Source organism: Hordeum vulgare, chromosome 4H (genome assembly GCF_904849725.1).
Source record: "Hordeum vulgare subsp. vulgare chromosome 4H, MorexV3_pseudomolecules_assembly, whole genome shotgun sequence".
In the NCBI taxonomy this organism is placed as follows: Eukaryota; Viridiplantae; Streptophyta; class Magnoliopsida; order Poales; family Poaceae; genus Hordeum; species Hordeum vulgare.
Window position 1 is genome coordinate 272,330,623 of NC_058521.1, and position 72,089 is coordinate 272,402,711.

General features: G+C 46.6%; 1 protein-coding gene and 1 long non-coding RNA gene across 3 annotated transcripts; both read right to left on the reverse strand.

Annotated features, from left to right (window-relative positions):
- Window positions 1-8,613: 8,613 nt before the first annotated feature.
- Window positions 8,614-40,593, reverse strand: LOC123448508 (ATP-dependent Clp protease proteolytic subunit 6, chloroplastic). Of its 2 annotated transcripts, none has more exons than XM_045125423.1 (9): window positions 40,448-40,593; window positions 40,317-40,351; window positions 34,485-34,554; window positions 34,132-34,336; window positions 33,927-33,992; window positions 9,723-9,863; window positions 9,294-9,347; window positions 9,077-9,165; window positions 8,614-8,989 (listed from the first exon to the last, which is right to left on the reverse strand). In XM_045125423.1, exons 1-8 carry the CDS (start codon window positions 40,504-40,506, stop codon window positions 9,121-9,123), a joined length of 675 nt encoding a protein of 224 aa, XP_044981358.1. In that variant the 5' UTR covers window positions 40,507-40,593; the 3' UTR covers window positions 8,614-8,989; window positions 9,077-9,120. The 2 variants fall into 2 exon arrangements, with proteins under 2 accessions (XP_044981358.1, XP_044981357.1); XM_045125422.1 differs by having other exon boundaries at window positions 9,077-9,169; window positions 40,448-40,590.
- On the reverse strand, window positions 21,081-22,457 carry LOC123448509. The gene is made up of 2 exons (XR_006631808.1): window positions 21,413-22,457; window positions 21,081-21,331 (listed from the first exon to the last, which is right to left on the reverse strand). It is a non-coding gene; the product is annotated as an uncharacterized LOC123448509 (long non-coding RNA).
- Window positions 40,594-72,089: the final 31,496 nt, after the last annotated feature.

Consider the following 72,089-nt stretch of genomic DNA (forward strand, 5'->3'; position numbering starts at 1 on the left):
AGAGGAGTACCGACCTAGGAGCCCCCTTGATTGATCGAACTTGGCCGAGTCGAGTCTAGTCAAAACTGATTTGAGTCTAGTTATATACGGAGAGTAGGATTCTTTTTTCTCCTCTTCTATGCTCTGGTGAGGAATCTTGACGTAATAATTTTAATTCTACTCCTCTTCTTCCTCAAAACTTTTTTAGGATCACGCGGATATTTTGGAATCTATATGATGTCGATGTGACGGAGTTCTGTCTTGGTACCTCCTGTCTGACTTGATTTCTTCCGGGGAGTTGAGCTCTAGGGGATTCTTGAGCACATCGTTATCATTAAGATTTTTTAGTATCTCAGGACGAAGGATGTTCAAAATTGCTTCTATACTAGTAGTGGCGAGAGGAGTCCGGCTTCCCCAGTACTGGGGCGGATAGATCCTGATGTACTGCCATACTTAGTATCATTGTGATTACGAGGGTCTGAGATAGATGAAGTTCCGAGATTCTGGTTATGTGTTGATGGATGTGATACACTAGACGGGTTAGTATAGGAGTTGAGCGATATATTACTCCTTGTATCCGTGGACCAGATTGCATGACCAGAAATTTCGGAGGTTCTTAGGTGGGAATTCAAGTAGTTACTTATAGTACATTCTTCCAACAGATGCATGATTTGAGGTTGGGGTTCGACATCTAGTGGATTCATTTGTTCATTGTCGTTTTACAATGGTTCTCGTTGTGTCTCAAAGAGTCCTTGTAACTTGCTACGACTCGGGGACGCTTCATATGTCGTGTGCACTGCCTTGTACATGATGGCTACTATAGGATAGAGCCCGTGCGAATCTATCCACGAAAATATTGGATGGAATCTCTGTCATGAATTTGTTCTAGCTTGTTTCATAAGCCTCATCCTTTGTTTTGTTGGAGTATGGTAATTCGAGTTGCTCAGATGTCAAGAGGTGGAATTCATATCTTTCCTAAGTGGTGTTCTTATATTTTATAAGAGTGCTAATTATTTTTCTCATTCAAGTTGTGTTATCAATTCTTTTCAACCGGAGCCGTCATCTCAATTCTTTTCGAACCGGAGTGCTTCTCTTCTAGTTATTCAATTCTCCCCAATTTTGCAAGATCATTATCTCATTTCTTTCCGGAGTTTGTCTCATTTGTTCCAAGTTGTCTTTGTTTTTCCCACTCGCCCGCCCTTTTCGTCTCTGATTCAATTGTCATCCAAGTGTCTTCTTTTAATTGTTGCTTCCACTTTCGTCTATTCCGTATTCTATCTAGTGATTCATTGTGAAGATTCTCAGGAGTGCACAGTTCATATATTTTTCATTCTTGTTCTCTTTTCCTGTAAATTCAGTCCAAGCTATCCGTGTTCATCATGTCCTTTTCATCCTTTATATTCCTTCACATGTTGGTAATTCATATCAAGTCTTTCTTATTGTCATCCCTCTCTATTCTTTCCTGTGTGTTGAAGATTCTCAAAAGTTCCTTGTTTTCAATCCTTTCAATTATTTCGGGGTTCGCAACCTCATCAAGTTTTCTTTGTACCGGTGCAATCTCTCTTTTCTAATCAATTATCTCATCCGGTGTTTCTTTTGAGTGGGCCCATAACCCACATGCTTTTCCCAGGATCTTATGTGTCTCTTCTAATCTTTCCCGGAGATCTCTAATTCTTCTTAACTCTGACATAAGTATGAATTTCATCAGTCATATTCCTTCTCCAAGATTGCTTCAAATTAATTTCATCATTGGCTAAACCTTGCATATTCTTATTCCGAAGTGTCTTAGTTATTCTTGCTGGTGTTCTCCTCATCATTGTGAGCTTTGAAGACCGAAAGAGTGTTTCTATTAAATCTTGGTCCATTCTTTTGAAGATTGTCATCTTAGCTTCGTGTTATCCTCTCATTTGTTCCCAATCATGAGATTTCTTCCTTGTCTATCCGGTGCATTTTTGAGTTGTTTTCATTTCTTGATCCTCCGAAGGCCATCATTTGAGAAGATTTCTTCGTTCTCAGCTTTCAGCTTTCGTTCTCAAATTCTTCTTCATCGTTGTCTCTTCATTCGTGTCTCAATTATTCTGGTGCCTTGTTCAGTTTTCTCTTCCCCTTCCATTCTTGGATCTCGGGTCGAGATCCTCTTGTGGTGTAGGAGAGTTGTGACAGCCCGAGACCGACGCTCCAGAAGATTCCCCATTTATTCTGTTGTCTTCATGGTCAATTATTTGTCTGTCGCGTTCATCTTCCGCATCATTCGCATCATCTCCATTTCATTGGCACTCCATTGCCGTCAGTTTTCAGAAGCTGCATCCGTTATTAGTTGCCGGTTCTCTCCCTTTTTTCGCTGACCGTTTTGAGACCAACCACACACGCGCGCACCCGCGGCATCGTCAAAACCTTGCTTTTAAAATTGTGTATATAATATTCGTGATTGGGTTGAAACTTGGCGTGCGGTCTAATTTTAATATAGGTAGGCTGCCTGCCAATTTTCGTCGCAATCAGAGTCCGTCCGGTACCCGAACGGTCGTCCGTAGCGGCACCGTCCTCGGTTTATTCGTCGGACGTTTTTCGGTATTTTAAAACGCGTGTCACGGGCCGCACCATTTCCCTCTCATCCCCACCTGGCCACTCTTCACACCCACATAGACCATCCCCACGTGCGGGCCCATTCGATTCCGATCACATGATTGAAACCGGGCGAAAAAACTGCTAACCCTAGCCAGTTTAGTCTATAAATAGAGACTTGGCCTCCAAACCCTAGTCGTCGCCTCGAGATGTGCGCCCCACCTACCAGCAGCCGCTACCACCGTCTCTCTCTCCTCCTCAGGCGCCGGGCTTGCCCGATCCCGCCTTCGGCCCGCCAAGCCCGTAGCGCCCGCTCACCCCTGCCCCCTCGCCCCCGAGCACTCAGCGCCTCACGCCGCGCCACCTTCCGCCGCCACCTCTAGTTGCGTTGGCCAACTCGCGTCGCCCCGCCCCGCGCCGCCTCTCGCTGCCCCACCGCACCTCGCCAACGGCCCGCAGCCACCAAGCCTCACCGGCCGCTGTCGGAACCAGCCGCCATGCTGAAGCTCGACGGAGCTCGCAAGGCCGGCCGTCGCCGAAAACGAAGCCCACGTGGCCGGATCTACCCCGCCGCCCTCCGTCGGGATCCGTCGCCCCACGCGGCCGCCTGCCCGCAAGGCCTCGTCGCCGGCCATCATCACATAGCCACTGCTTGGCCTGGATTAGGAGCGATCCGCCCCTATCCTCGCTAGGGCGTTGACTGCTCGCCAGCCCTGCTCCTGGGCCACCTCGGCCTCCACGCCTAGCAAGCCAGTCGTGTACCAACATCCTCTCCAGATCCGTCCCGTGTGGCCGAGGTGAGCAGCCGCCCTATCCTGCACCGCATGCGCTTCGTAATTATTGTGCACTCATGGTCTGTTTAGGCATGTAGTGAGATTTGGCCCGTAGTAGTTTTTCTGTTAACCGGCGATTAAATTCTTTTCAGGAAAATCGCATATATTAAAACGCTCGTAACTTTTAATCCGTGCGTCGGATCGGAACAAGTTATATATGTAACTTGTGTAGAATTTTGCGTAGATTATTATTTTGCAACTTGCATGAATATTTGAAGTGATTTGATCTGCCATTTGCATACATTCACGTGTTGTCCTATTAGGGTTATATTGTCGTAGCTATTTTTGCACGTGTCCGGATTGTTCAAATCCCTTAGATAAAATGTCCATGTTGGTTATAACCCCTTGCCAACTATTTTAGAAATAGTTGTCCTAGTTACCTGTAGTGCACCTTTATAATCACCCAGTTACGTTGTGACGTTTGGTACACCCAAAGAACTCCTGCGGTATCCGGGAGTTGCACAATCTCACGGTCTAAGAAAATAATAGTTGACATTAGAAAAGCTTTAGCAGACGAACAACACGATCTGGTGCTATGCTTAGGATTGGGTCTTGTCCATCACATCATTCCCCAATAATGTGATCCCGTTATCAATGACATCCAAAGTCCATCATCAAGAAACCATGATCATTTATTGATCAACGAGCTAGCCAACTAGAGGCTCACTAGGGACACATTGTGATCTATATATTCACACATGTATTACGGTTTCTGGTTAATACAATTATAGCATGAATAATAGACAATTATCATGAACTGCAAATATAATAATAGCAACTTTATTATTGCCTCTAGGGCATATTTCCAACAGTCTCCCACTTGCACTAGAGTCAATAATCTAGTTACATTGTGATGAATCGAACACCCGTAGAGTTCTGGTGTTGATCATGCTTTTCCCGTGGAAGAGGTTTAGTCAACGGGTCTGCGACATTCAGACCCGTATATACTTTACAAATATCTATATCTCCATCCTGGATGTATCCACGAATGGAGTTGAAGCGGCGCTTGATGTGCTTGGTCTTCTTGTGAAACATGGGCTCCTTTGCAATAGCAATAGCTCTAGTGTTGTCACGGAACAGAGTCATCGGGCCCGACGCACTTGGAATCACTCCTAGGTCAGTGATGAACTCCTTCATCCAGACTCCTTCCTCTGCTGCTTCCGAAGCAGCTATGTACTCCGCTTCACATGTAGATGACGTGACGATGCTTTGCTTGCAACTGCACCAGCTGAATGCCCCATTATTCAAAATGTACACGTATCCGGTTTGTGACTTGGAGTCATTTGGATCTGTGTCGAAGATAGCATCGACATAACCCTTTACGACGAGCTCTTCGGCACCTCCATAGACAAGAAACATATATTTAGTCCTTTTCAGGTACTTTAGGATATTCTTGACCGCTGTCGAGTGATCCACTCTTGGATCACTCTGGTACCTCCCTACCAAACTTATGGCAAGGTTCACATCAGGTCTGGTACTTAGCATGGCATATATGATAGAGCCTATGGCTAAAGCATAGGGGACGGTACTCATCTTTTCTCTATCTTCCGCCGTGGTTGGTCGTTCAGTCGCACTCAACCTCACACCTTGCAATACAGGCAAGAACCCCTTCTTAGCCTTCTCCATATTGAACTTCTTCAATATCTTGTCAAGGTATGTACTTTGTGAAAGACCTATGAGGCATCTCGACCTATCTCTATAGATCTTGATGCCTAATATGTAAGCAGCTTCTCCAAGGTCCTTCATTGAAAAAATCTTATTCAAATAGGCCTTGATGCTTTCCAATAGTTCTATATCATTTCCCATCAACAATATGTCGTCAACATATAATATGAGAAACGCTACAGAGCTCCCACTCACTTTCTTGTAAATACAGGATTCTCCATAAGTCTGTATAAACCCAAACACTTTGATCACCTCATCAAAGAGAATGTTCCAACTCTGAGATGCTTGCACCAGCCCATAGATGGAGCGCTGGAGCTTGCATACCTTGTTAGCACTGCTAGGATCAACAAAACCTTCCAGCTGTATCATATACAATTCTTCTTTAAGAAAGTCGTTCAGGAATGCTCTTTTGACATCCATTTGCCATATTTCATAATCATAAAATGCGGGAATTGCCAACATGATTCGGACCGACTTAAGCATCGCTACGGGTGAGAAGGTCTCATCATAGTCAATCCCTTGAACTTGTCAATAACCCTTAGCGACAAGTCGAGCCTTATAGATGGTCACATTACCATCTGCGTCAGTCTTCTTCTTGAAGATCCATTTATTTTCTATGGCTCGCCGATCATTGGGAAAGTCCACCAAAGTCCATACTTTGTTTTCATACATGGATCCTATCTCGGATTTCATGGCCTCAAGCCATTTGTTGGAATCCGGGCCCGCCATCGCTTCTTCATAGTTCGAAGGTTCACTGTTGCCTAACAACATGATTTCCATGACAGGGTTGTCGTACCACTCTGGTGTGGAGCGTACCCTTGTCAACCTTCGTGGTTCAATAGGAACTTGATCCAAAGTGTCATCATCATCATCATTAACTTCATCTCTAGATGGTGCAGGCGCCTCAGAAACATTTTCTTGCACTACGCTACTCTCTAGTTCGAGAGGAGGTATAATGACCTCTTCAAGTTCTATTTTCCTCCCACTTACTTCTCTCGAGAGAAACTCTCTCCAGAAAGGATCCGTTCTTAGCAACCAAGATCTTGCCTTCGGATCTAAGATAGAAGGTGTACCCAATATTTTCCTTAGGGTATCCTATGAAGACGCATTTTTCCGCTTTGGGTTCGAGCTTCTCTGGTTGAAGTTTCTACAGTAAGCATCCATCCCCAAACTTTAAGAAATGACAGCTTAGGTTTCTTGCCAAACCATAATTCATATGGTGTCGTCTCAACGGATTTAGACGGTGCCCTGTTTAAGGTGAATGCGGCAGTTTCCAATGCATATCCCCAAAATGATAGCGGTAAATCGGTAAGAGACATCAAAGATCGCACCATATCCAATAAATTGCGATTACGACGTTCAGACACACCGTTACGCTGTGGTGTGCCAGACGGCGTGAGTTGTGAAACAATTCCACATTTCTGTAGGTGTGTGCCAAACTCATGACTCAAATGTTCTCCTCCACGATCAGATCGTAGAAATTTTATTTTCTTATCGCATTGATTCTCCACCTCACTCTGAAATTCCTTGAACTTTTCAAAGTTTTCAGACTTGTGTTTCATTAAGTAGACATAGCCATATCTACTTAAATCATCAGTGAGGGTGAGTACATAACGATAGCCACCACGAGCTTCAACGCTCATTGGACCGCATACATCGGTATGTATTATTTCCAACAAGTTAGTTTCTCTCTCCATTGTTCCGGAGAACGGGGTCTTGGTCATCTTGCCCATGAGGCATGGTTCACATGTGTCAAATGATTCAAAATCGAGTGACTCCAAAAGTCCATCTGTATGGAGTTTCTTCATGCACTTTACGCCGATATGACCAAGGCGGCAGTGCCACAAGTATGTGGAACTATCATCATCAACCTACATCTTTTGATACTCACACTATGAATATGTGTAACATCACGATCGAGATTCATCAGGAATAAACCATTAACCAGCGGGGCATGACCATAGAACATTCCACTCATATAAATAGAACAACCATTATTCTCATATTTAAATGAGTAGCCATCTTGCATCAAACGAGATACCGATACAATGGTCATGCTCAAACATGGTACTAAATAACAATTAACTAATCCCGAAGGTAGATGTAGAGGTAGCGTGCCGACAGCGATCACATCGACCTTGGAACCATTCCCGACGCGCATCGTCACCTTGTCCTTGGCCAGCCTACGCTTGTTCCGTAGTTCCTACTTAGAGTTGAAAATGTGAGCAACAGCACCGGTATCAAATACCCATGTGCTGCTACGAGCGCTGGTAAGGTACACATCAATAACAAGTATATCACATATACCTTTGACATTGTCGGCCTTCTTGTCCGCTAAGTACTTGGGACAATTCCGCTTCCAGTGACCGGTTCCCTTGCAGTAGTTGCACTCAGTCTCAGGCTTAGGTACTTTCTTTGACTTCTTCCCGGCAACTGCCTTATCAGGCGCGGCAACAGCTTTGCCGTCTTTCTTGAAGTTCTTCTTACCCTTGCCTTTCTTGAAACTGGTGGGCTTATTGACCATCAACACTTGATGCTCTTTATTGATTTCTACCTCTGCAGATTTCAGCATTGAATACAACTCGGAAATAGCCTTTTCCATCCCTTGCATGTTGTAATTCATCGCAAAGCCTTTGTAGCTAGGTGGAAGCGACTGGAGGATTCTGTCAATGACCGAATCATGCGGAATATCAACTCCCAGTTGAGTCAAGCGTTTGTGCAACCCAGACATTCTGAGTATGTGCTCATTGATAGAATTATTCTCCTCCATCTTACAGCTAAAGAACTTGTCAGATACTTCATATCTCTCGACCCGGGCATGAGCTTGAAAAACAAGTTTCAGCTCCTCAAACATCTCATATGCTTTGTGTTGCTCAAAACGCCTTTGGAGCCCCGGTTCTAAATTGTAAAGCATGTCGGACTGAACGAGAGAGTTGTCATCACTCCGCGACTGCCAAGCGTTCCTAACGTCCTGGGTTGCCACGGGAATAGGAGGATCACCTAGTGGTGCATCAAGGACATATGCCTTCTTGGAAGCCATGAGGATGAGCTTTAAGTTACGAGCCCAGTCCGCATAGTTGCTCCCATCGTCTTTTAGCTTGGTTTTCTCTAGGAACGCGTTGAAGTTGAATGGGACATTTACGTTGGCCATTGAATCTACAAAGGATGTGTATGAGTTGATGAACAAATTTATATACTGTTTGAACAACATTCCATATATTGTGCGAGAATTTCTTAAACGCATTAAGCAAACCTTAATTTGTAACAAATTTTATAATTGATCTATATCTATTCATCATCAAATTAACTTTTTGTTATCAATTTACATTTGAAGTGGACTTCAATTATTATCTGCATGTGCTATTTTTTCTCTACATGTAAAATTTAACATGCATTATGTTTATCTAACTAGCAAAAAAATTTAAAAGCCCGTGGCAACGCATGGGCACTCTACTACCCCTCCGTTCCTAAATACAAGTATTTCTAAAGGATCTATCAGATGACTACATACAGATGTATATAGACATACTTTAAAGTATAGATTCACTTATTTTACTTCGTATGTAGACCTCAGTAAAATCTCTTAAAAGACTTCCATTTAGAAACGGAGAAAGTAGTACTTATAAGTTTCATAATTCCATATGATATATTTCTAGCATTAGCTTACAATGAGAGATTAGCATTATCATCATTGTTATGATGATTTACTTACGAATTACATTAATGAGAAAATCGATAATATATCCAACACGATCACCCGCAGCCGAAGCCCAACTCCTAAGAGCCAAATGGCATCCCCTTGTCATCATCCCTAGTGACTGAACATAGTTCGGTCCCTATTGACAAGGCAACGAAACATGGTGAATGTATCTGACTTAGAGCTCCAATTTGCAGCCGTTTGCTCAGCATCCCGTTTCCAGCAATGCGTCGACTAGTCCGAAGTCCATGGCCTATGTGAGCAAAACATAAGGTCACCACAGGTTACTGCTCTGCTTCTTGTGCTAAAGGAGACGAGAGGACATGAAGCGAGAGGTTACCTCGGAAGAAGACATGAAGCGATCCCTCTCCGTCCATTGTCTCACTATATCGATTGGTTGTCCCGTGAAAGCAGCAAACATTTTGTCAACTTTCTGCGTGCAAGGTTTCAAGACCTTTAATCACAGCTTTACAAATAGAAAATAAGAGTAGCCCCTCAAACATCTGAGCAAAAGCATGCTCGAGGAAACTTATGTTGGTAGACACAAAAACACTTACATCTCGAGCATAAATTGTTTCCCCAACCTGTCTCCTCACCTCCTCCGTATTACCCTGTAGGTGATCTGATCGTTAGCATCACAGCAAGCTTCAATGATGGCAATTGTCAAATTAGTCACACAGCATTAAGAAAAAACCATCCTGCTAAATGATTCATATACCAAACAGCATCGTAATCATTTTCAACAACGCCTGGCTCAGTTTAGCCGGCCTCCTTGACAATATCCAGTCAGAAGCTAGGCAATGGGCAAGGGCACACGAGGGTCTTACAGCATTGCTACCAGCTGAGGCAGGCACCGTTTAGTGCCATCCTGCTGTAATTCCGGGTGCCGCCCATCTTTGGGCTTGTACAAACTCTTCTTTTTATCAATGCATCAGAGACACAAGGCTTTTGCGAGAAAATATCACATACGAAACCAACAATCATACCTCTGATCCACCTTGAGGCTGATGAATCATTACTCTAGCATTAGGCATCGCATAGCGCATCCCCTTCTCACCACCAGCAAGAATAATCGCTGCTTGACTAGCAACAACACCAAAGCACACTGTCCCAACTTTCGGTGTGATCTGCTTGTGTTAACGAAAAGATATATTTCAGGCATTGGCACATAGCATCAAAAGACAACAAGTCTCTGGTCTACTTATAGGGATATGTTACTACATATGTAAGTTGTGAATAGCAATCTGGAATAGGACGCGGCATACCCGAAAGGCATGGGAAAGAAGGTCAGATTAACCCCGAAAAAAGTGATCCAAAAATGGATTTGGCCTAAAGTTTCAGGATATGTCCGACCAAAGATTTTACCCACCCAATAGTAAAATCCAGCAAATAAAGCAAAAACGGCTCCCATAGAAAGTACATAATGGAAATGTGCAACCACATAATAAGTATCATGTAGAGCAATGTCTAGCCCAGAGTTTGCTAGAACTATTCCACTGAGCCCTCCTATGGTGAACAAAGATGACATTACAGGCAAGAACCGCAGCTAAGTTACATGACTCGCTAACATTTATTCAGAAAAACTAAAACATGAATCTTCATAATCAAGTCAAATTCATGTCAACGATTCATCAGAAAAAAAAAAGTTGTTTATATCAGCATTTAGGTTTGGGATGCAGTATAAGAGTGCCGCAATACCATTGAGCATGTAAACCCAGCTATAGAATGCTATACTTGCAAGATAATATAATTTTACATTTAGACAGTGGAAAGCTAATTTTAGGATGTAGCATTTGATTATCTTGCAAGTCAAATTCATTTTTGTATTATCAAAGCAATACAAAACTGAGCGGTGGAGATTATCAATCTAAAAATATAGCACCCAATGATGGAGATTCATCTATGGAACATGGCTTAGATCTCACATCCATACACTCCAACAAAAATAATAGAGCACCATATTGGTAACGTGCCGGATACAAGAGCTAAGATATTAACTGTACCATTCACAGACTCGCGTGAGCGTTATTCTGTTGCACACTTAAACAAGATTGACTTTTAACTGTTCGAGCGCCCATCATTGCCCAGGACGGCTGCACACATGTGCGGATCTGGCCCTGGAGCCACTACTGGAAGAAGAGCTGGCAAGAAAAGTTGCAAGCATGATCCATACTGGTTGGCTACTAATGCAACATGGGTGCATCTAATCCTAAAAGGTAAGCATGATCCATACCTATAAGTGCATACACCCGTCAAGAAGAAAATAAGTATTTTGTGCTTAACTTGGACGTGCTGAAGATGCGCGAACAAGCCAAACCTCTCGAGGGATTTTTGTCAGGTCCTAACAATTATTGAATTCATCCTCCAGCCAATTCATCCAAAAGTCCGAACTGATGGAGAGAGGTGGGCAATATATTTCAACACTCCCCTCGCGTCTAGACTTATATAGTCCTTAGACGCGGGATCGATGTAGGCTGCAAAATCTTTTTCTTTTAATATTGTGTTGGCAGGATCTTGGTCTCAAGGCCTCTTGGCTCGAAAACCATATTGAATTCATGCTCCAGCCAATTCATCCAAAATACGAACTAATGGAGAGAGGTGGGTTTTAGGAAAGCAACTTATCTATATTAAAGGCCCAAGGGGCATATATATTACACATGACTTGAGGTGCAAGGAAAGTAAACATAGACTAATAAGGACTCCTAGACTAATACTAATAGATTAATAAGGACTCCTAGACTAATACTAATACTTCCTAACACCCCCCTCAAATGTAAAGCGTATGCAATAGCATTGCATTTGAAGAAGTGTAATACTAAAAAAAATGATAATCCAAATCCGCGTCTAGAGAGTGTCGTCGTAGCATGAAGAGTCTTCAAAACTTGTCGAGTCGCCGAAGAAGATAACGAAGAGATGGCACATGAGAGGTAGACATCGCATCACTTGAAGATACAAGATAAGTATCAAGAGAAGATGGGTTGTCAAAAGAAGATGGCACATCAAGAGAATAAAGCATTGTGCAGAAAATCATAGTCCACGACAACCGTCGGTGAAAGAAGCTCGGCGGATAAGGCACGATGGACATAGATCGACAATGCAAAAGAAATCCAGACAATCCTATAGAAAACAACAAAGGCAAATAGGCCACAAAAGTTGCATAGAAAGGATCAGGACCAAAGAAAAGACTGACGGACTAAGGTATGGTGGACTCGCATGGCATGAGAAAACACAAAATATCAACGGATTTGGTGGACGCAGCGGGAAAAATAGAAAACTAGAAAACACACACTAGATTAGGGATGATGGCAGCGGAAGAGAAAAAATAATATCATGGCGGCGAAGGCCAATTGCAGTAGCACGCAAGCTGGACGTGCGGGAGCAGAACATGCAATCGGGAGCTAGGCAGTACACGCCACGACAAAAGCATCACGTGTAGCAGAGGCAGCGGTGGCCAATAGCATCATGTAGCAGCACCACGTAGCAGCAGTTTTTTTTTGTTTTTTTTTTGCAGAGAATAGAGACCGCAGCAGCAGCAAATCACGGGATCACGAGATCCACAATCAGCAGTGACCGGCTTGGGAGATCCGGCATACTTGGTCAACGAAGGAAACCCGATCTGAAGCCGCGTCAAACTGGATGAGCGGGATCCAACGCGGGGTAGGGCGGCGGCTCCGCGGACGTGAGCAGCGCGGCACAAAGAGAGACCTGGCGCGCGACCTGAGGCCGGGAGGTGAGCCGCGCAGAGAGAGACTGGCGCGCGATCTGGCGGGACAGGATCGAGACCGGAGACGCGCCCTGCAGATCGAGACCCGGCGGCACGAGGTGAAGATCGAGATCCTCCAGGAGATCGGCGGATTCAGGGCCTGCCTTGTACTGCGATCTGGCGGGACGGGCAGAGCCTCAAGCGGAACGGAAAAAAAAATGGATCGTGAGGACGAGTTGCGGCGTCCGGAGACCTAAACCTAGGCTCTAATACCATGTTAGGAAAGCAACTTATCTATATTGAAGGCCCAAGGGGCATATATATATTACACATGACTTGAGGTGCAAGGAAAGTAAATATAGACTAATAAGGACTCCTAGAGTAATACTAATAGATTAATAAGGACTCCTAGACTAATACTAATACTTCCTAACAGTGGGCAACATATTTCAACAGGTAGTAGAGCCATTACGTGGAACTAGCAAAAGGGCCCATGCGTTGCAACGGGAGAAAGAAATACCACACGGCACACGCTCTTAATTTATAAAAAATGTCTATAATTTGAGAATTTATAGTTACGATACAAATAAGGATGGTCTTATCCTACAAAAATGCAGCTCAAAATTTCACAGGTCTTCTATTTTAACACGGCTTGCATGTAGATTTAATACGTACAAAGAATCAGTCAAGTGACCTTCAGTTTCATCTCTAATCCTGATTTTGTTGACGTGTTCATTCCCAACCCGAATGAGTACCGGTATGAAAGAAAGACGAATAATGACTTATTTATTAAGATTGCACCCTAGATAGTATTTTTATTAAACGTTTAACAGATAAAATAATATCATATTTAAATTCTACATATTTTTCTAATCAAATTCCATGTATAATATGTTAAATTTGGAGTTATGGTTTAAAATATATGAGTATTTAAAAAAATATTTAATATATACTACGAGTTTAATGTCATAAACAGTAAGGGCTTTTTTGTAAAATCACCTCGGTGGGTTTTCCAAACGGAAGCGATAGCCTCTTTATTATTAGGTAAAGATTTGCAACTGAGGGGATGTCACATCAGGATACTAGTAGTTCTAGAACACAAGGAAAATGGGACACGCGATTTAACCAGGGTTCAGGACCCCAAGACGGAGAAAAGGCCCTACTTCCAGCCTTGGTCTTTTCTTATATATATGGAGAATATCTAGGTTTACAGTGTTGTAGGCACCCGGCGAGTTAGGAAAAGTTGGCGAGTTGTGGTGGTGATTTCGACAGGAAGTGCTGGAAATTGGGTGTAGGCTAAAACTAGGTGGAAAAGGAGCAGATCCCCTTTTATGGGGGCCCCTACTGTCCCTTATACAGCTCTCTCAGGAGGACCGCGCTACCCTCAAATCGATCGTTGACACACTCATGGAGCTCCAGGGACAGTTCGCCGATGCATCCCAGCAGCAGCGCGCGCAGAATCTGGCCATCCTCCGGCTTGAAGGGAAGGGCACGGCCCAACTAGGCAGCCTCGGCCTCCTACGGCCACCCGAGCCGTCCCACGTCGCAGCCCCGGCCGTCATGACCGAACCACCAGATCGGGCATTGCACCTCTACAAGATCGATTTCCCCCTCTATGACGGGGCCAGCGATCCACGGCCCTAGTTGACACGCTGCAACCTGTTCTTCCTGGGCCAACGGACGCCGGAGGCCGATAAAACCTGGCTCGCCTCCTACCACCTCACCGATGTCGCCGCATTATGGTATGGCCACCTTGAGAAAAAGTTGGGCCAGCAGCCGTCCCGGACGAGTTTCAAAAGTTGATCGCCAACCCCTTCAATCCGCCAACACGCGCCAACCCCTTCGGCGAGCTTATCTCCAGCCGCCGCTCCGGCACCGTGGCAGAATATTCCAAGCACTTCCTCGAGAATCTCTCTCGGGTGCGCCCCATTGCCGACGACGATGAGAGGGACATCTTCACCAACAACTTGGGCGAGCCCATGAAAACTCGGGTCGAGATGCTGAAACCAGCAACTTTAGACGCGGCCATTGACTTAGCAATCTCCTTTGAGCACCTCAATACTATCACCAGCGCCGCAGCCCCCGCTGTACAGCCCAGCCGTCCACCCCGGCCCATGGACGCACCTAATCCGGCCTTACCAAACCCCTCTAGCCCCTCGCCCGCACTCGTCTTCAAAGGACTCACGCCGGCCGAGATGGATGAACGGCACGCTAAGGGTCTGTGCTCCAATTGTGACGAGAAGTTTGCGCGGGGCCATCGCTGCAAACGTCCGTTCTTCATACAATAAACCGACGCCGACGACGAGCAGTTTGAGGATTTCTAGGCGGCATAAATCTCCCTCTTGGCTGTCACCGGCATTCCCACCAGCGACACAATGCAGGTTACTCTCCGCATCGGGGACCGTGACCTGGTAGCCTTGCTTGATTCGGGCAGCACTCATAACTTCATCCACGAAGAGCTGGCCACCGTCTTCGGGCTTCCTTTCTCCTCCAATCGGCGCCTGGGAGTCACGGTTGCTAATGACGATAAGGTGGCCTACCGGGGACTCCTGCAGCAAGCTGCGATCACCATTGACAAGGAGCGTTTCGTGGTGGATCTGCATGCCATTCCATTGTGCGGGTTCGACATCGTCCTCGGCACACGATTTCTCAAAACTCTTGGGCCAATTCTCTGGGATTTCACGACGCAGTGGATGTCGTTTTGGCACTCGGATCACCGGGTGGAGTGGTCAGGCCTTGGTTCCATCGAAAGGCCTGCCAACCTACATGCGTGCGAAGGCAAGGATCTCCTGGACAGCCTTCAGGCCACTTTTGCCGACGTTTTTGCGGACCCTCGGGGTCTGCCACCACGGCGTGCCCACGACCATCATATCCATCTTCTCTGGACACCGCCGGTTGCTGTCCGCCCCTACCGCTACCCAACTATTCAGAAGGACGAACTGGAGCGCCAATGTTCAAAGATGCTGGCTCGTGGTCTGATCCATCCTAGCTCTTCGGCATTTTCCTCCCCAGTTCTACTCATCCGGAAGCATGACGGGACTTGGCGTTTCTGTATCGACTACCATGGTCTCAACCTTGTCACCATCAAGGACAAGTTTCCTATTCCCGTTGTCGATGAACTTCTGGATGAGCTGAAGGGCGCCCGGTTTTTCACCAAACTGGATCGCCGGTCCGATTACCACCAAGTTCGGATGGCCCCTGAGGATATCCACAAGACGGCGTTCCGCACACATGAGGGCTTTTTGAGTTTGTGGTGATGGCTTTTGGGTTGACCAATGCCCCAGCAACATTCCAAGCACTCATGAACGACGTCCTTCGTCCCTTTCTTCGCTGGTTTGTGCTTGTGTTCTTCGATGATATCTTGATCTACAGCTCGTCCTGGTCGGATCACCTTCGTCATGTCAAGCTCGTCTTTGAGGCTATGCGCACACATCAGCTGTTTCTCAAACGCTCCAAGTGTTCTTTTGGGGAGGAAACCATGACTTATCTGAGACGAGTCATCTCCGCTGCAGGAGTCGCCATGGACAGAGACAAGGTTCTCGCCGTTGTGGACTGGCCGGTTCCACGCAATGTCCGGGCGGTGCGCGGTTTCTTAGGTCTGGCCGGCTACTACCACAAGTTCATCCGAGATTTTGGCACCATTGCAGCTCCCCTCACTACACTCCTCAAAAAAGACGGATTTCTTTGAACGCCTGCAGTGACTACCGCCTTTGAGGCTCTCAAGACAGCTCTTACCACTGCCCCTGTGCTTCAGCTGCCAGATTTTGCCGTGTCTTTCATTGTGGAGTGTGATGCCTCTGGATCAAGTTTCAGGGCAGTCCTGCATCAAGATGGCGGGCCCATTGCCTATTTCAGCAAAACCATCGCTCCGCGTCATGCTTCACTCGCCGCGTACGAGCGGGAACTCATTGGTCTGGTGCATGCCGTGCGCCACCGGCGGCCCTATCTGTGGGGACATGCGTTCATCGTCAAAACTAACCACTACAGCCTGAAGTTTTTACTGGACCAACGCCTCGCTACCGTTCCGCAGCATCATTGGATGGGCAAGCTGTTGGGGTTCGACTTCACGGTGGAATATAAACCAGGTCGTCAAAACATCGTCGCCGACGCTCTTTCTCGACGTGATGCTCTTGCTGGCCAGGCACTTGCCATATCCGGGCCTGCTTTTGATCTCTTTGAAGCTCTTCGTCAGGCTGCTCACACGTACCCAGCGCTCGTCGCATTACGGGAACAGTTCCAATCTAGTGAGTTGGGCCAGCCCTGGGCTCTCGTGGACGGTATTGTCACCATTCAGTAGCGGGCTTATGTGCCACCCGCATCGCCACTGGTTGGGGAAGTCTTGGCTGCAGCCCACAATGCAGGACATGAAGGTATCCAGAAGTCGCTTCATCGTCTTCGCTGGGATTTCCATCTACCGCAAGCAAGGGCAGCACTTCAGCAGTATATTCGTGCTTGCCAAGTTTGTCAACGCAACAAGACGGAGCAGCTTCATCCAGCCGGCTTGTTGCAGCCCTTGACGGTTCCATCTCGTGTCTGCGAAGACATCTCCATGGATTTCATTGAGGCACTTCCAAAGGTGGGCGGCAAGAGTGTGATCCTGGCCGTCGTGGACCGAGTCTCCAAGTATGCACATTTCATACCCTTGGCGCATTCGTACACTACTGAGTCTGTCGCTACAGCCTTCTTTTCCAACATTGTCCGACTTCATGGGTTTCCAACATCCATCGTTTCGGACCGGGATGTGGTTTTTACTTCAGGCTTTTTGAAGGCTCTGTTTGCCGCCGCCGGGACGCGCTTGCACATGAATTCGGCCTTCCATCCACAGTCCGATGGACAGCCGCAGGCCGTGAATCGCGTCATCACTATGTACTTGCGTTGCCACAGGGGATCGTCCCCGGCAGTGGCTGCAATGGTTACCTTGGGCGGAGTACTGCTACAACACTTCGTACCATTCAGCATTGAAGGATACTCCTTTCAGGGTGGTTTATGGTCGGGATCCCCCCTCGCTCCGAGACTATAAGCCGGGCGAAATTCGCAATCAGGCAGTCGAACGGCAGCTCCTCGACCGTGATCAATACCTACTCGACATCCATGAGCGTCTCCTTCAGGCAGCACAACAGTACAAGCATTACTATGATGATAAGCATCGGGCTCTTCCTTTTGATATTGGCGAATCGGTTTGGCTACGTCTTCAGCACCGGCCGGCTGCATTCCTTGGCGTGGGCGCTAAAAGGAAGTTGGCTCCCAAATTCTACGGGCCTTTCAAAGTCATCGCTAAGATTGATACGGTTGCCTAACATTTGGAGCTACCCCCACGCGTCCGCATTCACAATGTCTTCCAGGTCGGGGTCCTGAAGAAATACCATGGTGAGGCCCCTGAAGTTCCGCCGATGCTTCCCCCGATGTTTCAAGGTCGAGTGCATCCAACTCCTGTCCAAGCATTGCGTGCTTGTATTGCTCGTGGCATTCAACAGGTGCTCATTCAATGGGAGGGCCAGACGGCGTCTGCTACATCATGGGAGGATGTCCCTACCTTCCGTGATCGTTATCCAGGTTTCCAGCTCGAGGACGAGCTGTTTCAAAATGGAGGGGGAGATGTCATGTGGGGTCAACCCTATAGGCGACGACCCACGCGGGCTGGGCCTGCACCAGCCTAAGCTATGGCATATTGTATTACAGAAGTTGTGTTAGATTAGGAGTCTGGGCTAGTTGGAAAGATTTAGTCCAGTAGAAGGTTACCCTGCCAGCTCCCAATTAGAGTAGAAGTCTAGTCTTGTAATCAGGCTTTATATAGCCAGCTTTGGGGATCAATAAAGTGAAGCAGAAAACAATCTAATCTCTCACCCTTTGCTCCTGCGCCCCGGCGCCTCTCCTCACCACCTTCTCCAGCGATAGGCTGGCGAGGGACTCGCCCTCGGCCTCCTGTCTTCCACGACTACAACCTCCGTTCCAACCCACCAGCCCGTGACAGATAACCTATCTGCAGATTTAGTGAGGCCCATTGATACAGCGTAGACATGCCAAGTCATAGGTAGTTCCACTTATCATTGACTAGCCCCCCTCAGTATCTATAATGGAGAGCTTTGAGCGCAAGTAAGGTTGGTGTATATACTGATGGATAAGTCTCCGTGCTAGGGTCTTTGTGGGGCTGCAGCACATGGCCCTTTGTGGGGCTGCGGCACATGGTCCTTGTGGCTGTTAGGATAGAATCCTTGACCACCAAGGACTGGCAGTTAGGATAGCATCTTAGCAGCATCTTAGACTAGCATCTTAGCATATGCTTGGCTGGCTAGCAGCCTATAAATATGTATCCCCAACCCCTCAGGTTGGTATGGCATTGTGTGAGAAATAAACCAACAAAAATTGTCCCAACTCTCCTGGTGTCATCTAAAACTATCAATCCTCAGGCTGAAAGGTCTAACAAGTGGTATCAGAGCCAGGTTGTCTTGTACCCTGAGCATTTCCTGCTCACCTCTCTCACCGGGAGCTTGAGCAGCCCAAGCCGGTAGTAGCAGTTGCTCCGACTTGCCCCTGGTTACCTCCCTCCCTCCGAACTCTCGAGCAGCAACTCGTCAGAAGCAACCTCTTCTTCACGCAATAGCCCCCTGCAGCAAGCCATGTCTGCAGGTCGCTCTCAACACACGGCTACCTCGAGCATGCAACGCCGGCAGGAGACCGAGCGCGCCTTGGCAGAGGAGCGTGAGCGAGCAGCTACAGCAACCGCTGCTGCGGCAGCAAGGGCGTCGAGGCTGGCCGCGGCGGAGCTGGCAGCAGCCAGAGCGGAGGTAGAAGCAGCTAGGGCGGAAGTAGAACCAGCAGCAGCAGCGGAGGCAGCACGTGAGGCTACGGCGGATGCCAAGGCACTCCGCTGCGGCTCCGGCAACTCCAACGGCTCCGCGCCTGCGGACGACGGCGCCAACGCGGACAGCCCCAATGTGGCGCGAGAGCGGACGGCGGAGTGGGCAGCCAAGCACGCCCGCGCACATCGCGATGGCGCTCCAAGTGGAGGTGCGCACGGCAACGGCGGCTGCGACGACCACCAGGACCGCGGCCTCTACGAGGTCCGGACTATGGTCAGGGATGTTGGTCCTGGTGTTGGGTGGCCTACCCTCACCAAAACCAACTATGTTGAGTGGGCCGCGACCATGAAGATCAGGCTCCAGGTGCGGCACCTATGGGAGGCGGTCCAGGACAGCAACGTCCACCACCAAGAGGATCGACGGGCGCTGGACGCCCTCATCGCCGCAGTCCCGTCCGAGATGCGGTTCTCGCTTTCCAACAAGCAAACTGCCAAGGAGGCTTGGGACGCCATCGCCGCGGCACGCATCGGCAGCGACCGTGCTCGCAAGTCCACACTACAGGCACTTCGTAAAGAGTGGGAGAGCCTCGCCTTCAAGCCAGGTGAGGACGTTGATGACTTTGCTCTCCGTCTCAACACTCTGTTGCAGAAGATGGTGAAGTTCGGCGATGCCACCTACACCGAGGAGAGAGCTGTCGAGAAGCTTTTCCAGTGCATCCCCGGGAAGTACAAGCAGATGGCTCGCTCGATCGAGTCTTTGCGGGACCTCTCCATGATGACGATCGAGGAGGCGATAGGTCGTCTCAAGGTCGTCGACACCGACGAGCCACAGTCTCTCTCGGGGCCCATCACCACTGGCGGGAAACTACTCCTATCTCGGGAGCAGTGGGATGCCGGCCTCGGTGATAGGAAGAAGGGGGAGCCTTCTTCCATCATGGGCGGCCGCAGGCGCGGCAAGCAGCGCAAGGCGCGAAGAGGCCCCCCGGGCAAGGCACGAGGACGTGCGGAAGGTGACGCCCGCGGAGGCGCCAAGGATGGCGCCGCTGGCAAGCCCAAGCCGGCACAGGACAACAGTTGCCACAACTGTCGCCGGCTTGGCCATTGGGCCAATGAGTGTCGACAGCCACGACACGGCCAGGCTCACGTCACACAAGCAAAGGAGGAGACGGCTTTGTTCATGGCGCATGCAAGCATCGAGCTACCTTCAGCGACACCAGTCGCAAAGGCTCTCCTCCACCTCGACGAGCCAAAAGCGCACGCTCTTCTTGGCGATGGCTCCGGAAAGGACAAAACTGCGGGGTGGTGCCTCGATACCGGCGCCACCCACCACATGACCGGTTGAAGGGAATTTTTCGCCGAGCTCGACTCCGACGCACGAGGCTCCGTCAAGTTTGGGGATGCTTCCGCCGTGGAAATTAAGTGCGTTGACCCCGAAGTTCTCGCGATCAAATCACGGGCACGACGAACTCGCCGAAGCAGCAAATACTTTAGCCGCACCGGAGTACGCCGCTAGCTGCTTGTTCTCCTTGTCGTCCGACATGACCTTCCGACACCGGAAGATCAACCTTGGTCTAGATACCAATTGTTGGCACAGGCCCGACCTTGGCGACGCAACAGTCAAGTACTTTCCGACGATGCACGCTCAAGCTACCGCAGACGATTACTTTCTAGCCGGACGGGAGACTCACGTACACAAGTAGTACGTAAAGCAGCTGGATGGATTTCCTTCTGGTGAGGCAAGCATATGCACGTATACGTAGCCACTTGATGGAATAGATTCGCCGGCTGGCTATGTTGTACACGCGAACACGAACACGCCGAGATTTGGTGGCCACATGTGCGTTTCGCAATTGTTGAAAATCTTTGTATTGATCTCTCACGATGGTACAAAGATTGCAAGGGGTGGTTACATATATATACTAGCTAGCAGCTAATCCTATTACATAACATATTCGGTGACTGTCCCCTATTCCGAGGCGGCTAGGATAGGAATGACGTGTTTATCTCCAACATGATGTATCTTGCAACTTGTTGATCTTCAGTTTCGGCAAGGTTGCACCTCACTTGTAGCCTTAGAAACTCCTTCATGTCATCTGAAACGTTCATATTCCCTTGGGCTCAATTTTGGAATTGGATAAATAGGATCTGGTCATAATCAGCGGGTAAAAATCTACCTTACAAAATATTTTCATTTGCCACCAAGTTCTCACACGAGGTTCTCCTCTCAGTATGCGCTCTTCTTGAATACGGTGCCACCATTCACCGGCTCCTCCTTTCAGCTTCTATGCGACGAAAGGAACTCTACGACTTCCGGAACCTCCATGACCTCAAAGAAAGTCTCCAATTCATATAACCAATCAAGACACCCTTCAATATTAATATTTCCATTAGAAGTTGGGATCTCAACTTTCACCTTGTATGTATCATTTGCATATTTAGGGCTGGGTACTCTCTGAAATGCGTGGCTGAAATGCGCGGAGATCATGTTCTTCAAGGGCATCACCATATTCTTCACCTTCAGAAGCTTCAACATAAATTGGCCACAACACGTTGTTGTGGCGGTCTTGCTCCAAGATTACCTCTCCTTCTTTCTTGAACATCTTCTTTTGATGAATCTTCTTCATTGGCAACAGGGGGTACACCCTTTCTTATCATCTCAGCCAGCTGGTCAAATCTCCGATTAAGATCTTCACGCAGCTCTTTAATTTATTGTTCTGCAGCATCCATCCTCTTCTTCAATTGCTCCATTGCTTGTTGCAGCTTGCTCTCAAAGAGAACAGCAAAAAACATGTATGGATCAAAGGGGCTATGATGCCACCTGAAGCAGCACAAGGTTGTGGAGGAGCAACTCCACCTTGCTGCTACAAAATGTACAACACTAGAGTTGAAGGAACCACTTCAACATGATGTGCTAGATATCGCTCTAGAGGCGAGTGTAGGCCAATATGGCAGCAAGAGTTCAATCAAAAACTCCTAGAGCACAAGATCTAGTCCAAGATCTTAGATAGGAAGTACAAGTTCTATTATAGATAGTGGGCACCTAGTTTGGTTAGAAACTAGAGGTGAGGACCTCTATTTATAGGGCTTTGGGAAGCCTTCACATGGTTCTACTTATAGTAGGAACACTCTAGAAAACATTATTTAGTATTCACCATTCTACTCACAGCTACTTGTAACTAGAGAACTCTAGAAACAGTAGGTAGGGTAAAGAAAAGAAAAGAAATACTACACTAGAGTGAATGTATTTGGAAGTAGCCAAACAGATCTGGCATGTGATTTTCTTTTTCCTCAACTATTGTTCCTCATCATGATGTGATCTGGCATGGTGCTGAGACGCAATTGATTTGACAATACCTTTCAGTATTGCTTCTGCCTCCTCGATTCCACGTTGATTCTTGTGGGTAATTCTTCCATCATGAAATTTCGAGAGACTGGTGTGGAGCACCCTATGGTCACCACCATGGCTTTGGCTCCATCCGTGATGACAGGCTGCTGAAAACCAGCAGCCGGACAGAACAGCCAGCCTGACTTATTGTCGGTTGTTTGTCCAGGATGAGTACCGAGGGCACCGAGAGCGAAATGGGGAAGCCGGACTGTCTAGCCACCACACCGGACTGTCAGATCAGCTGCAGCCCAACCCAGCACCAGCCACGAAGACACGCATGCATCAGGCGTCGGACGTCTGGCTGCAATCTATATATATATATATATATATATATATATAATAGACTTTCTATACATACATGTAGGGATTGACTATTCGTCACCCTGGGTGAGGAATGGTTATTCTTCACCCCCCCCTCTATTTTCATATCAATGCACCGTAATTTTACGTTCCATCAATGTTGTCTTATTTCATACATAAAAAGAGACCGTAAGAAATATATAGTCACCATAAAAAATAATTTGTGTCACGTAAACTTACAAACACAAAAACATAGTGTAAAATATATATAAAACACCATTTTTCTGGTCTTATGACCTATATTTTTGTTTTCTTATGTCAAACTTTACGTGGTGAATCAATATAAATGTAACTATTTGCATTTCAAATGTAATTTATTTATGAAACAATCGTAAGATTACCTCGGGTGAAGAATAACTTATTATGCATCCTGGGTGATGAATAGACTTTCTACATACATGTATATATATATATATATATACTCTCATCCTTTCTAGGGTTAGCAAAGCATTTAGACTAAACATGAGAGAGTTATGCTCATCCACCCCTCCATTGGAGATCAAGACCTAAGGGAGAAGAACATTGCATGGTTCTGAAGACCTCCTAAGGGAGAAGAATCCCTTCGGATTAGCAAGTCCTCCACATCCTTTGGACTAGGGAAGATCTATCTACCTCTCAAGACCCATCTCTCCTAGAGATTTTGATGAACTACCTAGTTACTTTCTACCTTTGTGGTTGTTTGGATCTATGTGTATCTTGTGATTTGACTTGTGGACGAGAAGCATCTTGGTGTGGATCTCGTCTATTGAGTGTTCCTCTTGTGAGATTTCCCTTGTGTTCTTCCTCAGATCCACCTCCAATTCATGAAGATCGGGACAAGCTCTATGCTTGCCCTACATCATTTGGTATCATGAGCAAGGTTGCCACAATTTGGAGCCAACCTCCCCCCCCCCCCCCTCCTCCTCTTTATAGCCTAATTTTGTTTAATTCTTGCCTAATTCGAAAATCCCACACAAAAAGTAGCATCGCCCTATTTTGAGGTATTTGTTGTTTTTAGTGAGTTTTTGTTGGATTTGATCCACTGGCCGGTGTTTTCCAAGTGTTTCTAGCCCCCTTTGCATTCTCTAGCCCCAGTTTTTCTTTTTCCCCATCCAGTTTCGACTTGCAAATCTCCCTTTTCTACCCCAAAATCGAGTTTTGCAGCCTCAAATTCGCAATCTCGGATTTTTTGGGTCTTCCGGATTGTCCGACCCGTGCCGGACCAAGGGGCCGGACGAAAGGTCATAGAATTGCTTCGCCCGAGCCTTAAACCGGACTGTCCAGGATCCAAGCCAAACTGTTCGACCTCCCCAGACATTGTTGCAGGCACTTCATCATTTTGGCCATAACTTTTGATTCCAAACTCCAAATTTGGTGTTCTTGGGCTCGTTTTGAAGCTATCGACATGCTCTTGATCATCATATAGGTTTCCACATCATTTGCTTCGGACTAATTCTTGGCAAATTGGCATCTTCGCCCAGGCCATCCACCACCACGACTCAAAGCCATGCATCTTCAACGGTTTCGCCCTTGGGGGTCCTTGCCAAGCACAACTTGTACCTCTCCATCAACTACATCAACCACCAAGCTCGCCAACAACAACGATTCATCCATCCTTTTGACCTCGACACTGGAAGCAAGGCTGATCACTCTGATTTTGTCGAGGTAAACTTGTCGATGAGGTATACCATTCCATCACATGAACTTTGCCTTCCTTGCCATTACCCTTGTGAGCCATTCTATTCTTTCAATTACCTTTGACCTATTGAGACTAGCTATCCGAGTGTTGCCGGGTCTCGTGAACTTGAGCACCTTAATGATTCTTTACGAATCATATCGTGTATATATACTTGTCTTGCATATTTGGTCAAGGCTCAAAAGGAAGTGGTGAAAGGAAGAAAAGGTTAAAAAAAAAGAGGGATACAAAAAGGAAGTCACAGAAGAGCTTATAAGCAAAAGAATTGAGCAACAAAGATACTTGTGCCAAGGATACATTACCAGAGCCGTGTGGTTTAAGTTGAGTATTAGAACAGATTGCTTTGATGATGCTCTGTATGCTTCTTCTATAATCAAGCTCTTAATTGATTTGAAACATCCATTTAAACATGGATTTTCTTTTCTCTCTTGTGTGGAACGTCTGCAAAGCTTGAAATGATTTCCTCTTCAAAAAGGAAGAATGGTCCCCTTTGCATGTTCTCTCTGCTACGAAGGCTTTGCTTAATGCAGACTTGATGCTCCTCTAGAAGGAGTATCCAATGAGCTCACTTTACTCTCATCTAACAAATCTGATCGTCCCTCTAATCAACTTCAGATTGCACGTCCTAAAGCTTTTGTTGATGCAGCTTACAATCCTTCCATGGCAGGTAATATGGCAACAATTGGAGCGTTCTTAAAAAATCTTATCTCTGATCATTCTCTTTATCAAGGCGAATTCTTTGGATACAAATTCTGCTTTGCAGGCTGAAGCTTCAGGGCTTCTTTTGGCGGCTTTAGCAGCTAAAGAACTTGGATGAAGAAACATTAACTTCCTTACAGATTGCAAAACACTGGCGGTTGCAGCCAAGGCAAAGAACATTCTTTCTGAACCTGGGCACTGGAGCATCAGACCCACTCTAGCAGATTTATTTCTTGCTTCTTCAGCCTTCTTAAAGCTCTAAAGTTATCCATATCCCTAGAACTCTTAATCTAATTGCCCATTCTCTTGCTAAAAGGGCTTCCAAAAATAGAACAGCTACTAGTTTCTTCGAGAAAACGCAAAAGACTCTTTGCGTTTCGTTTCATTGAAAAGGTGGAAAGTACAATCCTCCTAAGAGGCTGGTTACACATGGGACATGAGCCCGATCAGTGTACATCCCAGGATCTGGGTAGGACAACCCGTAGTCCTTGTGCCCCAGCGAGTGCCCAACATTTGGCCTCATATCTGACGCGCGCATTGTCGAAGGCGCATCCGTTCCGGTGTTTCCAAATCATCCAGGGGACGAGCATGGCAATTGATTGCAGGGCTTTGCGCTGCACCGAGGGTGTCTGTTCCTTAGCCCTCTGCCACCAGTCAATGAGTGTACGTTCGCTGGTGGGGGCTTGTGTTGGTATGCGTGTCCAGGCCAGGATGTCGTGCCAAGTTTGCCGGGCAAACTGGCATCCAAACAGTAGATGCTGCATAGTCCCCGGGGCTTGGTCACACAGTAGGCATCGGGGATGGTGCGGTAAGCCGCGCCGAGCAAGCCGTTCCGCCGTCCAACATCAATCCTTGCCTGCCAACCAGTTGAAGAACTTGATGCGAGGCGGCGCCCAGCTCTTCCACGTGAGTTTCCATGTGGGGCAACGCATGGAGCCTTGGAACGTCGCGGCGTAGCAGGATTGTGCCGAGTATGTGCCGCTTGCTGTCCATCTCCATATCATTCGGTCTGGCTCGTGTGTGAGGGTGATGTGTTGCACGGCCTGCCAAAGCTGCAGATACTGTCCAATCTCGTGCATCCCGATGACTCCTTGGATGTCACGCGTCCATGAGTTGTCGGCCAGCCCCTCCGCACTGTTCTCGTTTTGCAGCGCCGTTTGGGTATGCAATTGTATAACGCCGGTGCAAATTTGCGCACAGACTGCCCATGTAGCCATCGGTCATCCCAAAACAGGACAGTCCGTCCATCTCCAATGACCATGTAAGTGGATGCGAAGAATAGCACTCGCTCCTCACGGGAGAATTGTAGGTCTTGCCATGCGCGGTCTCCATCAGTGCAGGCGTACCACAACCATCGGAGTCGGAGTGCCAGCCCGGCGCGCTCTAGGTCTTGGATCCCCAGGCCACCGTACTCAATCGGGCGACATACCTGGCGCCAATTGACATGGCAGTGTCTGCCATTGGTCGCGGCACGGCCGGCCCACAAAAAGCCTCTCTGAATCTTTTCCAGTTGCCTGAGAGTTTTCTTAGGGGGGGCAAATGCCAGCATTTGGTGAACCGGGATAGCATTGAGTACCGATTTGACCAATGCGAGTCTTCCGGCCTTGTTCATGAGCCATGCCTTCCATGTTGGCAGCCTCGCAGCCACCGATTCGACAAGTGGCTGGAGCTGAGCGGCCATGGGGCGTCTCAACGTCAGAGGAATGCCCAGGTAGTTGGTGGGGAGATCTGCCACTGTGCATCCCATTAGGTTGATCATCGAGGTCGCACTAGGGTCTCCATGCATGATGGTGGCCGATCTCTTTGCATAGTTAACTCGTAGGCCGCTGGCGTTGCCAAACAGGGTGAGGATGCCTTTGATGGCCTCCATGTCGTCCGATGTGGCATGGCAGAATAGCATGACTTGGTCGGCGTACAGCGAGATGGCCTGGATGTTCCGTCGTGGGTGCAACTTTCGTAGGATGCAACGGTCGTGGGCGCGGCGGACGAGGCGGCCAAGGATGTCCACGGCAAGCACGAAGAGTTGCGGTGAGACGGGGTCCCCTTGGTGTAGCCCGCATCGGTGCCATATAGGCGGCCCTGGCTCTCCATTGAGCATAATCCTGGTGCTCGAGTTGGTGAGTAAGATCGCGATCCACTCCCAAAATCGAGGCCCAAAACCGTATTGGTGGAGCACTTCAAACAAGAAGAGCCATGATAGGGAGTCGAAAGCCCACGTTAGGTCCAGTTTGAGCATGACTCGCGGGGCCGCGAGCTGGTTCAGCTGCTTCATGGATTGTCTGACGAGGACGAAGTTGTCATGGAGACTCTGCCCTGGGATGAATGCATTCTGGTTGCGGCTTACCAATTCTCCAAGTCTTGAGGCGAGACGCAGCGAGATCACATTCGCGAAGATCTTGGCCACAATGTGTATGAGGCAGATCGGCCGGTAGTCGGGAAGCTGGTAGGCGTCGGCGCGCTCCGGGAGCAGGGTCAAAAGGGCCTGATTTAGCTTGCTGAAGCCGCGGCCGCGTAGCTCGAAGAGCTGCTAGAAGGCATCCAGAAAATCCTGCCGTAGTATGTCCCAGCATGCCCGCAGGAACTCAGTTGTAAACCCGTCCAGTCCGGGTGCTTTCCGGGCTGGGAGGCGTTTGACGGCGTCGCAAATCTCCTCGTGGCTGAATGGTGTGTCGAGGCTGGTCAGGTCGCAAGGCGCAATAAGCTGCGACAAGTCCATCGAGTGGTCGCGGGGGGCGTTGGAGCCGAGCAGCTCGTCGAAGTGTGAGAAGGCTGCATGTGCCATCCCCTCCTGGTCTGTGATCACATTGCCATCCACGGTGAGGCTGAATATGTGGTTCTTTTGCCGGCGAAAAGAGAATTGCCGGTGGAAGAACGTTGTGTTGGCGTCACCGTCCTTAAGGGCAGCGATTCTTGCGCGTTGCCTCACAATGGTCCGCTCCAAGGAAGCACGCCCAAGGTAGGTGATCTTCAGTTGCTTGCGCAGCCAACCTTCAGCAGGGGAGAGGACGTGATCCTCTTGGACCTTGTCAAAGCGTGAGATCGGCTCCCTGGAGATGGCCATCTTATCTCGGACCCTTTGGATTTGGCACTCCAGCTCGTCAGTTTGCGGGTTGTGGCTTGGAGCCGTAGCATTAGCCGTCGCAAGGGGTCTGTGTCATGTACCGAGCCCCAAGCGGCGGCCACCGTGTCGTGAAACCCATCCAACCTGAGCCAATAATCCTCAAAGTGGAAGCGTCGGTACGCCGCGTGCGTGGGCGAGCGGTCAAGTAGGAGGTGGCAGTGATCCGACACGACGGAGGCAAGGCATCGCAGATGGCAGCTTCCATGTGCATCCTCCCAGTATGAGGTGCAAAGCACGCGGTCTAGGTGCACCAGGGTTGGTGAAGACTGTTCGTTCGACCACGTGAATCGTCGACCGTTGAGGTATATTTCCTTCAGGGCGAGGTCGTTGACGACGCGGCGAAATATGCCCATCATGCGGTGGTGCAAGTTTCCGCAGCTTTTATCTTCATCGCGCAGTATCAGGTTAAAGTCCCCGCATAACATCCAAGGTCCTGGGCAGTCAGTGCGTATATCGCGAAGCTCCTGTAGGAAGGCGATCTTGTCGGCATCTTCCTGAGGGCCGTATACCACAGTAAGCCACCAAGGCGTGCCGGAGGGTGTCGCAACCTTGTGAGGGCGTTTGTGGTGAACAGCGGGTCCGTGATGGTCACAGCCCGGCTCTTCCAGGCCAACAATATGCCACCCCATGGACCTTGCGCCGGGAGATACGTATAATCATCGAACTCTGAGCCTAGCGTCTCGAGGACAACAGACGAGCAGATCAACGCCATTTTTGTTTCCTATAGGCATACAATGGATACAGAGGTGGTCTCCAGCAACGATCGTATGGTTGTGCGCCGAACGCACGGTTGAGACCACGCACATTCCAGACCATAATTCTAAGGTTGTGATCCATGAACATGAGTTCGACAGAGGGTGCAACGGGTGCGGGCTATGACGCGACGGTCATTTCTGCGGCAGCCGAGGCCTGCAAGCCGGTGGGGATCTCGCGACCAACTAGGGCTGCAATGACCGAGAGCACCGGTGATGGAATTGGCGCCGCGAACAGTCCATCGTATGCCTTCATCTCGGCGCAAGTGATCCGCTGGTTAGTTCCGAGGATCCCTAGTGTGCGTAGGACCTGGATCTGCACTCTTCTTTCCACGGTGGGCGGCACCGGCATCGGTGATGTAGTCGTGGCGGAGCGGCCACGTCGAGGGGTGAAGTTGAGCAGGCGGTGCGGTCTTCTCCCTGGGATTGGCAGGACTGCCGTGATGTGTTATGTGGCAGCCGCGAGGAACTCGCCCAGAGTCCATGTCGTTGGTGCAGCGGCACGTCCGTGAGATCGACGCATCGTGAACGGCGGAGAAGCGAACCGTCCTGCAGACTCTGGGAGTGCGCCATGCGCGGGCCTCTCTGTTGTGGGCTCAGTAGAGCCCTCGACTGGCCTTGGCGTGGTGGGCTAGTGGGCAGTTGCCTCGGGTGTGGTTGGTTGGACCCTGGGCCTTTGAAAAATTGTCACGGGCGTGCATGGTTCCGGCTGTCTCGTGGGGTGTTTCACGCCAGCGGCGGAAAGCGCTTCCCCGCCCACCGCGACACGCGCGGGGGGTTCGGGCGACTGGTCAGCGGACGCGTCTGTCCCCGTCGTGGTCGCTGGCGTCGGCAAGGCACCGCTTTGACCCGACAACGCTGCAGGCCGATCCGGTGAGGCTGGCTGCGAGTCTGGAACCTCGCTCAGAGCAGCCAAGTCATGACCAAGCATCGGGCTGGACGACCCAGAGGTGGCCCCTGCGCAATCGTCCTGGCGTGCGACTTGATTCAAATCCCGATCCGCTTCTGGAGGGTTCTCCGCGAATGGCGGGTCGCCACCTGTCGCAGAGCTGGGGCCAGCGCCCGAGAACGTCGCAGCAGTGGTGATGCGGCCAACTGGCGGTGTCGTCATGGCGCTGGTACCCACTGCTTTTGCTCCAGCTTTGCACAGTTGATCCACCTGCAAAACACCTTTTCCCTTTCCATTTCTGGCATGGCGACGAGGGAGACGGGGCCCATGCAGACCTAGCCATGGTGCCATACTACATCGATCATGCAGTACGGGCGGCGGCGGCGCAGCTATGCCGACAGGGGCTGGCCAGTTGGGTGCGACGGCGACTCCATCGGCGCGGTGGGCGTGGCTGCATGAGCACCAAAGCGAGTCATCCATGGCCATGCCATCCGCCCGGCCAGCCGATGGCGCGTCAGTGCGCCGGCGTTTGCGTCCTCAGCGGCGTGCCCGCACAGGGCCGGGGCCAGGCGCGTGTTCGCGGCCGTTTCCATCCCGGTTGCTGTCGCCATCATGCCCGGGGCCATGGCGGGCGCGGAGAGGCGTCGCCCCAGTTACCATAATGCGGGCCACGACAATGGCGATTGGGTATGTGAGACTCCGGATGGCGGGCTCGTCGGAGCTCAAGCGCACCGAAACTTGCGCCGAGATGAAGGCATACGATGGCGGGGTCGTGCGTGCGCCCAGCCAGCCGGAAGGTGGCCAGGTCGGCCCTGGAGCGCGTGTTGGGGTGGAGGCGCTCAATCCAACAGCTTTCCCCGAGGATGTGCTCCGACGTGGAGAGATGCCAAGCCTGTGCGGGAATACCGCGGAGCTCCAACTCGACGTAGTACTCAAACTCGCCGGAGCCTGCGTGGGCGAGCTTGCTCCAGGGCCGCATGGAGAGTGAGAACCTCAGCGAGCTGATGAAGTGGTCTCCGTCCAGGCGGCACTTGGCGGAGTGCGAGGAGAAGAGGATCAGAAAGTCCTCTGGGTGGCAGGCGTGCACGGTGAAGTCGACGTCCTCGAGCTCGAAGGTGGAGCTGAGCACGTCGGAGACATCGACGGCGGACACACGCGGTCGGTTGCCTGTGACGGTGGCCACCATGACCCGGCCTAGTACCTCCTCAGCCTCTTCCATAGCGACGGAGTGCGCCATGATAACCCGTACGGGCTCTGTCGCGCGTGGTGCGGGGGTGGTGGACGCAGGGACGACGTGGCGGCGGGGGAGGAGCCTGGCGTTGGCCATGCCCTGCCGCGGCGGGCCCTGTGCGACCAGCGGCGGCGCGGGCCTGCCCAGCGGCTTCCCGGCGCTTGGCGCAGGAGCACGAGTCGTGGTCAGACACGAGGAAGCGGCGGCAACGGATGTCGTTGGTTCAATCCCGTGCCCGGTGGCTCTGGTCGAGGCAGCGGAAGCAAAGCCCCGCGATTTCCTCCGGAGAAGGGTTGCGACGACGCGGCAGCGGAGGGGGACTTGGTTCTCCTGTCGGGCACGGACGACGGCCGGCGGGGCAGGATGGGCCAGCGGCGCAGGGGCAGGCGGGGTCTGGGCCAGCGGCGCCGGTGCCGGCGGGGTGCGGGCGACCTCACAGTACGAGCGCGCCGAGGACTCGCTCTCCAAGTCGTACCAGCGGTCACCAGAGGACAAGCGGTCGCCGGAAGGGTCACTCAGTGCTCGACGGGGTCGGCCGCGGGGGGAGCCATGGCGTTGGGGTTAGGGTGTGGGGGGAGGGGGTGGAGGGGCGCCGGCGAGTCGTCGACGGCGGTGGGCTTACCGGCTGGGGCTAGGGGGAGCTAGGAGCGGAACCATTCTCAGATATCAGTCATACAACCATATTGACATACCGAACAGCTACTAATTGTGTTTATCTTTGCAGCAAAGGATCAAGATTTATCCCCTAAGGGGAGGCTGTTATCTGTATACTGTTTGGGATGTTAATAAAATGTGCTAGCCCTCCCTGGAGGACTACAGTTTGACTTAAGAAAGGAAGTTGGTTGCTAAGAGCCTGTTTGGGACTGTTCTGCTCCTTAAAATTCAACTCTGCTCCAGAAAAGACAAGTCAAACGGGGTAGCTCCACGATATGTTACTCCGCAAGAAAATAGAATCTGGTGTACAACTTCAAAGTTTTTATGAAGCTCCTGAGAGGGTGCTCCAAAAAACTCTAGAAGCTGGAGTTGGAGGGGAATTACCCACCACTGCCACCAGTAAGTGGATACCCCTTCATTTCTTTCCCCTCAACCAATCAAATAGATTCTTTCCATCAAATTTTATATTCTTGAAGCTGGAGCTAGATGGAAGCCAAACATTCTCTTGATAGTGCTATAGCTTCTGTATGAAACTGCTCCAAAGTGAATTTGATAAGTGAAGCTGATTTTCTAGCAGCTGCTAGTACAAGCAAAAAAAGCAAATTGACTACTAGCTGTCTAGGTGCATACACTATCTTACTCACTAAGAAAGCTACAAGCCTACAACTGACCTTTAGCTAAGTAACACAAGGACTACAGCTAAGCTAACATGTTGAAAGCAACCTAGAGTAAGTGACTAGGTGGAGCGCCACATCCCTAGGTATTGTTGTTAACCGTGCACATGGTGTCATAAGTGGAATGTACTCCCTCCGTCCGGAATTACTTGTCGGAGAAATAGATGTATCTAGACGTATTTTACTTCTAGATAGATCTATTTTTATACATTTCTGCGACAAGTAATTCCTGACGCAGGGAGTATTCTTTAGCAACAAATTTAGGATTTCCTAAGAAGAATCCAATTACACTAAAGTTTTTCATTATTGTGACATCTTATATTATGAAATGTCTACCGTGAGCATTCAAATCAGCACAAGCAAAAAAATCTTAGTATCAGATATGTGAACTGGAGACTATTTCACAAAGCCACATAAAACGTGCATCACTCTGTTAGTTTTGTAGGAAATAGGAAAGACTAACAGTAGACATTGACCACATATAATGCGAGTCCCTGTCTGGAGTACACGGGTTTTCCTGTTTTACGGTACGTTCACACTTAATCATTTTACAACATTATCTTTCCGACTATCCCATGAAACATCCTATGACACCACCAGAATCACAAATCTAAGGGCCTGAGACGCAGCAAAAGAAAAATCCAATTATATGGCATAAGAAGAGGCTAAGAAAAGTAAAAGAGGGCAAAAGAAGCAATGGTGAAGCTCCATGTGTGATGTATGTACAAGACATATATACTTCGCCTAGTCAGCCCAAAAAACGGTTTTTAAGGCTAAACCAGATTTGGGAACTGAGGCATGTGGCAAGCAGAACCATACCAAAGCCCACTTGGAGCCGACCAGCAGAGGAATTGCTCAGGTCTATGTACCAATTTAAGATTACAACTCTGGTAAACAATACCATGGACATAAGAGCAGCTTTTGCATAACATTATTATTTTCTTTTAATATTACGAATAACCTCACTAGCTCGTTTTATATGTAAGCTCACTGGCCAAGGAGGTCTATACACGACCGACACAAAATTGTTTGGTGCTGCGTGTGCAACGATTCTAGTGCCAACAACATAAATCTTAAATCACATGGAAGAATTCTTGTGACGGATGAACAAGAACCATAATATATAATGGAACTAGAAATATTAAGAATGTAGCATGAATTCTAGTGGTGAATTACATTGATTATAGATGATGTACCCAGGAAATGCAATCGTAAACTGCTAAGATGGAGTGATTATAGATAACGTACCCAGGACATGCAATCGTAAATTGCTAAGATGGAATAGAGACTTCCGCCAGGGCAGTTAAGATAGATCTGGTATAGCAGAAAAACACATTGGGTAATTCAACAAATCAAGCGGCCAGACACACACACACACACACACACACACAATAAGACAAATGTTACGTCATAAAATTAATTTTGAACCTCCAATAAAAAGATGTATACTAACCAGAACATCACCCTCTTCATCTATAGCAGAAAGTGAGACAAGCTGTGATATTACACGTTGTGCCACTTGCGAGTTAACATATTGACCAATGAAGATTATACGGTTTCCCAGGAGTACGGTTGCCAGATCCAGAGAGCCACCAGGAGTCATGATAGCAGGCATTAAAGGTGGATTTTCATTCTCTGATGCCACGATTGTATTTTTCCTATAGAATAGATAATCGTTTACAATGTTATGGGTGCATTTCAGTGCACAAACTATTGACTGGAAAAATAAATAATCAGGTACATAACCTATATTGACAATAGACAATGATAAGAAGATAGCAAACACGGTAGTTTAAAATGTATCACCTCAGATAAGATTGACCGTGTATCCTCTCATCCAACCGTGCAGAAACACCTGATGTTAAAACTTGCATTCCTATATGTACAATTTGAGTGAGACAGAAACTCGATATGTTGGCAATAATACCATGAAGAGAAAAAACATGGACTGCCGAAAAAATGTGTGAAAGAATGTGCAGCAGACTATATTCTCCGTTCTTCTTACGGTTTGGGTTACAGAATGGTGAGAGTGGCAGGAGACGATACCAGGAGCTAAGGTTAGAGCACAAGGGATAACTAAGGAGACAATCACACACCTTGCTCTGGCATGGCTTGCCCCCTAGCATTGTGCCACATTGTGCAAGGCTATGAGTACAGCATATTTTGGCTATGGATAATCTTATTGCTTGAACAAACTAATTTTTTTTTGCTTATGATTTTTAGAGTTATATTCATTGTGGCCTTTGGCCTTTTGCATTTTGCCTTTGGCCTCCACCTGTACATGTATATGTTATGGTTTTAGCCTTCTGATAATACTAAATTTCATATTCATTACATGTTATCAGAGCTCTCGGTGCCCAGTTGCTCATGTGACTCCTACCGCACCGCCTCTTGCCGCAGATGCTTCTGAAGCTGATAGGGCTGCAGCCAGGGTTATTGCTGATGATGCCACAACTGCTTATGACCAACAAGTCTTTGATTATTCGAATGCTCTTTCTGTTTATCGTGATGATCTGACTGCTTAGTACTTACACTCATTGGTGTGATGGTGATGCTCGTGCTGAGCCTGTCCTCACTTCTAGTGTTCTACCCCAATTTGCTTATGAGTTTATGGGCCTCAATACTATCTTTGAGATGTGGACTCATCTTCGCCAGCGCTATCAGCCCTCTGGTGATGCTCTATACTTGTTTGTGGTTCGTCACGAGCATGCTCTTCAGCAGGGAGACTCCACTATTGATGACTTTTACACTCAGAGTTCTGCTATCTGGTGCCAACTTGACTCCTTTCAAACTGTTGTTTGTGGCACTTGCCCGTGTTGCCAGACTGTGAGGTCAGACTTGGAGTTTCAACGCGTCTATGGCTTCGTGGGGAGTTTGAGCCTCGACGTGCTCAGTTGTTTGCTCGTGGCCATGTTCCTATTTCTAAGGTGCTTTCTGAGCTTCGCGCTGAGGAGACTCGCCTTCGTGGTGCTGGTCTGCTTTAGGTTCCCTCTGTGCTCACTGCTCAGCCACTGCTCCACCGGTGTTCTCTCACTCCAGTGCTCCGCCACTACTGCCTACTCCCTCTGGTGGTGAGGGTCGTTCTCGTGAGGGCCGCTCTTTTCCTCGTATTCATTGTGGTTATTGCAACAGGGATGGTCACCTCGAGTCTGAGTGCTTCAAGAAGAAACATGACATGCGTAAAAGGCAGCGCGATTCTTCTTCTGGGACTCATGCCTCTTCCTCTACGTCGTCTACTGTCTCCTTGACTGAGCAGGACATTGCGAAGCTTAAGCGTCTACTTGCTGCTTCAGGTTCTTCGACGGGTACTGCAGGCTCTGTGAGTGGTGCTTCTAGTACTGAGCGGCCACCGTCTACACAGTCAGGTACATCCCCATGGGTTATGGATTCTGGAGCTTCATTTGATGTCTTTCGATTCTTCAGGCTTGTCCTCTCTTCGATCTCTCGATTTTCCTACTAATGTTCTTACTGTTGATGGTACTCCCCTTCCTGTTTCTAGTCGAGGCACTCTTTCCACTTCTTCATTTTATGCTCCAGATGTTTCTCATGTTCCTCACCTTACCATGAACCTATTTTCCATGGGCCAGCCTACTGATTCTGGTTGTCGTGTTATTCTTGACGTTGATTCTTGCACTATCTAGGATCGTCACACAAAGGCTCTGGTTGGGGTTGGCCCTCGTTGTTGTGATTCTTGCACTATCCAGGATCGTCCCACGAAGGCTCTGGTTGGGGTTGGCCTTCGCTGTTGTGATTCTCAAGGGCTTTGGGAGTTAGACTGGCTTCATGTTCCTTTCGCTGCCACACTCGCCAGTCCATCTGTCTTCGTTGATTCAGCTGCCAGCTCTTTCCAGCAGTGGCATCATTGACTTGGTCACCTTTGTGGTTCTGGACTATCGTCTTTAGTTAGTCATGGTCTTCTAGGGCTTGTCTTAGGAGATGTCTACTTAGAATGTAAGGGTTGTAGGCTTGGTAAACAGGTTCAATTACCTTATGCTACTAGTGAGTCAGTGTCTCAGCGCCCTTTTGATTTAGTACATTCCGATGTATGGGCTCCAACTCCCTTCGCTTCCAAAGGGGCTCATCAATACTATGTTATTTTTATAGATGATTTCTGTCAATATACTTGGCTCTGCTTTATGTCTTATCGTAGTGAGGTCCTCTCCATTTATAAGTGTTTTGCTACCATGGTCCACACTCGGTTCTCTACACATTCGTGTGTTTCATGCTGATTTTGCAGGCGAGTATATCCACAAATGTTGCGTGGTTTTCTTGCTGAGTAGGGTACTATTGTTCACTTCTCTTGTCCTGGTGCTCACGCTCAAAATGGCGTTGCTGAGTGCAAACATTCAACGCCTTCTTGAGACATATCATGCAATGATGATTGCCGCCTCTCTTCCGCCTCATTTTCGGGTTGAGGCTATCTCCACTGCCACATATCTCATAAATATTCAGCCCTCGTCTACTCTGGAGGGTGGTATTCCTCTAGAGTGTCTTCCAGATTGTTTTCCTGATTATTCAGCCCTTCGGTTGTTTGGTTGTGTTTGCTATGTTCTCCTCCACCCCCTCCAGAACGCACCAAACTAACCGCTCAGTCTGTCGAGTGTGTTTTTCTAGACTATAATGATGAGCATAAGGGTCATCGCTGCTAGGATCCAGTCGGTCGTCGAATGCGTATTTTTGAGGATGTGACTTTTAGTGAGTCTCATCACCCGCGACCATCCTCCTCAACCTTTTCAATAGAGGATATCCAGTTTCTCACGTTTCCTGATACACCTCCCTTTGTACCTTGTATTCCTGCTCCTCCTTCCCGTCCCATTATAGCTGATGTGACCGTCTTCTCCCATGGTTTCTTCTCCTCCCTTATTGCATGACTCTCCACCTTCATCACCATGTTTTCCCCATCTTGATCACCTCCGGTGGTTCCTTCTCGTCCTACTTTTCATTTTCGTTATACCCGTCGTCCACGTGTTGTGGATAAATCTACTGATGTGCCATCTACTTCTAGTGTGTCGTCCTCCTCATCCCAGCCGACTTATGGTCTTCAGACTCGGCCTTGCCCTCCTCACGGCCACTATTCTCCTAGTCGATATGGTCATTCGGCTGTACTTGAGCCTACCTCTTATTGTGATGATGTCGTTCATCCTAAATGGCAGCTTGCGATGGCAGAGGAGCTTATTGCACTTGAGCGCACTAGCACTTGGGATCTGGCTCCTCTTCCTCCCGTGTTCGTCCCATCATTTGCAAATGGGTCTACAAGATTAAGACTCGCTCTGATGGTTCTCTTGAGCGTTATAAAGCTCGTCTTGTGGCTCGTGGCTTTCAGCAGGAGCATGGTCGTGATTACGATGAGACTTTTGCTCATGTGGCCCATATGATCACTACCCGCACACTTCTCGTTGTGGCCTCTGTTCACCGTTCGACTGTGTCTCAGCTTGATGTTAAGAATGCCTTTCTTAATGGTGAGTTGTGTGAGGAGGTTTATATGAAGCCACCACCTAGGTATTCAGTTCTTGATTGCATGGTTTGTCGTCTTCGTCGGTCTCTCTATAGTCTTAAGAAAGCCGCCCGCGCTTGGTTTGAGCGTTTTACCTCTGTGGTCATTGCAGATGGTTTTTTGCCCAGTGCTCATGATCTAGCGTTGTTTATCCACCTTTCTGCTCGTGGTTGACTCTTCTTCTTCTATATGTTGATTACATGATCATCACTGGAGATGATTCTGAATACATTGCTTTTGTCAAGGCCCGTCTCAGTGAGCAGTTCCTTATGTCTTATCTTGGTCCTCTTCATTACTTTATTGGGATTGAGGTTTCTTCCATCTCTGGTGGCTTTTTTATTTCCCAAGAAAAGTATATCCAAGATCTTCTTGATCATGCGACTCTTAGTGATGAGCGCACTGTTGAGACTCCTATGGAGCTCAATGTTCACCTTCACGCTTCTGATGGTGAGCCCTTGTCTGGTCCGACGCGTTATCATCATCTTGTTGGGAGTCTTGTCTATCTTGTTGTCACTCGTCCGAATATCTCCTCCTATCATGTCCATATTCTGAGTCAATTTGTTTCTGCTCCCTCTCCAATTCACTATAGTCACCTTCTTCGTGTTCTACGGTATCTTTGTGGAACGATCTCTCATCGTCTCTTTTTCCCCGTTCAGCTCATTACAGCTCCAGGCCTATTCGGATGCTACGTGGGCTAGTGATCCTTCGGATCGCCGTTCACTTTCTACTTATTGTGTTTTTCTTGGTGGTTCTCTCATTGCCTGGAAGACGAAGAGATAGACTGCATTTTCCCGTTCGAATGCAGAGGACGAATTGCGAGCTATGGCTCTTCTGACGGCATACGTGACTTGGTTAAGTTACGACGGTTACCGGAGGATTTTGGTATTTCCGTTACTACACCTACCAACCTCTTGTCAGACAGGACAGGTGATATCAGTTTTGCGCGGGACCCCGTGAAGCATGATCTTACCAAGCATATTGATGTTGATGCTTTTTTTGTGTGCACTGTTGTGCAGGATCGTGTTATTGCTATTCAGTATATGCCTTCCAAGTTACAGCTTGCAGACATCTTCATGAAGGCTCAGACTAGAGCGCAACATGGATTTCACCTCTCCAAACTCAATGTTGTGGATCCACCATGAGTTTGAGGGGAGGTGTTAAGAGTTATACTCATTGTGGCCTTTGACCTTTTGCATTCTGGCCTTTGGCCTCCATCTGTACATGTATATATTATGGATTTAGCCTTCTGATAATACTAAGTTGCATATTCATAACAATGATAACGCCAACTCCAATAAACTCTCGAAATATGATTTCCTCAGATAAGAAATGAACAAATCTGAGGCCTAGGATCCAACCACTTTTGACAGGTCTTTCTCCAAATTACCAAGCACTGGTCAGCATCTCAGCTTCAGCAACCTAGACCACAGAAGTTGGTTGCTTGCCAGCTTATACTGTTTTAGTGCAGAGGTTGCAAACCCAGCTCCAAAACGAATGATAACTTCAATATTCCCACGTTATTCATCAGTTGTCACGTTAAAGACTGACTTCCTCTTCAAACCATCTTGATTTGTGCTAATACAATGCAGTGTCTAACATATACTTAATGCAGATAAATCTGAAAGTTTTGTTCGAACTGCAACAGGGCCGTAAACCAACTTCAACATTAGATCAGATTGATGAAACATTCACTAGTGCGACGGAAGATATAGCTTTTGCTACATATGCTTTCATCCATGCACCTCTGTTGATGCATTCTGAAATGTTAGACACGGATAATATGCGCATGACTGTTCAACAGAAAATACTAAATGATTGCACAGTGTATACAGCTGGATTGCATAATTTGTTCATCAATTTATGGTATGCAATGCGTGGCTTATAAGAAGTAAACATCCTGGAATCACATCAGCCTGCCACCAGTAGTACTCTCTCACACTCGACAGCAATCACAAGACGTTCTAATCATTAGTCCACAATCTCCGACACCTTACTAAACCCGTATCAAAGCAGAGCATCCAGTTCCAAATATTGGTCCCCTACACGACTCAAATATTTCGTTGCTCCACCCAATTCATAGAAGAGAAAAGTAATTCTACATAACGGAAAAACAAAAAAAAAAAAAGGTATAGAAAGAAGCTCACCTCGGAGGCCCGGAGATGCACTGCTTCCATTCCCCCTAAACAAAGGAGAGTAGGTAAAGGATGAGCAGAAAACGAGCAGTTGGTGATTACAAGAGCGGAGAGACGTGGGGAGGTAGACTGAGAATATTCACCTGTGCGAGAATAGGCAGGAGGGAGAGGCGCGGATAGCGAGGGCCGTAGAGATGGCCATGGGCGCCACTCGAGGCTAAGGCCGGAGGTGCCTGAGCGTGGTAGCGAACGAAGGACTAGCGAGGGTGAGATGAGGTTAGGGCAACTCCAGTGCGTTTTCTTAGGGCGATGCTCTGCCCTGCGCCGGTTCGATCGGTCGTATCGGCACCGTCCGTTGCTGTATGGCGGATGACACGTGGGATCCACAGAGAACAGTGACGGTATTGCATGGTATGCTACTGCACAGTATCTTAACCACACCGTCCGATCTCCGATGCATGTTCCATCCATATCAGCCCCTCCTTCGTCACAAACCAACATGTGATTGGATGGTTAGAGAAATAGTGTTATCACCAGCCTACTAGAGTTTAAATTCTAATTATTGCATTATTTCTTAGATTATTTATTATAGAATTTCCGGCGATACGCTTTCAGTAGGAGGAGACATTTCCGTCAACGACGAGACGCCTACGGTGACTTCGTAAATCTCAAGATGATATGTCGGCTTAATCTCTCGGAGGTGCTCATAGGGGTAAGGTATGTGCGTGTACGTTCATAGAGGTGAGTGTATGCACGTGTATATGAGCGTTTGCGTGTGTACTATGTTCAAAAAAACCGCTTCATCACTCCTTAGTTATCTCCAATAATAACCCATAAAAATTTCGCCTTTTGTCGACAAACAGGAAGAAAGAGTTCGCGGACACGGAGAAAGGACGACAACATCCAACCATAGTTGCATATATTTTGACAACAACTCGAATTAATCATAAGAAATTCATGCAAACACGACCAGATTTTATGCAAACGTGACGTATTTCGTACAAATAATACGGATTTCATTACAGTTCGAACATTTTGAAAAAAAATAGTGCCAGAAGGATGCTTGGGGCGAGTTTTATAGTCGAGCCCCTCATCGATTAGCCGGTCGCATATGAGGAGAATATGTACTGAACTAGTTTGTTTCAACGTCACACAGCGAAAAAAGTTATGCAACACAAATGACTGTAACGGAACCGTAAAGAGTAGTCTTTGTTTCCAATAAAGTCGTGACGTATAACCGTACAATTTAAACTGCCGAAGCAAGAGTTACAAACATTTTATTTATCAAAAAATAAAATTTGTTTATTAAAAATAAACTTTATAGAGGAAAGGTTTACACAAGGCCTTTATGAGTGGTTTGAAGTCCCTGTTGTACCCTCATGCATGTCTACGCCTTTGCTCTCAAGGGGGCGTGCTTCATTAGAGGAGATAGTGATCGACGAGCGGACCTTTGAGAGAGGGTCTTGACAGGTCGCCGTAATATGTTAGCTTGATGCTCGGTAGGTCCTAGATGGTACCTGGTATTGCTCGAAGACGTGTTTGACCATATCTCGGTCAAGCCGGACACTTGGTCCTTGGATAGTCAGTCCCCACACCTACACATGGTATTTTGAGCGCGAAGTTGTGCCTCTAAGACACGTACTTTGCGGCTAGCGAGGCCATGTTGTGGGGAGCGTGTTCCTATTTATGTTGAGCGTGTGAAGACTCCGGGAGCTGAGGTAGGGCTCGGGCTCGCTTGCTCGCCACTCGTGCCTTGATGACGGACTATGACTTTGGCGCCTCATTGTCGACCTGGACTTCGGCTGCCAGAGCCACTGTATGTTTCTTAGTTCGGAGTGAGCACTCTGTGTTGCCATTGACAGTGATGACACCCTTGGGTTCGGGCATTTTAAGCTTCAGATATTTGTAATGGGGGACGGCGTTGAAGCAAGCGAACGTTGTACGACTGAGAAATGTGTGATAGTCGCTACGAAAAGGGACGATGTCGAAGATCAATTCTTTGTTGTGGAAGTTTTTGGGCGAGCCGAGCACTATTTCCAAAGTTATGGTGCCCGAGAAGCGAGCTTTCGACGCCTGGAATTACTCCTATAAATGTGGTGTTGCTCGGTTTTATCCTTGATGGATCGATGCCCATTTTTCTTACTCTGTCTGAGTAAATCAAAATGAGGCTACTGCCTCCGTCCATGAGGACTCTTGTTAGGTGGTGCCCATCGATTATGGGGTAAAGTACTAGGGCAGCTGGCCCTCCATGAAGAATACTAGTCATGTGGTCCCTACGGTCGAAGGTGGTCGAGCATGGCGACCATGAGTTGAACTTCGGGGCTACGGTCTCTATGGCGTAGACATCCCGAAGTGCATGCTTCCTCTCCTTCTTTGGTATGTGTATGATGTAGATCATGTTCACAGTTTTTACCTTATGAGGGAATTGCTTTTTGCCTCCATTGTTTGGCCCGCGAGGCTCGTCATCGTCCTTACCGCAGGGGATCTTGCCCTGGTCCTCGACTGTGAGTTTGCTCGCCTGTTTGATCACCCAAAAGTTACAGTTGTTGTGGGTGGTGGGCTTATTTGGGGTGTCATGGATCTAGCAGGGCCTATCCATGATTTTGTCCTACACGGTAGGTCCATCCCAATTCCCTTTAGAGGGCTTCTCTCGCGGTCCTGACTTTGAGTTGTTGAATCTGGCATTTAGTGTCGTATCATCGGCATCGCTGGTGTTGTGTTGACACTTGTTCTTGTTGCGTCGTGGTTTCCTGTTTTCATCCCGAACTTCAGAGGTGCCGGGATTTTCGGGGTTGTTGCTTCGACGAGCTAACCAACTGTATTCGCCCGCGCAAAAGCGGGTCATAAGTGAGGCAAGGGCCGACATTGTTCTCGGCTTGTCTTGACTGAGCTGATGAGCTAGCTATTCGTCTCAGTTGTTGTTTCTGAATGAGGCCATTGCCTTGGCATCTGAACAGTCGGCGATTTGGTTCTTCTTAGTCAACAACTGTTTTCAAAATTGTTGGGTTGACTCGTCGGTCTATTGGATGATGTGGCTGAAGTCATCGGCGTCCGGGGCCCACACATAGGTGCCTTGAAAGTTAGCTTGGAAGGCATCCTTGAGCTCTTCCCAGCTCCCAATGGAGTTTCGGGGGAGGTTGTTCAACCAATGTCATGTTGGTCCTTTGAGCTTTAATGGCAAGTATTTTATGGCATGGATGTCATCTCCTCGAGCCATATGAATGTGGAGAAGGAAGTCTTCAATCCACACGGTCGGGTTCGTTGTCCCGTCGTCTTGTTCAATGTTTGTGGGTTTAAACCCTTCGGGAAACTGATGTTGCATGACCTCATCTGTAGAGCAAATTGGGTGGGAGGTGCCCCTGACCCGAGGTACGTCATGCTGGAGGTTGATTTTCATTCGGACCTGATATTGTTCCCGAGCTCTATTGTTTTGGTCGAGCCAAGCCTCGTACCCGTCCCGTGTAGCAGGAGTTCACCCTTTAGATCCATAGATAGATCTTGTCTAGCCTACTCTAGCATCCATGGCGTATCGTAGGTCATATGGGTCCTTAGGTTGTATTGGCTTCTTCCTTCTCCTGCTGGGAGGTGCAGGTCAAATTTCAACTTCTCCAACCGTCCTGTCCTGTCTCGAGCGGGCGGTTTGGCTGGTTGTCCTGAATGCGTCTGGGGTGAGGGCTCAAGGGCCTCGTCTTTGAAATGTGATGTTCATTGATGTACCCTTCTCCGGCTGCTAGGGCTCTTGTCCATCAGTCATTGAGAGTGTCTTGTTTGGCTTTTAGCTGCTTCTGTTTCTTATTGAGGCTTCGGGAGGTGGCTATAAATTGTCTCTTAAACCGTTCTTGATCCAGCGGGTCCTCGGGGACGATGAAATCCTCGGCTTCGAGACTAACCTCCTCAGGAAGGTAGTTGTTGTCTTCGGAGTCACTGAGGTCCTCGGGGTTATCATGATCCCCATGCCCCTCCGAGTCATCACGTTGTTGTTTGGGGGCAGCGAGGTCGCTGAGGTCTTCCAGATTGTCCGGAGTATCGTTTTCTACGGTGCTCGTGTTGCTTTCCCTACCCTTGTGTTGTTTGGATTGTTTGCGATGGCGTCGACGCTTGGGCGGCTCGTTGTCGGGCTTGCCACCATTCTTTCTGGGGGTGTCATCGCCCTTATCATTAGGGGTGTCCACCATGTAGACATTGTAGGTGGAGGTGGTTGTCCACCGTCCAACGGTGGGAGGGGGAGTGGCGTCGACATCTTCGTCCAAGTCCCCAGCTTCCTCAGAGGCGTAATCCAGCATATCGGCTAAATATTTGATACTAGCTACCAAGTGGGTGGTGAGTGGGATGTAAAATTCCACATGGCGTGCCTCAAGACCGATCCGAGCATAAGTCGAGGACGGGTCCTCTATAATGTTTATTATCTGGATCCGAGTGAGCGTCTCGTTCAATAGAGAGAGGTTAGCCAGGTTAGTCTTCCGGAGTCTTGTGGAGTTGACCTCCGGCGTGTCGGCACACGGAACATGCCCAACCAAGGTTGACCCCTAGTTTTCAGACGCTATAATCGAATCCGAGCTCAAGACCATATCCGAGGTAAGAATCAACCTAAAGAATGGGTCCGACACGAGGACCGAAGTTAAAGCTTCGGGGTTTCCAGGCTCATCAGGTGAGGCCGAGAGCCGTGTAAGGACCAGATTGCCCCGCGCGTTGGTGACATACTATAGGTTGCTGAACCTAATCTTCTGCTCCGGGGCAAAGCCAACGATCTGGTCGAGTTGATCGGTCGCATCGGCGTGTAGAACGATGCAACCGAACGAAAAGAGTTGGTCGGGGACGAAGAATGGATTCTATCTGTCATGACTAAGCGAGACATCGATCCTTTGGTGATCCCATAGCGGAACCACTACTGGAATCGGAGAATTTGCCATCAGTTCATCCTTTGCCGTTTGTGAGCTTACGGAAAAGAAGTTCTTTGTCGTCAACTTCCACAAAACACACGTCAAAGAATGGACTAATGGCAAATAGTATATTTACCATCAATCCATTATTTGCCATCTGCGAGCAAACGACAAAGAGCCTAAAGGCAAACGGCAAAGAGCCCAGCTGGGCCCACTAGACTGTGGGGCTGGCTAGGTCAAATGGACGGTGCGGATGCCATCCGCTATTTCTTTGTCGTCTGCCTTTAGGCTACTTGTCGTCTCCTCACACACGCAAAGAGGTTGCCCCTCTAACGGGCATTTCCCCCCACCCACCCCCTCTCTCTCCCCCTCCTCCCTCTCTCCCTCTCCCCCACCTTCTTCCACCCCCGCAACCACCAACGCCACACCCCTCCCCTCGACCACCTCCAGCAACCATCGCCACCTCCGGCTCATGCTCCTTCCCATGGCGGCCCCGCGCTCGCCTCCTTGCCCCCACAAGGCCACCTCCTCATCGCATCTTCGTCGGCCTCCTCCTCCTCGTGTCGCCCCGCCGCCCGGTCGCCCCGGCCCCCTCTGATAATCTTGTTTTTTTTCTATTTTCGGTGTTAGTTAGGTTAATTAGGTTAGTTAAGTTAGAAAAAAAAGGAAAAGGGAAAGAAGAAGAAGAAAAAAAGGAAAATAAGAAAAGAAGAAGGAAAAGAATAAGAAAAGAGGAAGGAAAAAAGGAAAAAGGAAAAAAGGAAAAGAAGAAAAGAAGAAGAAGAAGAAGAAAAAGAGGAGAAGAGGAGAAGAATAAGAGGACAAAGAAGAAGAAGAAGAAGAAGAGGGGGAGAAAAGAAGAAGAAGAAGAAGAAAAAGAGGAGAAGAAGAATAGGATAAGAAAATAATAATAATAATAATAATAATAAGACGAAGAAGAAGAAGAAGAAAATAAGAAGAAGAAGAAGAAGAAGAAAAAGAGAAGAAGAAGAGGAGGAGAAGAAAAGAAGAAGAAGAAGAAGAAGGAAAGAAGAAGAAGAAGAAGAAGAAGAAGAAGAAGAAATAGAGGAGAAACGGAATAAAATAGAAGTGGAAAAGTACTAAGATTGAATAATATTGAGAAAAATATTGAATAATATTGAATAAAATAGAAGTGGAAAAGTATTGAGCAAAATAATAATATAGAGAATTTTCTATCGGGATTGAATATTCGTGTTGATCGTGTGGATTTAAATGTGCAGTTGTTTCGTCGTTGTGCGGGTGTGGTGTTCGACGACCTCCCCGTGCGTTCGATGATCTCACTGCATTCGTGGGTGAGCACAAATGACATCTCCTCCTGCCCGTTCATTTGCTCTGTTCCGGTCTTCATGTCGATGATACTTGCTAGATATACGTATGTTCAATCATCAGTATGCGTGACCAGTATGCGTCTCCTGTTCGAAAGGGCACATTGATACGTCCATTTTGCATCATGTTTTCATGTTGATATTTCTCGCTTCTTTGGCTGTTATTTCACTTCATGGTACAATTCTTATGCCTTTTCTCTCTTATTTTGCAAGGTTTACATGAAGAGGAAGAATACCGACAACTGGAATTCTGGCCTGAAAGTGGAGCAAAGTTGAGATACCTATTCTGTGCAACTCAAAACACCGTGAAAATCAACGGAGATTTTTTCCCAATTTATCAAAAATATTGGGCCGAAGAAGTGCCAGAGGGGCACCACGGGGTGCCCACAAGCCTGCACGGCGCGGCCACCCCCCCCAAGCCGCGCCATGGGGGCTTGTGGGCAGCCCACTAGCCCACTGGCCCCCCTCTTTTGCTATATGGAGGGTTTCGTCCAGGAAAAAAATCAGAAGGGAGCTTTTTCATAGCTTCGCCGCCGCCACAAGGTAGAACTTGAGCAGAACCAATCTAGAGCTCCGGCGGGATGATCCTGTCGGGGAAACTTCCCTCCCGGAGGGAGAAATCGTTGCCATCGTCATCACCAACACTCCTCTCATCGGAGGGGACTCATCTCCATCAACATCTTCATCAGCACCATCTCATCTCCAAACCCTAGTTCATCTCTTGTAACCAATCTTCGTCTCGCGACTCCGATTGGTACTTGTAAGGTTGTTAGTAGTGTTGATTACTCTTTGTAGTTGATGCTACTTGGATTATTTGGTGGAAGAGATTATGTTCAGATCCTTGATGCTACTCATTACCTCTCTGATCATGATTATGATTATGCTTTGTGAGTAGTTACTTTTGTTCCTGAGGACATGGGATAAGTCATGCTAATAGTAGTCATGTGAATTTGGTATTCGTTCGGTAATTTGATATGTTGTATGTTGTTTTTCCTCTAGTGGTGTTATGTGAACGTCGACTACATAACACTTCACCATTATTTGGGCCTAGAGGAAGGCATTTTGAAGTGGTAAGTAGATGATGGGTTGCTAGAGTGACAGAAGCTTAAACCCTAGTTTATGCGTTGCTTCGTAAGGGGCTGATTTGGATCCACTAGTTTAATGCTATGGTTAGACTTTGTCTTAATTCTTCTTTCGTAGTTGCGGATGCTTGCGAGAGGGTTTAATAATAATTGGGATGGTTAGACCCACATATCAAACTATCAAAGTAACGAACGTGAATCATATGAACATGATGAAACTAGCATGACAGAAATTCCCATGTTTCCTCGGGAGCGTTTTTCCTCCTATAAGACTTTGTCCGGGCTTGTCCCTTGCTACAAAAGGGATTGGGCCACTTTGCTGCACCGTTGCTACTTTTGTTACTTGTTGCTTGCTATGAATCATCTCACCACACAATCACTTGTTACCGACAATTTCAGTGCCTGCAGATATTTCCTTGCTGAAAACCACTTGTTAGATCCTTCTGCTCCTTGTTGGGTTCGACACTCTTACTTATCGAAAGGACTAAAATTGATCCCCTATACTTGTGGGTCATCAAGACTCTTTTCTGGTGCCGTTGCCGGGGAGTGAAGCGCCTTTGGTAACTGGAACTTGGTAAGGAAACATTCATATAGTGTGCTGAAATTTCTTGTCACTTGTCACTATGGATACGAATCCTTTGAGGGGCTTGTTCGGGGTATCTTCACCTCGAACGGAAGCACAAAGAGTTGCTCCTCAACCTGATGCACCTACTGAAAATATTTGCTTTGAATTTCCTTCGGGTATGCTTGAGAAACTGCTGGCTAATCCTTTTACAGGAGATGGAACATCACATCCAGACTTCCATCTGATCTATGTAGATGAAGTTTGTGGTTTATTTAAGGTTGCAGGTGTGCCCGAGGATGAGGTCAAGAAGAAGGTCTTTCCTTTATCTTTGAAGGATAAGGCGTTGACATGGTATAGGCTATGTGATGATACTGGATCATGGGACTACAATCAGTTGAAATTGGAATTTCATCAAAAGTTTTATCCTATGCATTTAGTACATCGTGATCGGAATTATATTTATAATTTTTGGCCTCGTGACAGAGAAAGCATCGCTCAATCTTGGGGGAGGCTTAAATCAATGCTATATTCATGCCCCAATTATGATCTCTCGAGAGAAATTATCATTCAGAACTTCTATGCTTGGCTTTCTCATGATGATCGCACCATGCTTGACACTTCTTGTACCGGTTCTTTTATGAAGAGAGATATTGACTTCAAATGGAATTTATTGGAGAGAATTAAACGCAACTCTGAAGATTGGGAGCTTGAAGAAGGTAAGGAGTCAGGTATGAATTTCACGTTTTATTGCGTTAAATCCTTCATTGAGACAAGTACTTTTTGTGACTTTAGCGCTAAGTATGGGCTTGACTCTGAAATAGTAGCTTCATTGTGTGAATCTTTTGCTGCTCATATTGATCTCCCCAAAGAGAAGTGGTTTAAATATCATCCTCCGTTAGAAGTCAATGTAGTTAAACCCACTCCAGTTGAAGAGAAATTCATTGCCTATAATGATCCTGTTGTTCCCAGTGCTTACATTGAGAAACCACCTTTCCCTGTTAGGATGAAGGATCATTCTAAAGCTTCAACTATGATACGTAGAGGCTATATCAGAACACCTACACTCCCTGAGCAAATTAGAGTTGAACCTAGCATTGCTATTATCAAAGATCTTCTGTCTCAACAAGTTGAGGGACATAATATTCACTTATGTGAACATGCTGCTAGAATTGCTAAACCTCATGTTAGAGACAAACATAGGCCTGTTGTTGGCATGCCTGTGGTTTCTGTTAAGATAGGAGATCATTGTTATCATGGTTTATGTGACGTGGGTGCTAGTGTTAGTGCAATACCTCAATCCTTATACGATGAAATCAAAGATGAGATTGCACCTGTAGAGATAGAACATATAGATGTCACTATTCATCTTGCCAATAGAGATACTATCTGCCCTGTGGGAATTGTTAGGGATGTTGAAGTCTTGTGTGGTAAAATGAAGTATCCTGCTGACTTCCTCGTTCTTGCTACCGCACAAGATAGCTTATGTCCCATCATATTTGGTAGACCTTTTCTCAATACCGTCAATGCTCATATTGATTGTGAGAAGCAAATTGTCACTGTTGGCTTTGAAGGTGTGTCACATGAGTTCAATTTCTCTAAGTTTGGTAGACAACCTCATGAAAAGGAGTTGCCTAGTAGGGATGAAACTATTGCCTTAGCCTCTATTGTCGTGTCTCCTACTGATCCCTTAGAGCAATACTTGCTTGAGCATGAAAATGATATGCATATGGATGAAAGGGATGAGATAGATAGAGTTGTCTTAGAACAATATCCTATCCTTAAGAATAATCTTCTTGTTGAACTGCTTGGGGATCCACCACCACCAAAGGGTGATCCTGTGTTCGAGCTTAAACAGTTGCCTGATACTCTTAAGTATGCCTATCTTGATGAAAAAGATATATATCATGTTATTATTAGTTCTAGCCTCTCAAAGCATGAAGAAAAGAAGTTGCTAAAAACTCTGAGGAAGCACCGTGCTGCTATTGGATATACTCTCGATGATCTTAAGGGCATTAGTCCCACTCTATGCCAGCACAAGATTAAAACCGATCCTGATTTCAAACCAGTTGTTGATCACCAAAGGAGATTGAATCCTAAGATGAAAGAAGTAGTAAGAAAAGAAATACTAAAGCTCTTGGAAGCGGGTATTATCTATCATGTTGCTCATAGCGATTGGGTGAGTCCGGTGCATTGCGTCCCTAAGAAGGGAGGCATTACCGTTGTCCCTAATGATAAGGATGAAATGATCCCACCGAGGATTATTACTGGCTATAGGATGGTGATTGATTTTAGGAAGTTGAATAAGGCCACTAGGAAAGATCATTACCCTTTGCCTTTTATCGACCAAATGCTAGAAAGGTTGTCCAAACACACACACTTCTGCTTTCTAGACGGTTATTCTGGTTTCTCCCAAATACCAGTTGCACAATCTGATCACGAGAAAACCACTTTCACCTGCCCTTTCGATACCTTTGCTTATAAACGTATGCCTTTTGGCTTATGTAATGCACCTGCCACCTTTCAAAGATGTATGATGGCTATATTCTCTGACTTTTGTGAAAAGATTGTTGAGGTTTTCATGGATGACTTCTCCGTTTAGAGATCTTCCTTTGATGATTACCTCAGCAACCTTGATCGAGTCTTACAGAGATGTAAAGACACCAATCTTGTCTTGAACTAGGAGAAGTGCCACTTTATGGTTAATGAAGGCATCGTCTTAGGACATAAAATTATTGAAAGAGGTATTGAAGTCGATAAGGCTAAGGTTGATGCAATCGAGAAAATGCCATACCCCACAGATATCAAAGGTATAAGAAGTTTCCTTAGTCATGTTGGTTTCTATAGAAGGTTCATTAAAGAATTCTCTAAGATTTCTAGGCCTCTTACCAATCTCTTGCAAAAGGATATTCCTTTTGTTTTTTATGATGATTGCGAGGAAGCCTTCGAAATACTTAAGAGGGCTTTGATAACTACACCTGTTGTTCAACCACCTGATTGGAACTTGCCTTTTGAGATCATGTGTGACACTAGTGATTATGTTGTTGGTGCTATCCTAGGGCAAAGAGTTGATAAGAAGTTGAATGTTATTCACTACGCTAGTAAAACTCTAGACGGTTCCCAGAGAAACTATGCTACTACGGAAAAGGAATTTTTAGCAGTCGTGTTTGCATGTGAAAAGTTCAGGTCTTACATAGTTCATTCCAAAGTCACTATCCACACTGATCACGCTGCTATTAAGTACCTCATGGAGAAGAAGGACGCTAAACCTAGACTTATCAGATGGGTTCTCTTGCTACAAGAATTTGATTTGCACGTTGTTGACAGGAAGGGTGTTGATAACCCTGTAGCAGATAACTTGTCTAGGTTGGAGAACGTTCTTGATGACCCACAACCTATTGATGATAGCTTTCCCGATGAGCAATTGAATGTCATCAATGCTTCACATAGTGCACATTGGTATGCTGATTATGCGAACTATATCGTTGCCAAATACATACCACCTAGTTTCACGTACGAGCAAAAGAAGAAATTCTTCTTTGACTTGAGACATTACTTTTGGGATGATCCTCACCTTTATAAGGAAGGAGTAGATGGTGTTATTAGACGTTGTGTACCTGAACATGAACAGGGACAGATCCTACAGAAGTGTCACTCCGAGGCCTACGGAGGACACCATGCGGGGGATAGAACTGCACACAAGGTATTGCAATCCGGTTTCCATTGGCCCACTCTCTTCAAGGATGCCCGTAAGTTTGTCTTGTCCTGTGACGAATGTCAAAGAATAGGTAATATTAGCAAACGTCAGGAAATGCCTATGAACTATTCACTTCTCATTGAACCATTTGATGTATGGGGCTTTGATTATATGGGACCTTTTCCAAAATCCAATGGGTATACTCACATCTTAGTTGCTGTTGATTACGTCACTAAGTGGGTAGAAGCTATCCCCACTAGTAGTGCTGATCACAACACCTCTATCAAGATGCTGAAAGAAGTTATCTTCCCTAGATTTGGAGTCCTAGATATCTGATGACCGATGGTGGTTCACACTTCATTCATGGTGCTTTCCGTAAAACGCTTGCTAAGTACGATGTCAACCATAGAATTGCGTCTCCCTATCACCCTCAGTACAGTGGTCAAGTAGAGCTAAGTAATAGAGAGATTAAACTGATTCTGCAAAAGACTGTCAACAGGTCTAGAAAGAATTGGTCTAAGAAGCTCGATGATGCACTGTGGGCTTATAGAACTGCCTATAAGAATCCCATGGGCATGCCTCCGTACAAAATGGTGTATGGGAAATCATGTCACTTACCTCTTGAGCTAGAGCATAAAGCTTATTGGGCAATCAAAGAGCTCAACTTTGATTTCAAACTTGCCGGTGACAAGAGGCTATTTGATATTAGCTCGCTTGATGAGTGGAGAACTCAGGCATATGAGAATGCCAAGATGTTCAAAGAGAAGGTTAAGAGGTGGCATGATAAGAGGATACAAAAGCGTGAGTTCAATGCAGGTGATTATGTCTTGCTATATAACTCTCGTTTAAGACTCTTTGCAGGCAAGCTTCTCTCTAAATGGGAAGGTCCCTATGTTGTTGAGGAAGTATATCGTTCCGGTGCTATCAAGATCAACAACATGGAAGGTAATTGTCTGAGAGTGGTAAATGGGCAGAGAATCAAGCATTATATCTCAAGTACTCCCATAAATGTTGAAAGCAATATCATCAATACCATAACTCCGGAAGAATACCTAAGGGGTATTTATCAACCTGTTTCAGACTCCGAAAATGAAGAGGTATGTGATTCGGTAAGAAAACAGAGTCCAAAACTTTTCCAATAGGAATTTTTCTCCGTTTTGGAATATTTGAAAAAATACAAAATTTGGAAGTAGTCAGGAAAGTGCGCGAGGAGGCAACAAGCCTGCACGGCGCGGGCCCACCCCCTGGCCGCGCCGTGAGGGCTTGTGGCCACCTCGTGCGCCTTCCGGACTCTGTTTTCGTGCAGGGGACTCCTTCTGGTCTAGAAAAAATCATTATATATACTTCCGTTTGGTCTGACCCCTGCATCACGCAAATTTCCTTTGTTTTTCATTTCGAGCCTGTTTCTATTGCAGATCTAGATCGCCATGACTTCCCCAAAAGCTCCTAAGGACAAGATCTTTGAGAAGGTCATCAACCCCTACCTCACGGGAGTGCTGCAACATCCTCAATCTATCAAGATGCGTGAGGGGATGTTGCACATCCATGATGTTGAGGGGCCTAAGAAGACCGGAAGCGTGGAGACGAGGTTCGAAGCAATGGAGCAACAAGTCTTCAAGTGCCAAGGGATGGTGGAGCGTGGACTCAACGCCAACCACATGATGATCACGGAGTTCACCAACAAGCACAGGATTGATGCCAATGACATTGGGAAGCATCTCTCCAGGCTCTATGACAGGGTTGATCAACTCCAGGGCCAGATCTATGACTTGCAGAACCAAAACTGTGAGTATGAGTATATATTTAAATCAATAAGGTTGGTTGCAGACTTGAGGATTACGGAGACTCGTTCATCTTTCCATGATGGAGCACCTATGCCTTGGAAGACGGAGGATCAAACTCATGTTGCAAAAAAATCCACCATGACCACCAAAGGAAGACAACTGAGCATTGGTATGGGAAATCCCCTTGGCTTGTGCCAAGCTTGGGGGAGTTGCCCCGGTATCGTATCACCATCACATATTTTGCCTTTACCTTTGTTTTAGTTTTCCTTTTTCAGTTTTCTTTTTTCTCTAGTAGATTAAAAGTCTTAGTGGTTTAGTCTTGAGTTTTGCTTTGTGTCACCCCCGATGTATTCTTGCTTGTGAGCCATATAATAAAGAGTGTCTTAGTTGAAGGGCTTTACCTCTTGGCATGATCAAAAGAGTGAGAATAGAACAAAAGCATGAAAGATTATGTAATGATCTTATGGGAAGTGATGGCTTCACATATAAATTAATGAGGATTAAAACTTGTTGAGGGTATGCAAACGTAGACCTTGGTCATTGTTGCAATTAATAGGAAGTGATAAAGAATGAGAGGTTCACATATAAATATATCATCTCTGACACCATCTATGATTGTGAACACTCACCATACTATTGCATGCCTAGAAGTAGATGTTGGACAAGGAAGATAATGTAATGAATTGTGTTTGCTTGGCTCTGAACAATGTTATATGATTAGAGATCCCTTAGCATGTGACGATTGCTTCCACCTCACATTAGCCAAAACTCCCGCACTAAGTAGAGATACTACTTGTGCATCCATAAACCATCAACCCAGTTTTGCCATGTGAGTCCACCATACCTACCTATGGATTGAATAAGATCCCTCAAGTAAGTTGTCATCGGTGCAAGCAATAAAAATTGCTCTCTAATATGTATGATCTATTAGTGTGTGAAAAATAAGCTTTATACGAACCTGTGATGATGAAGACATAAAAGCGATAGACTGCATAATAAAGTTCTTTATCACAGGGGGCAATATAAAGTGACGTTCCTCCGCACTAAGAGGACACGCATCGAAACCTCAAAAGCGCATGACAACCTTTGCTTCCCTCTACGAAGGGCCTATCTTGTACCTTTACTTTTTGCCCCTGAAAGAGTCATGGTGATCTTCACCAATTCCTTATTTCGCCTTTATCTTGGCTAACGTCATATGCTTGGGAAAGATCTATATTCATATGTCAACTTGGAGGTAGGCATTCATGAATTATTATTGTTGACATTACCCTTGAGATGAGTAGTTGGGAGGCAAAACTATAAGCCCCTATCTTTCTCTGTGTCCAGATGAAACTTTGATCTCATGAGTACCACGTGAGTTGTAGCAATTGTAGAGAACGAAAGAATGATTGAGTATGTGGATTTGCTTTACAAGCTCTTATTGACTCTTTCTGATGTTGTGATAAATTGCAATTGCTTCAATGACTAAAGGCTATCAGTTGTTACTTCTCGGTAAGGTTCTTGATCCATGCTTTACTTTGTGAAGGAATTATCACTTTAACATGAGAGATTATATGTTGGTATTGTTGTTCTGATCTTGATCATGATGCATGCATGTTCGTATCTTCTTTTGTCGACACCTCTCTCCCTAAACTTGTGGACATATTTAGTGAGCTAGGCTTTTGCTTCAGGACAAGCGAGGTCTAAGCTTGGGGGAGTTGATACGTCCATTTTGCATCATGTTTTCATGTTGATATTTATCGCTTCTTTGGCTATTATTTCACTTCACGGTACAATTCTTTTGCCTTTTCTCTCTTATTTTGCAAGGTTTACATGAAGAGGGAGAATACCGGCAACTGGAATTCTGGCCTGAAAGTGGAGCAAAGTTGAGATACCTATTTTGTGCAACTCAAAACACCGTGAAAATCAACGGAGATTTTTCCCAATTTATCAAAAATATTGGGCCGAAGAAGTGCCAGAGGGGCACCACGGGGTGCCCACAAGCCTGCACGACGCGACCACCCCCCAGGCCGCACCATGGGGGCTTTTGTGCAACCCACTGGCCCCCTCTTCTGCTATATGGAGGGTTTCGTCCAGGAAAAAATCAGAAGGGAGCTTTTTCGTGGTTTCGTCGCCGCCACGAGGTGGAACTTGAGCAGAACCAATCTAGAGCTCTGACAGGACGATCCTACCGCGGAAACTTCCCTCCCGGAGGGGGAAATCGTCGCCATCTTCATCACCAACACTCCTCTCATCGGAGGGGACTCATCTCCATCAACATCTTCATCAGCACCATCTCATCTCCAAACCCTAGTTCATCTCTTGTAACCAATCTCCGTCTCGTGACTCCGATTGGTACTTGTAAGGTTGCTAGTAGTGTTGATTACTATTTATAGTTGATGCTAGTTGGATTATTTGGTGGAAGAGATTATGTTCAGATCCTTGATGCTACTCATTACCTCTCTGATCATGATTATGATTATGCTTTGTGAGTAGTTACTTTTGTTCCTGAGGACATGGGATAAGTCATGCTAATAGTAGTCATGTGAATTTGGTATTCGTTCGGTAATTTGATATGTTGTATGTTGTTTTTCCTCTAGTGGTGTTATGTGAACATCGACTACATAACACTTCACCATTATTTGGGCCTAGAGGAAGTCATTGGGAAGTGGTAAGTAGATGATGGGTTGCTAGAGTGACAGAAGCTTAAACCCTAGTTTATGCGTTGCTTCGTAAGGGGCTGATTTGGATCCACTAGTTTAATGCTATGGTTAGACTTTGTCTTAATTCTTCTTTCGTAGTTGCAGATGCTTGCGAGAGGGGTTAATCATAAGTGGGATGTTCATCCAAGTAAGGGCAGTACCCAAGCGCCGGTCCACCCACATATCAAACTATCAAAGTAACGAACGCGAATCATATGAACATGATGAAACTAGCATGACAGAAATTCCCGTGTGTCCTCGGGAGCGTTTTTCCTCCTATAAGACTTTGTCCAGGCTTGTCCCTTGCTACAAAATGGATTGGGCCACTTTGCTGCACCGTTGCTACTTTTGTTACTTGTTGCTTGCTACGAATCATCTCACCACACAATCACTTGTTACCGACAATTTCAGTGCGTGCAGATATTTCCTTGCTGAAAACCACTTGTCAGATCCTTCTGCTCCTTGTTGGGTTCGACACTCTTACTTATCGAAAGGACTACGATTGATCCCCTATACTTGTGGGTCATCACACATCTATAAATATGCATGTCTTTGCATATTTATAAGCACCATCATTTGAAATTGTCCATGTTATCCTTGGACAACCTGAGTATGTGTAGATTGGGTTCGATTTCCCATGCTCTCCTCCGTATCCGATGCACAATTTCGTTAATGCTCTGTGTTGTTTTCCGGGTACACATCCTCTCTATATTAATGTCGGGACGTGTATCAAGAGAATAGGCGGGAGGTGCTGCCTAAATTCTATGTCGGATCCAGAGCAGAGCATGGGAAAGCGAACCCAATTTACACATACTCGGGTGGGATTAGGACCTATCTTTACCTATTAGTGTGTAGGTTGCATGGACGTAATAAGATTGACAAACTTGATTAAGTGATGAATATATATGCTGAATTTTATATACATTTCTTGTGTGTTTAGTATCTAGGCAAGATGACTGATCATGCGTGGATGTACATCGGTCACACTTTTAGAAAGATATGACCAATGACTGGTTAACAAAAACCAAGGGGTTTATGAAAGCCGCATTTGCAAATGGCCAGATAAAAACCTGGTGCCACTATCATGGGTGCAACAAATTTAAACAGATGACAGAGGATGAAATGGGTAAATACTTGCAGAAGAGGTGTTTTACGTCTAATTATACGATGTGGACCTTTGATGGTGGGTCTGCCCAACGTACCAGAGCTGAGGTGGTTCATTGTTGCACTGACGAGCATGGTACCAGATAGAATACATGGTGCAAGACTTTAATGATGCTCGGGATTCGGGCGATGATATGGAGGAATATGCAAAGGCCTTCTATGAAATGTTGGAGTCTTCAAAACGTCCTCTCGAGAAGCACACTGAGCTTTGTTAGCTGGATGCCATCGTACAAGTAATGGCTGTGAAGTCTCAATTCAACTTGGGCAGAGAATGCTACGGCGTGATGATGTCACTATTCGGACGCTTTCTACCCAAGGTCATGTCATGCATGCAAACCTGTACCAGTTGGACAAAATACTCTGTGTATTTAAGATGCCCTATGAAAAGATAGATGTCTGTGAGAAAGGATGTGCCTTATTTAGGCTTGACTATGCGGGGTTGAACTATTGTCCCATTTGCAAGTCTTCCAGGTATGTTGTGGTAGACAATGGTATGGGTGAGAAGAGGCAGACCAAAATCCCCGTTAATGTTCTTCGGTATATGCCAATCATACCAAGACTTCATTGTCTTTTCATGGTCGAATAAACGGCCAGACAGATGACATGGCACAAATTGGGTAAAAGAACCGAACTAGATGCAGATGGGAATAAGATGTTGGTACACACATCGGATGCTTTTGCGTGCAAGCACTTCCATGCATTACATCCGGATAAAGTGGTAGATCCAAGGTATCCTCAAGTCTACGTCGCCACGGATGGGTTCAATCCCTTTGGTATGACGGCAACCCAATAAAGTAGTAGGCTTGTATTTGTCATTCCACTCAATCTCCCCCCCGGATAGATTATCCAAAGAAAGAACATATTCCCGACATTGATAATTCCAGGGCCCAACTATTCGGGGAAGAATATGAATGTGTATATGCAGCCGCTTAAGGATGAATTGCAAAAAGCTTGGGATAATGTGTTCAAGACATACGATGCCGCTAGAAAAGAAAACTTCAAAATGTATGTTTGGTACATGTACTCGATGCATGACTTGCCGACGAATGCGCTATTCGCTGGTTGGTGTGTGCATGGAAGGTTCACATGCCCCACATGCAAGGCAACTCTTCAGTTTCATTGGCTGCAGGCGGGTCAGAAGTATTCTTGCTTCAACTTGCATAGACAGTTCCCGGATCCTCGCAATGAGTTTAAAAAAGACAAGAAGAACTTTACCAAAGGTACAATTGTCAAAAACTCGGCACCACTTGCGTTGACAGGACAATAGATCCTGGATGAGTTAAACGCTCTCGAGCCTCATCGAGAGCGTCCATGGTATTTCAAGGGGTATAATTCAGAACACGCGTGGACTCACATGGCATGCTTGTGGGATCTGCCTTACTTCAAAGACCTCCTTCTTCCACACATCATCGACATGATGCACACTCAAAAGAATATCAGAGAGGCCATTTTTGGTACACTTTTTGGCATAGAGGAGAAGTCAAAGGATAATACTAAGGCTAGAGTCAATGAGCAGACTCTATATGATAGACCGTTACAAAACATGCGACAATCGAAAGGAAAGGCAGGACTGGTCGAAACCAAAGGCTTGGTTCAATCTAAAAAGGGGAGCTATGAGGGAAATTATCTTATGGGTCAAAATCCAGTTGATGTTCCCCGATGAGTATGCGGTGAATCTAAAGAGGGGAGCGAGTCTTGAAAAATTGAAAATGTTTGGTCTCAAGAGTCATGATTAGCACACATGGCTTGAGCGGGTAATGCCGGTGATGAGGCGTGGCTTTATTCCTGAGGATGAATGGCTAGTACTAGAAGAGTTGAGCTATTTATTCCGTGTTTTGTGTGTGAAAGAACTATCGCCTGGTGTGGTAGATGACATGGAGGAGTTGGCGCCGGAGTCGCTCTGCAAGTTAGAGAAGATCTTTCCATCGGGCTTCTTTAATCCAATGCAACACTTGATTTTAGATCTCCTGACCGAGTAAAGATTGGGGGCATGAAAAATCATTGGTGCTTTGCAAATGAGAGGATGCAGAAGACACTTTGAGCAAAATGTAAAAATAAAAGTAGAATTGAAGCATCGATGGCCGAGGCATTCATTACTAAGGAGGTGGCAAACTTTGTGACAACACACTACGAATCCAAAAATCATCATTTGCATAATCCAAAGCCTCAGTACAATGCTGGCGACCCTAAAAAAGTTGGATCCAACCTCAGCCTATTCAAAGGGAAGCTTGCACCAGTCGGTGCTTCGAAACCAATAGCGTTGGATGTCGACGAATGGTGGACAATTTCGTTGTATATCTTCAACAACCTAACAGAAGTGGAGCCTTACATCAAGTAAGTTCTCGGTACATTTTTCTGCAACTTCTAATTCCTTTGAACTGCTCTTATTCCCGGATATTTGATACGGTCGATACATCACCAAATTCTCGGATGGAGCGGTGATCTAAAAGGATTCTATCGAAGAGTATAATATTCTGGCAAAGCATGGAGGCGGTTATCCCGGTTTCATCTCTTGGTTCAAACAAATAGTAATTATCATTAATGCACCATTTCATTTCTTGGTCCAGTTTGCGGCTAATGCAACAATCCTTGTGTATTAAACTTGTAGGCTAATTCAGAGTCTATGGATGCTGAATTGAGACAAGCCTCTAATGGTTTTTACTATAAGGTCCGTTCGTTTGAGAAATACAACATCAGTAGGTATCACTTTTGTACCTTTGGCAAAGAGCTATCTATGTGCGATCGAAAATCTACAAATTGTGGTGTCTCTGCTATCAGCGAAGGAGGTATCGAGTATTATGGAAGAGTTGAAGCAATTTATGAACTTCAAATCTATGGTGAAAACCCACCGAACGCCGTAGTTTTCAAATGTTATTGGTTCTAGCCGAAGGAGACTAGAAGGACTCATGATCATATAGGGCTAGTCAAAGTCAAACAAAGCACCTATTTAGATGTTCTTGATGTCTATATTACGGCTCAACAAGCGACCCAACTTTTCTATCTACCATGGGCCTGCCAAACTGATAAGAATCTGAATGGCTGGGATGTTGTTTATGAAGTGCCGCCACGTGCTACACCCCCCCCCCCAATGAAGAGGATTATGAACCTCACATTAACCCACACACATATGAAGGAGAATTCTTCCAAGAAACACGTCTTTCCAAGAAATGTTTCAAGAACCGCTCTACTTCACCGAGAACATGGAAGTAGACAGCGACAGTGAATCCTACTTCACCCCTGATCCTGAACAAGTAGAGCCGGAACTAAAAGAGGTTACTGTTGCGGATGACCTCTCAATGCTTGACCGATTATAGAAAGCCCTTCCACATGTTGATGCCGCTGAACATGATGAGCACGTGATTCATGACGACACGCGTGATAGTGATGATGATGATGCATTTATTGATCCCGGAGCATATATAGGTGATCCAGGCTATTATTAGTTTGTATGCATCCCAACTTAAATTGTGTACATGTTATTATTCATGTCAGGTATTCAATTTTTATGTTGTATTTATTTATTTTACTCTTTGTTATGGCAGGTGTTGAAAGATGGTAGGCGCAGGTCCAGAGTGCTTCGCGAGTACTTCTTCATCGGCAGCCAGCGGGAGGCCTACTTCCATTCCACCACTATATCTTCGAAGAGTGTTGATAGACGGTGTGGGGACACCCGCAGGTGCTTCTTCATCAACATCGTTGCCCACCAGGAGAGGAGGTCAGGGAGGGAAGAAGCAGAGAGGTACATGACGTGGCCGTGTGAGAGGTTGGCAGACTGCTACGCCTTCCTCGCCGCCACCCCGAGCTCATTCACCCAAGCACAGGACTCCTAGGGTGGACCCATGTGAGGTGGAGGCTAAGGGGACTCCGGACCACGAGCCTCGGGTCGATGGGCCTTCGGCCCACCAGACTCCGGTCCTAGAGGCTTCGACCCACGAGACTCCAGTCCTAAGGGCTATGTCCCACGAGACTCCGGATCTAGTGGCTACGCCCCACGAGACGTCCGGATGGGGTACCTGGTCGTATCCGACTGAGGGGTCGGGTGGCCATGCTGATGGTGGCAGGTATGAGCCTACTGATAGTGAGGGTAAGGTGGTTGAGGGGGTCCCCGCGTACCAGCATGGTGGTACACGGCTCCCGCCCGTATCGGCAACCCGCAAGGAGAGGTCGGTGATTAGGCCTGATGGGGAGAAGTAAGTGCATTTACTCTTTTTGCATCTTTTGCCTTCACATTTCTTAAAATATCAAATGTGTTGACATTTTCATACTGCAGGGGTTGGCATCACCCTCGTGGAATCCGCAAGCCTAACACCATCCTTGGTGTGCTTTCCGGCTAAATTTCCTCGGGGTTTGTCACGTTGCGTGGTGAGGGTAAGCTTCCTCAACTAGGATTGAGCTGGGAGCACTACAAGGCTGCCCAGGCCCTGGCGAAGGAGATGATCGATGGTGTCTTGTGCCACACGAGGGCCGACATGGTGATCAACAGCTTTTGGGTAATTTCTCCTTTACACAATCTAAAATTAACAATAGCTAGTTATTGTACTAATCAGTTTTCTCTTGTTGGATTGCAGACCTTCTACACGTGTGAGGAGGGATACGAGGAGGAGGCAACCAAGGTTATCGATACTGAGTGCAAGCGCCTATTAAAGAACTTATGCCACTAGACTCAGTCGCGGGCTATTCGAGACTACTACACCATGTGTCGTATTAAGAAGGACAAGTCGTTGTGCTACGAAAAGTTTCTGAGGAAGGAGAAGTACATGAAGGTAATTACCTATTCTTAAGGCCTTGTACTTGTTGGGGAACGAAGTAATTTCAAAAAACTTCCTACTCCAAACAAGGATCTATCTATGGAGAAACCAACAACGAGTAATGGGATAGAGCATCTTCATACCTTTGAAGATCGCTAAGCGGAAGCATTACTAGAACGCGGTCGATGGAGTCGTACTCGAGCGATTCAGATTGCGGTCGGTTCCGATCTATGTGCCGAATGACGGCACCTCCGTGTTCAACACATGTACAGCCCGGTGACGTCTCCCACGCCTTGATCCAGCAAGGAGGAGGGAGAGGTTGAGGGAGAGCTCCGGCAGTGCAAGGGCACGGTGGAGATGGAGCTACGAGGTATTCTGGTGGAGCTTCTCCAAGCTGCGCGGAAGAGGAGGAAGAGGAACTGGGCTGCCTGAGAGAGAGGGAGAGATCTCTATGTGTCTCCAAAGGCCAAACCCTCCAATATATATAGGGGGAGAGGGAGGGGGCGCACCCTTAGGGTTCCCACCCCAAGGGGTGCGGCAGCCCCATCTAGGGCAGGGCGGCGGCCAGGGCAAGGGAGAGGAGGGGTGGCGCACCAGATGGGCCTTGGGGCCCCTCTTGCGCTAGGGTTTGCCCCCCTTCCTCCTTTGATGTGCTTTGGGCCTTGGTGGGAGGCGCACCAGCCCACTCTGGGCTAGTTCCCTTCCACCTTTTGTCCCATGCTAGCCTTTGGGGCTGGTGGCCCCTCAAAGTGGACCCCCGTAACCCTTCCGATGGTCCCGGTACGTTACCGGTGACGCCCGAAATATTTTCGGCGTCCAAAACCCCTCATCCTATATATCAATCTTCACCTCCGGACCATCCCGGAGCTCCTCGTGACGTCCGGGATCACATCTGATACTCCGAACAACCTTCAGTAACCTCGTACACTATTCCCATATAACCCTAGCGTCATCGAACCTTAAGTGTGTAGACCCTACGGGTTCGGGAAGCATGCAGACATGACCGAGACACTCTCCGGTCAATAACCAACAGCGGGGTCTGGATATCCATGTTGGTTCCCACATATTCCACGATGATCTCATCGGATGAAACACGATGTCAAGGATTCACTTAATCCCGTATGCAGTTCTCTTTGTCTATCGGTATGATACTTGCCCGAGATTCGATCGTAGGTATCCCCATACCTTGTTCAATCTCGTTACCCACAAGTCTATTTACTCGTTCCATAGCACATCATCCTGTGGCTAACTCCATAGTCACACCGAGCTCATTATGATGATGTTCTACCGAGTGGGCCCATAGATACCTCTCCGTTCACACGGAGTGACAAATCCCGGTCTCGATTCGTGCCAACCCAACAGACACTTTCGGAGATACCCGTAGTGCACCTTTATGGTCACCCAGTTACGTTGTGACGTTTGATACACCCAAAGCACTCCTACGGTATCCGGGAGTTGCACAATCTCACGGTCTAAGGAAAAGATACTTGACATTAGAAAAGCTTTAACATACGAACAACATGATCTAGTCCTATGCTTAGGATTGGGTCTTGTCCATCACATCATTCTCTTAATGATGTGATCCTTTACGTCAAACTCTTTAATCACCTCCATAATCGAGAAAAGTTCCTTAGTATATTAGTTACTAAGGATAACTTTGACTGCTATCCAGTGATACATTCCTGGATCACTCTCGTACCCCTTGACTGACTCATGGCAAGGCACACTTTAGGTGCAGTACACAACATAGCATACTGATAGAGCCTACAACTGATGCATAGGGGACGACATTCATCCTTTCTCTTTCTTCTGCCGTGGTTGGGCTTTTGAGTCTTACTCAAATTCACACCTTAAAACACAGCTAAGAACTCCTTCTTTTGCCGATCTATTTTGAACACTTTCAAAAACTTGTCAAGGCATGCATTTTGTTGAACGTTCTATTAAGCACTTTGATCTATCTCCATAGCTCTTGATACTCAATGTTCAAGTAGCTTAATCCAGGTTTTCCTTTCAAACAACCTTTATGCTTTCCAGAAATTCTACATTATTTTTGATCAACAATATGTCAACCACATATATTCATGAGAAATTCTATAGTGCTCCCACTCACTTCTTTGTAAATACAAGTTTCTCATAAACTTTGTATAAAACCAAAAACTTTGTTCATCTCATCAAAGTGTATATTCCAACTCCGAGATGCTTGCTCCAGTCCATACAAGGATCGCTGGAGCTTTGCATACTTGTTAGCACCCTTTAGGATCGACAAAATCTTCTGGTTGTATCACATACAACCTTTCCTCAAGGAAATCGTTGAGCAAACAATATTTTGACATCCTATCTGCAAGATTTCATAAATGATGCATCAACTGCTAACATAATTCCAACAGACTTTCAGCATTGCTACGAGTGAGAAAGTCTCATCATAGTCAACTCTTTGAACTTTGTCGAAAACATCTTTGCGACAAGTCGAGCTTTCTTAATTATGACTTTTCACCATCACCCTGTGTCTTCGTTTTAAAGACCTATCCATAGTTAATAGTCTCACGACCATCAAGTAGTTCTTCCAAAGTCTACACTTTGTTTTCATACATGGATCATCCTCTCGGATTTCATGGCCTCCAGCCATTTGTCGGAATCCGGGCCCACCATCGCTTCTCCATTGCTCGTAGGTTCATTGTTGTCCAACAATATGACCTCTTAGACAGGGTTGCCATACCACTCTTTAGCAGCAGTACGTGACCTTGTCGACCTACGAGGTTTGTAGTGACTTGATCCGAGGTTTCATGATCACTATCATTAGCTTCCACTTCAATTGATGTAGGCGCCACAGGAACAACTTCATGCGCCCTGCTACACACACTGGTTGAAGTGATGGTTCAATAACCTCATCAAGTCTCCACCATACTCCCACTCAATTCTTTCGAGAGAAAATTTTCGTCGAGAAAGGACCCGTTTCTAGAAACAAACACATTTGCTTCCGAATCTGACATAGGAGGTATACCCAACTGTTTTGGGTGTCCTATGAAGACGCGTTTATCCGCTTTGGGTTTGAGCTTATCAGGCTGAAACTCTTTCACATAAGCATCGCAGCCCCAAACTTTTAAGAAACGACAGCTTAGGTTTCTCTAAACCATAATTCATACGGTGTCATCTCAACGGATTTACGTGGTGCCCTGTTTTAAAGTGAATGCGGTTGTCTCTAATGCCTAACCCATAAACGATAGTGTTAATTTGATAAGAGATATCATAGTATGCACCATATCTAATGGGGCACGACTATGACATACGGACACACCATCACACTATGGTTTTCGAGGTGGCATAAGTTGTGAAAAAAATTTCATGTGAAACAATTTTCACATTGTCTTAAATGTTTACCAAACTCGTAACTCAGATATATATGTTTACCTCCACGATCACATCGTAGACATATTAACCTTTTTTTCACGATGATCTTCAACTTCACTCTGAAATTACTTGAACCTTTCAATAATCCAGACTTGTGTTTCATCAAGTAAATACACTAGTATCTACTCAAATCATCTACGAAGTAAGAACATAATGATATCCACTGCGTGACTCAACACTCATTGGACTGCATACATCAAAATTTATTACTTCCAACAAGTTACTTTCTTGTTCCATATCACTAGAAAACGAGGTCTTCAGTCATCTTGCCCATATGGTATGATTTGCATGTATCAAGTGATTCAAAAAATCAAGTGAGTCCAAACGATCCATCCGCATGGAGTTTCTTCATGCGTTTATACCATCAGACATGGTTTGCATGTCTCAAACGTTTAAAAAATGAGTGAGTACAAAGATCCATCAGCATGGAGCTTCTTCATGCATTTTATACTAATATGACTTAAGCAGCAGAGCCACAGGTAAGTAGTACTATCATTACTACTTTGTATCTTTTGGCAACAATATTATGAACATGTGCACCACTACGATCGAGATTCAACAAACCATTCATTTTAGGTGCAAGACCATTGAAGGTATTATTCAAGTAAACATAATAACCGTTATTCTTTTAAATGAATAACCGTGTTGCAATAAACATAATCTAATCATGTACATACTCAACACAAACACCAAATAACAATTATTTTGGTTTAACTCTAATCCCGATGGCAGAGGGAGCATGTGACGTTTGCTCACATCAACCTTGGAAACACTTCCAACACTTATCACCACCTCGCCTTTAGCTAGTCTCCGTTTATTCTGTAGCTTTTATTTCGAGTTACTAACACTTAGCAAATGAACCGGTATCTAATACCCTGGTGCTACTAGGAGTACTAGTAAAGTACACATCAATATCATGTATATCCAATATACTTTTGTCGACTTTGCCAGCCTCCTCATCTACCAAGTATCTAGGGTAGTTCCTCTTCAGTGTCTGTTCCCCTCATTACAAAAGCACTTAGTCTTGGGTTTGGGTTCAACCTTGGGTCTCTTCACTAGAGCAGCAACTGGTTTGCTGTTTCATGAAGTATCCCTTCTTGCCCTTGCCCTTCTTGAGACTAGTGGTTTTACGAAGCATCAACAATTGAAGCTCCTTTTCATTTCTACTTTTGTAGTGTCAAATATTGTGAATCACTCAAGGATCATCATATCCATCCCTAATATTTTTATAGTTCATCACGAAGCTCTAGCATCTTGCTGGCAGTGACTCTGGAGAACTATCACTATCTCATCTGGAAGATCAACTCCCACTCGATTCAAGCGATTGTAGTACTCAGACAATCTGAGCACATGCTCAACGATTGAGTTTTTCTCCCTTACTTTGTAGGCAAATAATCTTGTCGGAGGTATTATACCTCTCAACAAGGGCACGAGCATGAAATCCCAATTTAATCTCTTGGAACATCTCATATGTCCCGCAATGTTCAGAACGTCTTTAACACCTCAATTCTAAGCTGTTTAAGCGTTGTGCACTGAACTATCATGTAGTTATCAAAATAACGTGTATGTTAGATGTTCGCAACATCCACAGACCACGCTTGGTATTCAACACACCGAGCAGTGAATTAAGGACGTAAACCTTTGTGTGCAGCAATGAGGACAATCCTCAGTTAACGGACCTAGTCTGCATAATTGCTACTTCTATCTTTCAACTAAGTTTTTCTCTAGGAACATATCAAAAACCGAAGAGCTATAGCGCAAGCATAATTTGCAAATACCTTTTGACTATGTTCATGATAATTGTCACATCCCTGAAACCTTAATCAAGTCAGCATTGTGCTCATATCTTATTTACATTGCATCTAGGAAATTTTCAACAAGAACAAAGTAAGTGGTGAAGAAAAACTCAAAAACCCTAGCCACTTCTCAAATTCAAAGGAATTATAAACTTATTCAAATCAACAAACCCAAAATGGCCTTAAGAAAAGTTCAACTTTTCTGATATTTCTTGAAAACAAATAAGCAATGAAGAAAACCATTTTATTAATACATTTGGCATTTTAAATAAATGCAAAAGACTACTAGTGTCAAGTTTTCAATTTGAATTCAAAAATATATAGTTTCCAAAAATGCTGAAAAGTTTATGGGTGATTGGAAATATTCCAACTAACACCCAGCATTTTTCAAACTATTTATAGTTTGCTTGTGAAGCTAAAATAAATGGAAAGCAATGTCAATAAATAAAACAGAAACAAAATAGAAAGAAAAGGGGGGAAAAACCTACCTGTCGCCTGAGGAGGCCCAGCCCACCAGGGGCAGGGTCGTCTTCTTCCTGTGCCTTCTAGCAGAGGAGAGATCGACCACGGCGGCTCCTCCACCTCCTGCTTCGCCGTGGCGACCTCCGGTGCCCGCCAGGACAGCGTGACAACATGGTTATCCTCCCCGAGCGCGTCTCTATCCGTTCCCGTGCTCCATTTCCCCCCTCCTCTCGGGATCTCTCCTCCCTCCTCCTGCCGCCATTGCCAAGAGCTCGAGCTCGAGCTGTCTAGCCCCTAGCCACAGGAACTTCCTTCCGAGTGTCCCAGTAGCTCCGCCTCGACGAGCTGGTTCTCCCTGCAAAGGCCGAAGCCCCCCGAGCCCTGCAACGCCCCCAACGCCATCGTCTTCAACCTTCAACCGCCGGCAAATCGATGGTGGATCGCCGGCTACAGCCCCTCCCCGAGCAGTCTGAGCCTAGCTTCACCTCCACCGTGAGCCTGCGATCATTTCCCCTCTTCTTCCCCTCGGATTCGTGCCCCTACCCACATGACCATCGAACCCGAGCTCCGGCAGCCGCCTCGGCTCGTCGCCGGCTTGCTCCGGCCACCCATAGCCCTCCCTAAGGCCAGTGCTGGATGAGGCCGAGCCTGGGGATCATCCCAGTGCTCTCGGCAACCGTTTCCGAGCACCACAACTAGAGTTAGCGCGTCTCCGGCGAAGTTCCGCCACGGATCTGGTTGCTGCCGGTCAGACTCCGGCGGGGGACGATGTGGCCGGCCTAACCCCGGTGGTTTAGCGCTAAGCACTCGCTCACAGTGGGCCCCAGGCCAAGTCAAACCCACTTAGGGGCTGGTCAGCGCGGGATTAGCTCCTGAGGCGCTGACCAGTGGGTCCCCCCTGTCAGGTTTGACCTGATCAGGTCAGTTGACCTGCTGACGCCATGATGATGTAGTTATGACGCAATAAGTAAATTTCTGATTTAAAAGAATTCCAAAAAAATTCCAAAACTTCTAAAAATCATAGAAATTAATCTGTAACTCCAATGAAAATAATTTATATATGAAAAAGTATCAGAAAAATTCAAGGAATCTGAATATGTCATTTTCGAACATGTTTGAAAATGTAACTAAACCCAAACATATAGATTAATGAATAAGTTAACTTTCATAAATACTTTGGAGATGGAATTTGGAAATTATTTAAATTCCACTTCAAATGATATGATCAAACATTGTCCAAATCACAAACCAGCAACCTAACATGTCAATTCCATGCATGTTAAAAGCAAGTTGATCTGAGCATCAGGTCGAATCAATTAAAATGGTATCCAAGAATACCTCGTTTGAAGTGATATTTGAATTTGATTCAAATCAACTTCAAACCTAATAAATGTTAGCTATAATAGTATACCACTTTGCATCCTCAGGCCATGCTCATGCATCATCTTGTTGCATATGCTTGTTATTGATTGTTGTCACTCTTTTCGGTAGGCTCCGCTCCTCCGGATTCCACCGAATATCCGGCTGACGGATATTGTCCCTCCTCTTAGCAACAAGGCAAGCAACCATTTTGATCATCCCAATAAATCCCATGTTCTCGCTCCTGCACTTACTTATTGCATTAGGATCAAATGCTACAAATGCTTTTGCCACGTTAGTTGAACCCACTTCCTTTGCATGACCAATCCTTGTCGCAGTAAATAGCTGAACCTTGCAACCTAGCATACCTGGTAGTTGCTTGAGCCATGATGTGCCTTATCCTGCTATGCAAGCTATGCTTAGAGTTGTGTATGGTGTGTCATCTGGGAGATGAACAGAATTGTGAGAATGTGTTCAGTAAGTAAAGGTTGTGTGTTGAACCTGATTTGGTAAAGGTACCGGTGAAAGGCTGTGTAGGAGTACATGGCGGGTTGTTTCATTGGAACCGTCCTTAGGAACTGAGCTCCGTGTATGTAATCCAAGATGAGATACTACCACATGCTGGGCCCTGAAATATGACCCGACTCGACTTATTAATCGCTTAGTACTCGGTCCAGGAGTTGCAAGTAGTTTCTGGTGTTTATAGTCATGCTGGAGGCCGTGCATAGTGCTGACCTGAGAGGTGGGCTGTGATGCGGTAGGCAGTGGCACGGTGTACCAAGTGGCACCCGGATGGTGGGCTTGGGAACCCTGCGCACATCGTTTGAGGCCGTGGCGGAAACCTCGACCGGACTTCCGTGCGGGTTACTCTCAGATAGGCGATAAACCTGGACTAGGTACTAGTGTGGTTAACGGTCGTGGCCGACTCCCTCGTTGGGCTTCCGCTTGAAGGTTGCCGAGGTGCATGAGGTGCACATGGCGATAAGTGGCGAGAGCGTGTGTGACGAAGTACACCCCTGCATGGTTATGATCTATTCGAACAGCCGCGTCCGCGGATATGGACTACTTGGAGACATATGTTGTTCATAGATAACTTCAATGGCTACTCATAAAATTGCCAAGATAAGCGTGAGTGTCATGGACGGCATTTCCGTATGGAGATGGAATGATTCCACGATGGAGTATTGTTGTGGTGTTAGTGGACTCGTGTGCGAGAAATCAAGTTGTCAAAAACTGTTTTTAAAATGTAAGTTGTCTAGCCATGAGTCAAATGGTGGCTTTCCGCATGAAACCCCACAATTCCTTATTGATACATTGCATGAGTAGATAGTTATCCTAAGGTCTTGCTGAGTACCTCCGTACTCATGTTTGTTTAATAATTGTTGCAGAGGTTGCTAATGACCCTAACAGAGGGTTCTTCCTAGATATCGACGACGACGAGTAGCTGGTGTCCCAGCTACGATCTGGCCCTAGGTTGGGTCTGTAGTATAGTCAGGCCATGTGCCTTCTAGTTTCACCTGTCTGTACTTAGATAGTTTAAACACTTCCGCTGGCTTGTAACTGAATGACTGCTATGATGGGTCGTGAGACCCTTACTGTGTAATATTATGTGTGTGGCTCTTCCGAGCCTCTTAAATAAAGCTTGTATGTTTATGGTTATGTTGTGATGCCATCGATGTATCTATATATATCGTTATGCCATGTGTACGTGTGTCATGCTTGATATGTATGGGGTTCGATTACCTAGCCGTAGAATTTAGTATCATTCTTTACAGGGAAATGCCCCTTTGTGATCCAACGAGCCATGGTAGTTCGCTACTGCTCCGAACACATTGGTTGACCGGCTTGTGTGCTTCTTAGCTGCTGTGTCTGTCCCCTTTGGGGAAATGTCACGCGATGTAATGGAGTCCTTGTAGCTTGCTACGACTCGTCTACATTCGTTGGTGACCGACACCTGCCTTGCTGGGTCATGTATGCCTCTCCCTGTGCGGAACTGCCACTTTGGTTTATGACTAGACATGTTGATCCGGGTTCTTTGTCATTGGATTGCTAGCGACACAATTGCATACGTGAGTCAAAAGGCGCAAACGGTCCCGGCTAAGGTAAGGCTGCAGCCGTGGGGTTAACCGTGCGTGAGACCACAAAGAGATGCGATGTGTTATAGGCTGGATTCCTATTGCTTAGGATCGCGGTCCCGACAACGTTGGTATCAGAGCCTGACTGACTGTAGGACTACTAAGCCAAACGGGTCGAAGTTGAGTCTAGAACTGCTTTAGTTATATATAAGGGAATTGTTTGTGGAAGGGAACGTAAGACTCTTGTTCTCTTCTCAATTTATTCTATTCTGGTCATCCTCGTCTTTTCTGCGGGAATTAAGGACTAGGTTACTCATCTTCTTCTAGGCTCGTGTTTCTGATCGGTAGATTATAGGACTACGGGTCAAGAGATATTTGGGTTTCTTTCATTCCTAGGAAAAAGGAAGTAAGTTTGATGATCAGGGAATTGAACTTGATAGTTGAGTGGCTACGCTATTCCATTTTTGGGTTGTCTCAAAATTTGTTTTTCAGCATTTACAGCCGTTATGCTGCCCAATTTTGCATTCAGAGCTCTAATGCTTTTGCATTGCTCTCTACTTTCAGATGCCTGGCCGTCCTTCTTGTCAGGGGGTATGTCTGACCAGGTGAATTGATGTGCCGGGTCATACGGCCATGCTAGTCAGGGTGATGTCGGTGTGCGGTTACCGCTGGTACCCCGAGTACACAATGGAGGAACAGTACCGAGACTTCAACCAGAGCCAGTATATCTGCACTGTTAGG

Excerpts from the sequence above, each read along its gene's own strand:
- LOC123448508 (XM_045125422.1), bottom strand. The coding sequence starts at position 40,506 with ATGGCCATCTCTACGGCCCTCGCTATCCGCGCCTCTCCCTCCTGCCTA. Across the intron at positions 9,348-9,722 it reads AGCCTCAAGGTGGATCAGAG|GGTAATACGGAGGAGGTGAG; the intron begins GTATGATTGTTG and ends GATCACCTACAG. Across the intron at positions 8,990-9,076 it reads GCTTCATGTCTTCTTCCGAG|GCCATGGACTTCGGACTAGT; the intron begins GTAACCTCTCGC and ends TTGCTCACATAG.